The following is a 63,580-nucleotide window of genomic DNA, read 5'->3' on the forward strand; positions in this document are numbered from 1 at the left end:
ATGGTATGAGGCTTGGAAGCACCGCATCCATTTTGTTGCCATGAGGGAAGCCTGGCTAAGAGCTATGCCACCACACAGAGACCTAAAGGCTTCCATGGAAATTGAACTGAAGCCCTGATCAAGCTACATCTGAAAGAGCTATTTATGGACTTTACCATTACATGAGCCATTAAGTCCTCTCCCAGTCCCTCTTTTCAGCCAGTTTAGTTGAGCTTTATGTTCCTTGTAACTGAAAATGCTTAGCCGATAACAACCACTGTGGATTTTCTTTTATGGCTATCATTTCTATCAAGTTCAAATTTTCTGACTAAAAATTTGCAGGCTAAATTTTGTCAAGAAGATTTTCATTTTTCAATTTTTAACTAAAAACAAATTTCAATGTTTTAGTATAGGCAGTTTTCAGTTTTATTTTCTATTGATTGTGTACCAGTAATATTTATATTAGATATTAGGTAAAAGATTAAAGATAGTTCATATTTATTTCTTGGCTAATCCATGAGAATATTGCAAGCAATGAGTCAGAAAGAAAGAGAAGGAGGGAAAAGGAGGGAGAGGGGGAGAGAGAGAGAGAAAGAGAGAGAGAGAGAGAGAGAGAGAGAGAGAGAGAGAGAGAGAGAAATAGAGAGAGAGAGAGAGATTGTTGCAAGCATAATGCAAAAACCTAAATGTATGAAGGGATGGTAAGGTATGGGGAGCTCAAGATACCACGCATTATTCAGAAGGGATTGGACATAGAATGTAGAATTAGGGACAGACTCAGTAACTATTCAGGACTTCAGAACTCCCTAACCCTGATTCTATGAAGATTATACTGCACAATGAAACATCTGCAGAAGAATTTGTTATTAGGTAGACAGCACCACTAGTAGCTCTGATCCAGGACTTCTGTTTTATCTTTGTGTGTGTTGGAAAAGATGCCCCTCCAGCTGGACAGAGTCCACAGGTAAAACAGGCTAGATTTTAGCCTCCACTCCTCCCCTCTGCTCAGTGATCCAGCACAACTATATGATGTGGTTCTCAGCTTGGCAGAGGCTGTGGCCCTTGGGTCACGTGACTAGGAGTGCCAACCGAGGGGTCCAAAGTCTCAGTATCATCAGTCTGGGTTGTGAAGGGTTATGCGCTGAAGACAAAGCAATGACTGGCTGAGTAAGCTGGCTCAGGGCTGTGTAGCTTTCAAAGATCAGGGCAAGGATAAAGAGGCCCAAGATTGCTCTGATGGTCCAAAAGTGTGTCCAGTGCTGCAGGATGAGATCAGGGAATGGAGCCAAAGAGAGAGTGTTAGCAGCAACCAAAGAAGGGATGTCGCTGCTGCTGCTCCGCCAGGAAGATGGTTCCTATCATCCCAGCTTCATCCTGCCTAACCAGACCCCTTACCTGTGGGTTCTTTACCAGTTTCTGCCCAACTCCATCCTCTGCATCCAGATCAAAGTGGGGAGGGAAGTGCCCTGGTAACCAGGATCCCTGCCAGAGCTGTGAAGCAAGGCAGTGCCCTTCTCTGCTACACCCTGGGTAGCCTACATGGCTGATTTGGTCCACAAGAACTTTAACCTTGCTTATGCCACACACCCCTCTGGTTGTCTGGAAAAGCCTGTGGACTTATCAGAATCATGTTTTGAAATGTAGAGAATAAAATACATAGGGTTATAAAGGAAATAAACTACAGAGGGTGCCAAAAAATGTATATACATTTTAAGAAAGGAAAAAAGCTATATAAAAAATTGTAATAGTATGTACCGATAACAAAAGGTGACTACAAGTCATGTGTACACATATTTTTGGCACCCCCGGTATATTGAAATAGAGTTCTATCCACAGGCCCCTTGGGTCCATGGACCCCAGGTCAAGAAGTCCTGAGGGAGTAGTAGATATTAGTTTGGAATTTTTAAGAAAGAGGTAACAGTTCTATCAAAGGTATTTGTTTTCAGAAGGGTCAACTAAAGTGGAAAATAAAAAGTTGCTCTAAGTTTCATATATGTTCAAATTTTATTTTTACACATAAGTGTTTTCTGGTCAGCTCTATTTCTGCCAAGTCCGTTTCCCTCTCTCACATCTTGATATTAGCCTCAAAATTAAAGTTTTCTTTAGTGACTTAAAATTTCTTGATTTCTGTATTTAAACCACTTTTCGAATTGATTTTTATTCTCAAATTGTATTACCTCTTACAGTAATGAATTTCACAAGTGTCTAATCTCCTACATGAAGTACAGTATTTTGCCGTGTATAATGTACAATTTTTTTGCCCAAATTTGTGAGGGAAAAATAAGGATGCACAGTATACATAGGTAGTACTAATTCTGTATCTATATAAATGTTTTTAATTCTTTTATTTGTGCCTCTGAGTTAAAAGTGTAACTCTAGAAATCAATAACGATATCCATATGCAAAATAATACCCTGGAATATGATAATCAGCTTTGTTACTTACAATGAACTTGCAATGATGAAGAGTTCTTGGCTTTCTATGATGCATAAATACCGTAAATTTGTTACCAGTACATAAAATTTCTTGTACCTTTTACCTGTTCTTGTGTTTTGTAATTATTTGTTACATAAAATTTGTTGTACCATAATCTGTTAAAAAAATAAATGCTAAAATTCCTTTATAATACAAAAAACAAGTACCTAAATGTAAACAAATAAAAATTTGAATTAAAAAATTAAAACAAAAGATGTTTTTCACTGAAAGTTTGGACCAAAAATGTGGGAGTGCATTATGCACAGCAAAATATGGTAAAATTTCATTTTATTTGTTTAAGGTATATCTCCAGGTTCAAGATGTGTTCCCAACACTACTATTCTATTTTATAATCTAATTTATAAACTACTTACATATTTTATGCTTAGGCATCAGATTTTGATTTGTCCCCACTTGACTGCTCTAACTCTCCTATTGATCATTTCTGTTCCCCTCCTGTAGACTTTTCCTACTTTGCTTACGTATATATTTTTTAAGGCTAAGCAATCACAACCATATTTCCCAAGTGCGAACATGTTATGTGTATCAGACAGAATCCCAGAAGCAAAGACTTGGCACATGCAAACTAGGTAATTGGAAGAAGGCGTAATAAAGGGACTTGTACATAGAGGTGGTCATGGTAGTACAGGAACCCAGGACCTGCCACAAAGGGCTGTTCATGACCGTAGGTCTGAGTGGAGGCAACAATGCTCAGAACCCAGAAGGTGAGAGTCCAGAAGTAACAGAGAGAGAGAGCCTTTGACATAAGGAAGCAGCCACCCTGAAGAATCTTTGATTGGAAAGAACCAGAAGAATAAGTACCCTGACTGCTGTCTTCTCTCAGCCTCTAATGTCTTATCAGGGCTCCCACTTAGGGACCCCACCTTAGAAACCAAAGGACACAGGAATCATTGATGTAGTCAGTACAGGTCAGCTGTCCTGAGTAGAGAGCAGGGTAGATGAGAGTGGAGAGTGGATCCAGAAGGTCAAACAGAATAAACACACACACTGTGGTTCTACACAAGGGTGGAAGGAATCATGTTAAGTGTTAACTGGTTTGTTTTTTTCCATTATACTTTTCCAATATGTTGTGGCAACAGTAGCATCTTGACGCAATATGTTCTTGAAGAGCCTTTAAAGGTCTCTCATTCTTTATCTTGCAACTTGTCATACTATAAACAAAATTTAAATTATTATTTCCTATGTGTGTTGCCAGCTATTTACTTACACCAACATCTAAACTTAACAGTCACTTTTCTTATCACTAACATAGTCTCACACAATTTCCCTACAGAATTATTCCCAGTTTGTCCATTAGTAAAATGATGTTAGATGAGATTTCTAAGGTCTAGTCTAGTTGTAAGAACTTAGAATTCTGTTCTGAAATATGAATCTTCAAAGAAGCAGTGGGATAGGAATACCACTTATTTAGGGGAGAGAAGTTAAGGCCCTCAGGCTGAAGCTATGGGCCAAAGATGAGAGGAAGAATTGCAGTTCAAGTTTTATAGACTTAAAGAACTTCATATGTATCAAAAGATACAGTCAATAGAGCAAAAAGGCAAACTACAGAATGGGAGAAAACATTCGTAAATCATATAATTGATAAGGTATTACTATCCAGAATATATAAACAACTCCTAAAACTCAACAACAAAAAACAAATTATCCGATTAAAAAATGGACAAAAGGATTTGAATAAACATTTCTTCAAAGGAGATATAAAGTGACCAACAAGCATGTGAAAAAATGTTCTATATCATTAATCATCAGAGAAATGCAAATCAAAACCACAATAAGATAACATCTCACACCCATTAGGATGGCTTTATTAAAACAAAAACAAAACAAAAACAGAAAACAAGTGTTGGCAAAGGTATAGAGAAATTGAAACCCTCGTGTTCTGTAGCTGAGAATGTAAAATGGTGCAGCCTTTATGGAAAATAGCTAGGCAGTCCCTCAAAAAATTAAAAACAGAATTGCTATATGATCCAGTAATACTGCTCTGGATATATAAAAATGAATTGAATGCAGAGTTTTTAAGAGATGCTTGTACACTCATGTTCATAGCAGCATTGTTCACAATAGCAAAAGGTAGAAGCAATTCAAGTATCCATCGGCAGATGAATGGATAAACAAAACGTGATATATACATACAATAGAATATTATTCAGCCTTAAAAACTGAGGGAATTCTGATACATGCTACAGCATGTATGAAGCTGGCGGAGATTATGCTAAGTGAGATAAGCCAGTTACAAAAAGACAAATACTTTATGACTCCACTAATATGAAGTACCTGAAGTATTCAAACTCAGAAACAGAAAGTAGAATAGTGGTTGTCAGGGACTGAGGAGAGGGGGGAAAGTGGAGTTGTTTACTAGATACAGAGCTTCAGATACGCAAGATGAAAAAGTTCTGGTAATGGATGGTGGAGATGGTTGCACAACAATGTGAATATAATTAACATAATTGTACTGTACCCTTAAAACTTGTTAAGATGGCAAATTTTTATGTTATGTGTATTTTAACACAATTAAAAATTTAAAAAAACTTGTTTAAGTTGGGAGAAACTTTAGAGATGTTTTAGTTCAATCCCTTTACCTTACAGACAGGAAAACTAGGACTCTGAGTGTTAAATGATTTACACAAGAACAGAACACAGTAGCACGAATAGAACCTTCATCTATCTCAACCCTGCCTTTTCTTTTTCCAGTCAACTGTGACTTTAAAATACACATCACTTGACATTTGTCTGGTTCTATAATACAGCAACCATGCAGATTTCTTTCTGGTCACAAGAGGGAAAAACCACAATGAAGGGGTCAAACTGTCAACACCTAATCCAGGGGTTAATCTTAGCATCACTAGTAGTAGGACAACCAGACATGTCATCCAATGGGAGGCAACATGAAGCCCCAACATCACTGAGAAAATATCCTTGCTAAAAAATGTTTAACTTGAATTGAATCAAACCCTAAAATCTAACCTACCATTTATAGGAAATAAAGGGCATACAGGAACCAGTTAGAACACTACAATAAGGAAGCAGTCAGATAAACCCAGAAGATGGGACCCTCCCTTCCACTTATCGTCATCACAGTGAAAAGAGCCTTAAGTACCATAAAAAACGTGATGCAGTGTGTAGTCCTGGATTTGATCCTGGTATGGACAAAATAGCAGTCCAAGACATTTTGGGGACACTTGGGGAGATTTTGATTAGTGTTAGATAATATCAGGACATTATAAATAATTTTGTTGGGTTATATATATTATATATATATATATAATATATATATTTTAAGATTTTATTGGGGAATTGGGGGAGGAGAACAGCATTGGGGAATCGGGGAAGGGGAACAGACAAGTTGGTGTCCTTTTGCTCTTCAGTCTAGTTGTGGAGGACGTTGCTTCACTGGCCCATGTTGGTATTATCATTGCGCTCTTCCCAGGTGAGGCAGATTTGTCGCTGGCCATTGGACTGCTGCTCACGGAAGCTCACGGAAGCTCATGAAAGCTCACGCCCGCTGCCAGCCAGCCCCCACTGCAACCTATGCAGTCGCCAGCAACTCCCGGCAACCCAGCTCCAGGTCGAGTTGTTGTTCACCACCTTAGCTGTAGAGGGCACAGCATCACTGACCCTCCTATGTGGGATCTGAACTGGGCCCTGCTGCTGCCAACTCCTAACCAATGCGCCACTCGGCCAGCCCTGCTGGGTATTATATTTTGATTTCAGCTCTGCAGGAAAATATTCTTATGTTTTAAAGATACATACTAAAGCACTTAGTATAATTTCATTATGGCTTCAAATACACTTTTAAATATTTTAGCAAAAATTAATAAAGTGTGTTAACTGGGGGGAAACTCTTCTTAGAAGACACGGGGCACACAGGAGAGGAAAAGGCAGCATGTCAAGGTCGTAGTAAACATAAGGGTAAACCACGCACCTCTCCTTGGCAAGGGAAAGGCCCACTAACAACCCTTTGTTCTCAGCATTTCCTTCCTGCTGAGGTTTCAGTCCTGACTTCTTATGGGTTTGTAAGTTTCTGAGAAACTCATGCTTTTTATCAGGACCCCCTCTTGGGGGGTCAGCTTGGAGACTAAGGCATCTGAGGGCTGGCCCATGGAAGAAAGAGTCCCAGGTGGGCCAGTGAGGATGGCTGGAAGAGGTAGATTTCAGGTGCATAAAAGGCAAAATGGAGCTGATTTCTTGGGGAGATAACAAAATGTCCATCTCTGGAAGCACAAAGCATAGGCTGGGAGACTTGGGAATGCTGGCCTTGACGACTTCTGCAGTCCCCGTCAGCCTCACATGCCAGGACCCAAGAAAAGGATAGGTGGGGCTAGAGGAGGGGAGAATAAGACAGAGCTGTAGGAAAGGAGGCAGGGAGCCAGGCACTCACTGGCCTGGGCCTTAAGCTAATTCTCTGGCTTCCCTTCCCAGCCCCTGCTTCTCAGTGCCGCTTCCTGTTTCTTGCAATCTGGAGAAGCCAATTTCCTTCAGTGGCCGATTTCATTTGATAAAGAAAGTGAGGGAGCCCAAGCCAAGCCATCACAGGGCCTGTCCTTGAGCAGAAACAGGAAGCTTGGTCTTTGCAGTTTCTACTCCTATCCTGATCAGTCCCCAAAAAAGGGAGAATTAGAAGAGCAGCTGCAAGCCAAATGATTGCAACGTTTGTTTTGAACTTTGCAAATACTGTATTTAAAGCCAACAAAGAACAGTACCCAGCATATTTCCTAGCTCCAGAGAGGACAGAACAACACCATTCAGGTCAACAAATGAGCCCAGGGCTACTTTGTGCTGGGCTTACTATAGACGGAATACAAAGATGAATAGATCTTTTTCCTGCCCTCACAGCATTCAAAACCTTCGACTGCAGCCAAAAGGTGAAAACTTAAATATAGAGAAGAACTCACTGTAAGACATACTTAGTTCTGAATGATCTTGAGACAATATGGAATCTCCCTGGAAATGTAAAGGCGAAATTCAGGAAATCAATAACGCAGTTCGACTTAGCTGGTTTGCAGTTTAACTCACCACATAGCTCGCTATCTAGCCACCTGTAATTAGACTTAGTTTGCAGTTTGATCCATCCTGATAGTCATCTGTTTTCTCTTTGCTTCTCCCCTCACTGATTAACTGAAGAACTCTGTCCCATTTCTCAAGGCTACCCATAGCCTTTTATTTATTTATTAACAACATCCTAACCTGGGAAAGAGCAATTTCTTAATCCTAAGGCACCTGGACACTGGAATCCAATTTACAAATTCTTGCAGTATATACTGGTGACACATTTAAGTCCCAGACCTTGATGGCCGAGTCCGAGTCTGAGTCCTAGTCCAAGTCCAGAGTCTGGAGATAACATTGTCTTCAAACAGACCGGACCCCAGGAAGTGATGTCAGCTTTCAAACATGCCCGACCAACTCCCCTTTTCCTATATAAGAAAAAGCTAACCTGAAGTTGCGTGCAACTGCCTATCAGGCTCTGCCCGGGCAAAGGAGTTTGCCAGTAATTCTCTCTTCCTAACTTTAATAAAACCGTTTTTTCTTTCCTACTTTGTAGAGTCTTGCCTGAATGCTTTCACCTTTTGCGAATGATTAGGAGTTAATTCCACGCCACGACAGGAAACACTTAACAAACTATATGCCATATTCTTTTTTAAATATCTAGTGTAGTATAGATACAGCCTTAGGTGAGAGGCATGGACATGGCCTAAGACCTATGACTCTTTGGTGGTTTGTCCAGACCCAGAATTCTAGAGGTAAATTTCTCTATTAGTGTCTCTTGGCCTCAGGGAATGAAAGAAACCCTCTCCTCACACAGGGCTAGGAGCCAAGTCCCTAGAAACAGTCCCACTCTGTTCTGGCCTGTCCTGCCTCTCAGTAGCCCTAGAACTCTCAAGAATCCAATTTGTTCCAATACCTAATTCTGTGCCCATGAAACCCGAGCCAAAGTACTCTTGAAAAAGAAATGTCATGATAAATGATATTTGAAAGCATTCTATTGTTTATAAAACACTTTTATATCATTATCTTGCTTGAGTATCTCAATTCTGTGACATAGTTATGAAGGGTATTATTAATATCCATTTGCAAATGAAAAAACTGAGGCTAGAAGGTAAGTGACTGCCCAAAACCACAAAATCAAGCATATAGCCTGTGGCTTAGTGCCACCAGGCAGAGGTGATAAACTCCCATCTGCTTTCCCCTATACCACACTGCCTCTAGTGGAATATGCCAGAGTGGAGAAAGTATATAATGTATATAATGGCATTGTAGCAGTGGAATTGGGGAGAAAGCAGTGAAGAGGTATAAGGTCACATTCTTTGGGGACCCCTGTAAAATGATGCCTTGCCACTGTGCTTTGATCCCTAACCCTACATGTTCTGCCCCCAAGTTTCCTTCCCCACATGGCATGCAGCTTTAGACCAAGTTATAAGCCAGATTGCAGGTGGGTGCCCACGTTCTCTTCCTACATCAGAATGTGTAAGCGATTGCCAGAGGCCTTTGATTAGTAGAGATTAGTCTGTAAGATAAATGTGAAGCCTGTGGGGGGAGGAGCTAGGACAGCCAGCCACCTCTGCACCTCCCTCATGCTCCATCTCCTATTCCCCAAGTGATTGTGTATCAGTGAGGTGCCTAGATTAGCCCATGATCATGGTGGTGGGAAAATGGAGGAAATGTAAGGATGGGAAGAGGAAAGTTGGAAGAATTAAAACTTTCATGGGTAAAAGCAGAGGATAAAGAATTAGGAAAAAGCAAAAAACAGAAAGCCAGGTCCTCAAAAGTCCTCCTCCTCCCTCCTGAAGAAAAGACGCTGTCAACTTTACAGAAAACATGGTGTTTGTGGCTTAACTCCCCACAGGGTGTGGGTTTGGCCCTGAAGTGGGACTGAGGAACTAGTTAACTTTTCCACTCTATGGATTTCCTCTGCAAGCTCCTCCCCATGGGGCACCCCATAGCACCCCACCCTCTACTGAACACCTGAGGTGTGCTGCTGCTGCCCCCTGCTGCAAGAACACTGCTGGACCCAGGGGAGATGGATGCCTTTGGAGGGCAGCCACTTTCCACATCAGGGGGAGGAGAGGAAAGGACTCAGGAGTAGGCAATAAAACAGAATATTTTAAATATAGACAGACACAGAAATCAATCTTTGCAGGAAATATCTGAAACACCTGGCTTATCATCAGCGTATAGACCTGTTAAAAGAGGTCAAGACACTGGCCGCAGCCTGACCTGCCGCACGGCCCCTCAGTCTCCCGTGGCCGCCTCCCCCAGGCATGGCCCATGGCCTCTTCTCACTATGGCAGCAGCACAGCACAGCACGCTTGACTTCATCCTCGGCGCCAAAGCTGATGGCGAGACCATTCTAAAAGGCCTGCAGTCCATTTTCCAGGAGCAGGGGATGACCAAGTCGGTGCACACCTGGTAGGACCATGGCTATTTAGCGACCTACATAAACAAAAACGGCAGCTTTGCCAGTTTGAGAATTTACCCACATGGATTGGTGTTGCTGGACCTGCAGAGTTATGATGGTGATGCAGAAGGCAAAGAAGTTGACAGTCTTTTGAACAAAGTAGAAGAAAAAAATGAAAGAACTGAGTCAGGACAGCACTGGGCGTGTGAAGCGTTTACCACCCATAGTTCGAGGAGGGGCCATTGATAGATACTGGCCCACTGCTGATGGCCGCCTAGTTGAGTACGACATCGATGAAGTGGTATATGATGAAGATTCACCTTATCAGAACATTAAACTTCTACACTCAAAGCAATTTGGAAACATCCTCATCCTTAGTGGAGATGTTAATCTGGCAGAGAGCGATTTGGCATATACCCGGGCCATCATGGGCAGCGGCAAAGAAGATTACACTGGCAAAGACGTGCTGATCCTGGGAGGTGGAGATGGGGGCATATTATGTGAAATAGTCAAACTGAAACCAAAGATGGTCACTATGGTAGAGATTGACCAGATGGTGATTGATGGGTGTAAGAAATACATGCGAAAAACATTTGGTGACGTCTTAGACAATCTTAAAGGAGACTGCTATCAGGTTCTAATAGAAGACTGTATTCCAGTACTGAAGAGGTATGCCAAAGAAGGGAGAGAATTTGATTATGGATTAAGGATTTGACAGCTGTTCCAATCTCCACATCTCCAAAGAAGATTCCACATGGGAGTTTCTTAGACTGATTCTTGACCTCTCCATGAAAGTATTGAAACAGGATGGGAAATACTTTACACAGGGGAACTGTGTCAACTTGATGGAAGCCCTGTCACTCTACGAAGAACAGCTCGGACGCCTGTATTGTCCTGTGGAATTCTCAAAGGAGATCGTCTGTGTCCCTTCGTACTTGGAATTGTATTTTACACTGTTTGGAAGAAAGCTAAACCTTGAAGATCAATTTCCCCGTATCATGTGTGCTGCAAATAGCCTTCCTGACCTTCATATGCTGTACGTGACATCAAAACGAGTCAGGCAATTGATTGTGAATTCCTTCAAGTTTTCTTTTTTAATTATTATTTTTAATTTTAAAAAGCAAATGGAAAATGTATATTTTGATAAGCTAGGGTGTTATTTTTTTGAAAGTCAGCTGAAGGATAATTAGATAACATAGCGAAGGCTGCTAAATGCACTGAACCCCTAGAATGTGATTTTTGTTACTTTTTTTTCTCCCTGTGTGGGCTTTTTTGGTTTTGGTTTTGGTAGACTTTGAATTTGGTTGTTTGGAGGAATGAGCATCATTATTTTATTCTGGAGGAAGTTCTTGATGGTGTTTCTTTCCCCAAAAATTAATTGACGTAGATATTAAAATTTGGTGTTTATAAGAAAGTTTAAAAAGTGAATTAGCAATGCTTTGATTAAAATTACAACTGAGAAAAAAAAAAGAGGTCAAGACAGGGCAAGGTGGAGAGTACCCACCTGAGACAGATGGTTTTAATAAGACCTAGATTACCCATCTTCTCCCTTTGGCCAGTCTGAAGCATATTAACCTTCCTAAAGCACAGTGTTTTCTGTGTGGCAGTCAAAACCTTCAACAACTTCATGGCTAAAAGAATAATGTTCAAAATCTTCAACTATCTTTCTCTCACCTCTTATTTCTAGGTCCACAGACTGACCCCACCTGCCTTTTCAACCTTGCCTCCCATTAGTCTTTCTTTCACAGACTGCACTTCTATCAAACCAAACAGTTTACCATTTCCAAACTCTCCCTCTTTCCTTCCCACTGTTATTTCAGTGTCAATGCTTCTCTCCTCCCCCTCCCCCTAATTTTCTAGCCCTGTGAGTAACATGCATTATACAGATACAAAATTATGAAACAAAAACTGACAAAACTGAAATAAGAACAGATAAGTATTTTTAAAAACCCAATAACCTCTTCATTATATTTTATAGCTTTTGAATTTTGTACAATATGTCTATATTGCACATTCAAAAATAATAAATTAATTAAATGGCTTATTTCTTAATCAGAAAAACTGAATTCGAAATCTTGGAAATATAATATTTATTCAATGATTTTTAAAATTTATCAGACAGAAGCACAGCAAGAAAATGTATTAATGAAAACATGACAAAGAAGTAAACACTATAAAGAAATTTTTAGGAAAAAAAAGTAACAGTAACCAAGTGACATGAAGAATAGTTTGAGTTTCTAATCTAATCTCTTTTTAAAACCTCAGAAGAAAAGAATAGAGAGAATGGTAAAGAAGAAATTTTTGAAAATTAATAGTTCAAATGTATATCTGCATGCAAAAGAATGAAGTTGGACCCCTACCTCACACAACAAACAAAAATTAACTCCAGATAATCATAGACCTAAATGCAAGAGCTAAAACTATAAAACCCTTAGAAGAAAACAAAAGAGTAAATCTTTGTGACCTTGGATTAGGCAATGGTTTCTTAGATATGACACTATATATCCAACCAACAAAAGAAGAAATAGATAAATTGGACTTTATCAAATTAATTTTTTTTGTACTTCAAAGGGGCACCATCATTCTAGGGTATATAAAGGACTCCTACAATTCAACAATAAAAAGACAAATTTTTCATTTAAAATGGACTAAGGATTTGAATAGACATTTCTGAAAAAACATACAAGTGCCAATAAGTACATAAAAAGAGACTTGACATCATTTAAAACCACAAGATACCATCTCAGACAAGAAAAAGCTAAAGGAGTTCATCAATACCAAACCAGTATTACAGAAATGTTAAAAGAACTTCTTTAAGAAGGAAAAAAATTAAAAATATGAATAATAAAATGGCAATAACTACACATCTATCAATAATTACTTTAAATGTAAATGGATTAAATGCTTCAATCAAAAGACAGGGTGGATGAAGGATAAGAAAACAAGACTCTTACATATGCTGCCTACAAGAGACTTGCTTCAGGTTGAAAGACACACACAGACTGAAACTAAAATGGAAAAAGATATTTCATGAAAATGGAAATGAAAACAAAAAGCTGGGGTAGCAATACTTGTATCAGACAAAACAGACTTTAAAATGAAGGCTATAATAAGAGTCAAAGAAGAATGCAATAATTCTACTTCTGGGTATTTATTAGAAAAGCAAAACAGAAACAAACTCATAGATACAGAGAACCTTTTTTTTATAATTTTTTTTTTAATCTCTTCCAAATGTCAAATGATCTCTTCCTTTTTTTTTAAAGATTTTATTGGGGAATTGGGAGAGGGGAACAGTGCTGGGGAATCGGGGGAAGGGGAACAGACAAGTTGCTCTCCTTTTGCTCTTCAGTCTAGTTGTGGAGGACATTGCTTCACTGGCCCATGTTGGTATTATCATTGTGCTCTTCCCGGGTGAGGCAGATCGGTCACTGGGCTCTGGACAGCAGCTCATAGCGACTCTTGGCAGCTCACACCGGCTACCAGCCACTCACACTGGCTGCCAGTCACACACGGTAGCTTATGGCAGCCCACTGCAGCAGGGGCTGCAGCCTATACTGTTGCCAGCGACTCATGGCAGCCCAGCTCCAGGTTGAGCTGTTGTTCACCATCTTAGCTGTAGAGGGCAGTGTCACTGGCCCCCATGTGGGATCCAAACCGGGGCCCTGCTGCTCAGAGCTGGTGTCCCAAATCAGCTCTTAACCAACACGCCACTCGGCCGGCCCCAGAGAACATTTTGATGGATGCCAGATGGGCAGGGGCGAGGGTATGGATGAATGGGGGGAATGGATTAAGAAGTACAAATTGGTAGTTACAAAATAGTTATGGGGATGTAAAGTATAGCATAGGGAATATAGTCAATTATATTATAATAACTATGTATGGTTTCAAATGGGTTTAATCAGGGTGATCATTTCGTAAGTTATATTATATAAATGTCTAATTACTATGTTGTACACCTTAAACAAACATAAGATTGTATGTCAACTGTAATTGAAAAATTAAAAATTATATGAAAAAATACATAAAATAAAATAAACAAGACAGAGCATACTCATACACCTTCACCCTGAAAGTATCTGGGCATGAATGCAGTGAAAAATCTTAACTACGACACTCTTACTAAAACATAGGATAGAGGGGGTACTTTCTGGGTACCTCCTAGATGCCACATATCTCCCCCACCCCCCACATTCACTCATTAAACATTTATCAACACCTACTGTGTACGCAGAGCTGTACCCAGATCCCAGAATCTAAGCCATATGTGGCAGATAGTGAGAAAGACTGACTTGAAAACAGAACATTTTTACTGGGGGTTACAAGTGCAGGACTACAGGTATGAGCCAAGTGTGCCACATCACTGAATTCCACTGAGGACAGCCAGGCATGCTTCTCTTTGAATGAACTTCCTTTGTTCTTTTAAGACATAATATTGTCCTGGAGGAGAGGATGGGCAGAGAGAACCTGAGGGAAAGGCAAGGTGGTGGGACAAAAAAAAACCCCAAACCCCACAAGATACAACTTCACACCCACTAGGGTGACTAGAATTAAAAAACAAACAAACAAGTGTTGGTGAGGATATAGAGAAATTAGAACCTCCATACTCTGCTGGTAGGAATATAAAATGGTGCAGCCACTATGGAAAAGTTTGGTTATTCCTCAAAAATTTTAAAACAGTTACATTATCCAAGAATTCTACTCCTAGGGAGTTTTACCCAAGGGAATTGAAAGCATGTGTCCAGACCAGATGTATGTTCATATAAAAACATGAATAAAAAATGTTCAGAGCAGCATTATTCATAAGAGACAAAAAATGGAAACCCAAATGTTTCCCAACTAATGAATGGATACACAAATATGGAATGTACTATACTCAATGTAATGTTACACAGCTATAAAAAGGAATGAAGTTACTTAAATTCTTCACTGCCTCAGTTTTTTTCATCTAAAAGAGGAATAACAGTACCTATCTCATCTCTCATCATATTGTTCTAAGGTTGCTGAAAACGCGATCATCACAGGTAAATCACTAGAATTCCTATATATCCATAATAACCAATGAAAAAATGTAATTGCAAACAAATTCCATTCTTAATTTAAAAAACAAATATCGTAGGCAACTGTAAGGAAAGACTTCTTTCCTACTTGTAAGATTTTCATCCATTTGAAGGGAGCTCTACTGGTGTGACACTCTAAGTCTCTCTGCCCCTTTACTCATTCTGCTCCTTGGAGGGCAGAGTGACGTTAGTTCATAAATTTAGGAAGAATAATCTGGGCATGCTGAGTTCAGAGTTGTTTTTCTTCTTCTTAGAGGGCAAAGTGCTGACAGTGTCCTATATATAGCTATCTTTATTAGATTGTATAAATCTTTTGAATGCTTGCTGATATTTGTTGGCTTGATCCATTAAGCACTTGGCTCTCTGGCCTAAAGCCACATCCTTTAACCTGATGTCTATCAACAGTAGAGGTAATATTTTAGCGTCCCAGGTACTTCTCCTTTATTTGTTCCAAACCCAAGTGAGGAACCTTATCTAATTATTGTACCATCAAAGATAATATTGAAAGGTGTGAAGGATGGTGAGCTATACCATCATCACAGATGAGAATACACTTTATCATAAAGATATCAGTTCTTCCCAAATTTATTAATTCAATGTGTATATTGATTTATATTTTCTATTTTTAATACAATTCACAACAGAATTTTCAGGTAATGTGACAATTCATAAGGAAGAGCAAAGGGCCAAGAATAACCAAAATAATTTTTAAAAATCATAACACTGAGGGAGTTGCTGTTTCAAAAATGAAGACCAATTTTAAAGTAAGGTTAATTAAGAGTGCATGGTGTAAGCCTACGTGTAGAGAAATAGACCAAAGGAATAAAACAGGGAGCCCAGAAACTGACCCATGTATATGTGGAAACTTGATAAGTGACAGAGAAGGAATCAATGGAGCATAGGATAGGCTAGATAGATTAAAGATCTATATTAAAAATTTTTTAGACATGCTTTCTTCCTTTGTATTATAACTATGGACAAGAAGTCCCAAAATACCTTTCATGCCTTTCATAGCCCATGATGCAAACCAGTCACAATGTCGTCAACTAATACATGATCTGAGTCAGAAGGTTCAGGGTCAGGGGTGTAACGCAGAGAGAGAGATAAACCAGTTTGTCAATTGGATGACCTCTTGTAAGCCTCTTTTGGAGAGCCTAGCAATGAGCTGGCTCTTCAGGGAGGGCTGTAAAGCCTCTGCTTTATAAATTCTCCCAATTGTTGGGCTGTGTCTAACACATTTCTCATGCCAAGAAGGCTGAAACCTTAATTGCATAGCTAACTTTGTTCAGTGATCCTGATTTCTCCATCCTTATAAATGTGTGAGGCAACAGGAAATTTGTAATCCCTCCCCTGTATGCAATGCATGGTGTGTCCAGCTGCGTCTGGCCTCAGTACACGTCCCAAGAAAAGGTCAGAATCTGGGACACCACACGCATCCCCTTACACCTACAGATTGAAACATGCCTGTACCATGTATTATCTGTGGGGTTTGCCCTTGCCCCTTGATTGATAAACAGAAATAATGCTGATAAGAGTAAATTGGTCCAACTATTTTCATAATCAATTAGGCAATACCTAACAAAAGTGAAGATGAGCATGACCTATAGTCCAAGAATGCCATTTTTAATAATATATTCTAGAGAGACTATATAGCATATGTATAGAATGCATTCCAGCTTTGTTTATAATAATTTTAAAAATTGGAAATAACATAAATGGTCATCAACACAATAGATAGATTATAGTATATTTGTAAAATGCAAGGATGTACAGTAATTTAAAATAAATTAACAACTCTGTTTGACTATGGATAAATCATAAGGACATAATGTTGTAGAAGGACATAAACAGTATTATGGTTTATGTATAATTTGTAAATATGCAAAATAATGCTGAACTTTTTTTTTAAAGATTTTATTGGGGAATTGGGGGATGGGAGCAGCACTGGGGAATTGGGGGAAGGGGAACAGACAAGTTGCTGTCATTTTGTTCTTCAGTCTAGTTGTGGAGGACGTTGCTTCACTGGCCCAAGTTGGCACCATCATTGTGCTCTTCCCGGGTGAGGTAGATCAGTCAGCGGCTTTTGGACAGCCTCTCACAGCGGCTACTGACCGCTCTCGCTGGCTGCTGGCTATACACGGTACCCCATGGCAACCCACTGCCACAGGGGCTGCAGCCTACACCGTCGCCGGCGCCGGCGACTCATCGCAGCCTAGCTCCAGGTTGAGCTGTTGTTCAGCATCTTAGCTGTAGAGGGCAGTGTCACTGGCCCTCATATGTGGGATCCGAACCGGGGCCCTCTGAAGTCCCAGGCCAGCTCTTAACCAACACGCCACTTGGCCGGCCCAATGCTGAACTTTTTTAATGAATCATTCATAAGTAGAAAAATTAAAAAACAAACATGAGAATGAGAAGTGTCAGATTCTGGAGAAGAAGAGAAAGGAAAGGAATCAGATCATAGGTAAGAGCATATAGGGGCTTCAGCTATAACCGTAATATTTTGTTTCTGGGGGAAAAATGATCTGAAGCAAATGTGGCAAAATGCTAAGATTTGTTAAAGTTGAACAGTGGGCATATGGATGTTTGTTGTTATTCTCTTTACTTTTCTGCTTATTTTTTTAAATGTAAAAATTACAAAGGAATATTCACAAGACAGAAAGTTCCATGCTGTGTCTACGCAAGAGAGTAACTGGAAATCAAGTCAGGGGAGTCACAGAAGCCCACGGAGGCAGAAAAATTGATTTAAAATTGGGTGGAAGAGAGGAATCAACTTTATAGTGTTTTTGACATTTGGGACATGCACATCACCTGAGATTTAAAAAAATAATAGTAAACTGAATATTTGGAAGTCTTCATTAAAAAATGCTATAACTTCTATAAATAGTTAAAAGAAACAAGGTTTTAGTGAACTAAATTTATCATTTATCATTTGACAAATTGATAAAATTGCTCTTAGTGAATTAGCATTTAGCAATTTGCTATTTAGCAAATTGAGAGATGTTTAAGTACTATTTATCCTTTGAGGGTCTGTGCAAAAAACACCTTCTCCATGAAGCTGTTTGGATTGAACCCCTCCCTCACGCAGGTATGCCCTCTTCTTCCTCTGAAGTCCCATAGCACTCCTGCACTTCCCTCGGGTGTTATCATTTTTACTGTTTGTTAACAGCAATTTAGACAGGTTTTGACTTCCTTGCTGGGCCATGAGATCCTTCAGGGCAAAGTTTTATTCATCTCGACCTGCCTGATGGTGTGGTGTTCAAGGTAGGTTCTTAGTAAGTATCTGAACAACAGAGGAGAAAGAGGGACCAGAAACCCTGAGGAAGGATCAAATAACTAAAAATGTCTGCTTCTTCCAGCCTGCAAAGTGAAGGATATTTATAACAGTCTGTGCTTTGAGTTTGGGCCACAGATTATTGCTGTTTCATCATTTTCTCCCTCTTGGGCCATTTCCTTTGAGATGAACTTCTGCCAATTTCTACCTTCAGGCTCTGCCTCCAGTGCCAGCCTGTCAGTGTGGTGCCAGGGAGGTGTTCTCAGAGGAAGCAAAGCAAGAAAATATGATGAAAGCATTTCCCTGCAGCAGGAGTAGACCCAGCTCTCAGGCTGGAGCATGTACAGCAGCAGATGAGGAGAGCTTGGGTGGGACCAGGAGCCCAGAACCAGGCTACTATCAGGATGCTACATGAAAAAGCCAAGGGTTAAGAAGGGTAAGGCAAGAGGCCTCTGGCTAAGTTTTAGAGTTGCCAGATTTAGCAATAAAAATATAGGGCAACCAATTGAGTTTGAATTTCAGATAAACTATGAATGGTTCTTTTTTTTTTTAAAGATTTTATTAGGGAATTGGGGGAGAGAACAGCATTGGGGAATCAGAGAAGGGGAACAGACAAGTTGCTGTCCTTGTTCAATCTAGTTGTGGAGGATGTCGCTTCACTGGCCCATGTTGGTATTGTGAACATTGCGCTTTTCCTGGCTGAGGCAGATGAGTCGCTGGCCCTTGGATGGCCACTCAAGGCAGCTCATGGCAGCTCACTGCAGCAGGGCCTGCAGCCTTCGCCATTGCCGGCCACTCATGGCAGCCCAGCTCCAGGTTCAGCTGTTGTTCACCATCTTAGCTGTGGAGAATGCAGCGTCACTGGTCCATGTGGGGTCAGAACCAGGGCCCTGCTGCTCAGAGCTTGGGATCCCAAGCCAACTCTTAACCAACGAGCCACTTGGCTTGCCCCAACAATGAATAATTCTTTAACAAAGGTATGTCTCATGCAACATTGGGGCATGCTTATACTAAAAAAAAAAAAAACCATTCATCTGAAATTCACATTTCATTGGGCATCCTGTATTTTATCTGGTAACTCAGATATAGGTCAGGGGTTGTATAATTATTGCTAATCATAAGTAATAGGTAGTTTAAGAGAGAACAGTTCACAGAGGTGAGAAGGAAAGCAGAAAAGAGCTGGCCCAAACCCTAAATGTGCCTTGAAGGCAGGGACATGTGTCATTCCCACTGACTCCCCAGTCCTGATGAATAAAACAACTGTCAGCATGTCTCCAGTGACTCTCCAAGCAAATCAAACATCCTACCACCACTCGTGTCTTCCTCTTCAATAACACTTATCTTATTATAGGATATCTATCCATTGACATGTCTGCTTCTACCTTGAGTGGAAAGCAACCAGGATTTTGAGTCAGAGATCTGGGTTCAACTCTAGACTCTGAAACTTAAAGCTGTGTGATCTTAACAAGTCACATGTCCTCTGTGAACCTCCGTTTTCTCTCCTATAAAACATGTACCATTGATATGTGATAAGTAAATGAAATAATGTAGGTAAAGCACATAGTAAGTGCTCAGAAATGTTAAGCACAACATCAAGAGATCCAAGATGGTGGAGTAGATACATGCTGTGCTTGCCTCCTCCCATGAACACATTCAAATTACAACTAAATTATAGAAAAATCAACCTGGAGAACCATCTGAAGTCTAGCTGAACAGAAATTTTATAACTTAGGATATAAAGAAGACACATCGAGACCAGTAGGAGGGGCAGATATGCAAAATGGGCTGGCCCCAAACCTCTGTGTGGCAGATGAAAATTTGAAGGGATATCTCAGCCACAGAGGTTCCCCATGGAAGCTCAAGGGATCTAAGCCCCACACCTGCCTCCCCAGGCCAGAGTCCTGGTGCTGGAAGAGGAACCCCACAACACTTGACTGTGAAAAACACTGAGGATTCCAACCATCTGGGTGGGACAAAAAGCTGCAGCAAACCCATATGTCCTCTTAAAGGATCCATGAACAGACTCACTCACTTGCAGGCACTCACCTTGGGACAATGGCTCAGGGGGCCTCAGAGATGGGGGCGCAGACTGACGTGTGTGGCTTCGGGGAGTGGGCTGGAAGATAGTCGCTGCTTTCCCTGTGTGGGGTTCTGCTCCCGTGCAGCTGGCAGGCAGGTGCCATCTTTCCTGTGTTAAGCCCACCATGCACAGGCCAAATCTGATTCTGAATTGGTCGGGTAAGCTCTGCTTGCTCCACCCTGGTGACTCACCAAGACCCTGCCACACTCAACTCCTTACCACACAAGGCTTTATTAGCAGCTGAACCTTATGGGAGCTGGCAACAAACAGCAGGCCTCAGTGTGTCCTGGCTTTTTTCTGGAGCTACCCCAGACCCAATACTGGTGGCAGCCATCCTTGGTTCACAGCACAGCCTCTCCCATATGCCTCCGGGTTGAGCACAAGCAGCAACCAACTGTGGATCACTTGGTAGCTCCTACCAGGTAGTCCTCAGCCAATCACAGAAAGTGGCTGACCTGGGCCTGCACCAGAGCCCCTCCCAAGAGGCCCAGAACCAATATACTTGGAGGTTGGCTTCAGACCACAGCAGAGCACCACCCAATTAGTCCCACAAGTGGCACACCCAAAAGGTGGTCTCAACAGACACCAGAGCCTGCTGGGTGGAATCTCACTCAGTGGGGTAAGTCCCCCACACAGCAGCACATAAGCTGTGGTTGTGGCCAAACCCCACAGCCAGTCAGCCTAAGGGACAATACCACCCACTGACATGCAAACAGCAATCAAGGCTCAACTATAACAGGAGGGCACACACAACACACACAAGGGACACTGCTGGAGAACCTGGCTCAGATGACCAGGGAGGCTGTGCCACTGGGCCCACAGGGCACCTACTATATAAGGCCACCTGACAAGACTGGGAGACATAGCAGATCTACCTAATACATAGAAACAAACTCAGAGAGGCAGCCAAAATGAGGAAACAAATACATTCCAAATGAAAGAACGGGAGAAATCTCCAGAAAAAGAACTAAACAAAATGGAAGCTAGCAACCTACCAGAGACAGAGTTAAAACACTGGTTATAAGGACGCTCAAGGAACTTAATGAGAACTTCAACAAAAAGATAGCAAGCATAAAAAGACATAGAAACCATAAAAAAGAACCAGTCTGAAGTAAAGAATACAATAACTGAAATGAAGAATGCCCTGGAAGAAATTGCCAGCAGACTAAATGAAGCAGAGGATCAAATCAAGATTTGGAAGACAAGGGCCAGCCAAGGGGTGCGTTGGTTAAGAGTTGGCTTGGGATGCCAGCTCTGAGCAGCAGGGCCCCAGTTTGGATCCCACATGTGGGACAGTGATGCTGCGCCCTCTACAGCTAAGATGCTGAACAACAGCTGGACCTGGAGCTGGGCTGCCATGAGTGGCTGGCGACAGCGTAGGCTGCAGTGGGGCTGACTGGCAGCTGGCATGAGCCGCTGTGAGCGGCCATCCAATGGCTGGCGAGTGACTGCCTTACCCGGGAAGAGTGCAATGATAATACCAACATGGGCCAGTGAAGCGATGTCCTCCAGAACTAGACCGAAGAACAAAAAGGACAGCAACTTGTCTGTTCCCCTTCCCTGATTCCCCAGTGCTGTTCCTCTCTCCCAATTCCCCAATAAAATCTTAAAAAAAAAAAAAAGATTTGTAAGACAAGGTAGCAGAAAACACCCAACTGGAACAACAAAAGGAAAAAAGAATTTTTAAAAATGAGGACAGTTTAAGAGACCTCTGGGACAACATCAAACATAACAACATTCACATCATAGGGGTAGCCAGAAGGAGAAGAGAGAAAGAAAGGGATTGAGAACCTATTTGAAGAAATAATGACTGAAAACTTCCTGAACCTGGCAAAGGAAAGACATACAAGCCCAGGAAGTACAGGGAGTCCCAAATATGATGAACCCAAACAGGTCCACACCAAGACACATCATAATTAAAATGGCAAAGGTTAAAGACAAAGAAAAAATCCTAAAAGCAGCAAGAGAAAGTCAACTAGTACCTTATAGGGAAGCTCCCATAAGACTTCCAGCTGATTTCTCAACAGAAACTTTGCAGGCCAGAAGGGATTGGCAGGAAATATTCAAAGTGATGAAAAGCAAGGATCTACAACCAAGACTCCTCTACCCAGCAAGGCTATCATTTAAAATCAAAGGACAGATAAAGTGCTTCCCAGACAAGAAGAAGCTAAAGAAGTTCATCAACAACAAACCAGTATTACAAGGAATGTTAAAGGGACTTCTTTAAGATGAAAAAAAAAATAGGAATAATAAAATGGCAATAACTACATATCTATCAACGATTACTTCCAATGTAAATGGATTAAATGCTCCAATCAAAAACATAGGGTGGCTGAATAGATATGAAAACAAAACCCTTACATATGTTGCTTACAAGAGACTCATTTCAGATTGAAAGACACACAGACTGGAAGTAAAACGATGGAAGAAGTTGTTTCATGAAATGGAAATGGAAAAAAAAAAGCTTGAGTAACAATACTTATACCAGACAAATAGACTTTACAACAAAGGCTATATAGAAGAAGCAACAAAGAAGGACCCACTTCTGGGTATTTATCTGAAGAAACCCAAAATACTACTTTGAGGAGACATGTGCATCCATATGTTAATTGCAGCATTATTTACAATAGCCAAGATGTGGAGGCAGCCTGGGTGTCCATCAATGGATGAATGAATAAAGAGGAGGTGGTACATATATACAATGGAAGGGAATGGTTCTTGCCATCTGCAGCAGCATGGATGGACCTGGAGGGTATTGTGCTGAGTGGAGTATGTCAGACTGCAAAAGACAGGATGCAATGTGGTTTCACTTATATGTGGAATCTAAAGAACAAAATAAACAAACAAAACAGAAACAGTCTCATAGACACAGAGAACATTTTGATGGTTGCCAGATGGGAGGGGGGTTGAGGAGGTGGGTGAAAAATGGGAAGACATTAAGAAGTACAAGTTGGTTGTTACAAAGTAGTTATGGGGATGTAGGTTATAGCACAGGAATATAGTCAATAATATTGTAATAACTATGTATGGTGTCAGATGGGTACTAGATTTATTGGGATGATAAATGGGAGAGGATTTGGGGGACAGGGTAAAAAAGGTGAAGAGAATAAGAAGTACAAATTATTAGTTACAAAATAGTCATGGGATGTAAAGCATAGGAAATATAGTCAATAATGTGGTAAAATCTATGTATCGTGCCAGGTGGATACTAGACTAGTCAGGGGGATCACTTAAATTATTCAAATGTCTAACCACTAAGTTGTACACCTGAAATTAATATAAATATTAAATATTAACTGTAATTGAAAATTTTAAAAAGAGGAGGAGAGTGAAGGGGAATAAGAGATCCAAGTTTCCAGATATAAAACAAATAAGTCATGGGGATGTAACCTACAGCATGGGGATATAGTCAATAACATTGATAGCATAGTACTGTGTCAGATGTTTGCTGGACTTATCATGGTGATCACTTCTTTAGGTAAATAAATGTTGAACTACTATTGTGTACACCTGAAACTGATATAATGTTGTATGTTAGGTATATTTTTAAATAAAAATCTTAATTTAAAAGAAGAAAAAAAAAGAAAGAAAGAAAAAGAAATATTAAGCACAACATCTATGAAGACCCAAGTGCAAGGACCTAGGCCTAACATCCCACTGTACATGTTATGCCATGCTCAGTAGATGGAGAGATAAATGAACAATCAAGAGAGAATCATGAACTCTATATTGATTCTATAGACCAGAAGCTCTTAATATTTTATTCTTGCTGCTAGTCATGATTCCAATGGAAAAAGAGATAAGAAAGACTCAATCACAATTTTCCACCAGCCACCTCTGATTAGGCACTGAAAAAGAGAAGTACAGAGAACAGGCCTTGAAATACCCTTGTCCTGTACCATACCCTGTGCTTCTTCATGGGAGGGGTTCCTGCAGGGAAGAGCCTTTAACTCCTCATGGGGTCCCTAAGTCAGGGAATTGGGTGTGAGGGTGACAGGCCACATCACAGATTATAAAATCAGGGACACATACAGGTTTGGGCAGGGAGGAGAGCACTGAGGGTATGTAGGTCCTCTTGGGCTCCCTCTGGACAGATGCCTGGCTCCATCTTCCAAGATTTCCTTTTCTACCTCAAAACCTATAGCTCTAAGTTTCAATCTGTGAGAAGCAGGAATATTTCCCTTGGTTAAAGCAGTAGAGGATTTGAACGTATAATTCCTTTGCTGTCTGTTATGGACTGAATATTTGTGTCCCCCCAAAATTCACATTGGAAACCCCGCATCCTGATGTGATAGTATTAGGAGGTGAGGCCTTTAGGAGGTAATTAAAATTAGATGAAATCTTAAGGGTGAAGTTCTCATGAATGGGATTAGTATCCTTAAGAGTCATGAGAGAGCTTGCTTGGTGTGCTCTCATCTCAGCAGTGTAAGGATTCACCGAGAAGTCCAAAGTCTGCTACCTGGAAGAGGAGTTCTCATTAGAAACCCACGGTGCTGGCACTGTGATACTAGATGGTGAGAAATAAATTTCTGTTGTTTATAACCCACTTGGTTTATGACATTTTGTTATAGCAGCTCAAGCTAAGAGGCTGTCTTTTCCCTAAAATATTTCCTCGGTACACCTCATCACCAAATTCCTTTCCAGGCTGTGACTCTCAATTCACTTAAGCACCCCAAAAGCAACCAAAATTAAACCCTGGGGTCTCCAGGAAAGGAATCCAGTAAGAGATGTAAGGATAATGCCCACAGACAGGGAACAACTTATTAACAGTGCAATTGTCCTTGTTTTTAAAGCAGCCAGTGAGCTGCTGGGTGCTAACAAGTCTCTCATGAAATCCAACTGCATTCCTGCCACTGCCCTCTGTAAGATACCTCTGTACCTCTATAATCAGCTCCTTTTGTTTAAACTACCTCGAATCTCTGTTGTTTCAAATATTTTAAAAAATGTTTCCTATTCTTAATTTTGGACCAAATGAGTTAAAAAGTTTTGTATTTCACACACACACGAGACCACACACACACACACACACACACACACACACACGCACACACGCACGTACGAAACGCTTTTCTCTCTTACAGTTGGTTCCTAATGATGTTTACCTATTGTGAAACAGTTCAGTAATAATAATGAGTAATGAATTAAATTTTTACCATGTTCCTGGTACTGTTCTAAGCAGTTCAATATACTTTTCATTTCATCTTCACAATATCTTTTAAAGTAGGTAGCACTGTTCTCCCCAGTTCTTTTACTTTCCAGATAAAAGAACTGAGGCACAGAGAAATCACTCCTCCAAAGTTACAGAGCTGTAAGTGGTAGAACTGGGGTTTGATTCCAGGCAGTCTTAACTCCAGAATCCATGCCCTTATCCACTATACCATGTATTTTACAAACACTGGGTCACAAATGCAACCTGACAAAAGACCTTCCAACGAATCTATAACACCCCAAAATAGTTCCTGGCCTTACCCCTTGTTCCAGTGAACAACCAAACACAGACTTGAAGTTGCCTTCAGAGAGAAATAGGAGAACTGGTAGAGAGAAAGCTTACCAAGTGTATTAGTTTCCTAGGGTTGCCATAGCAAAATACTATACAGTGGGTGGCTGAACCAACAAAAATGTATCATCTCACTGTTCTGGAGGCCAGAAGTCCAAGACCAAAATGTGGGGAGAGTTGGATCCTTTTGAGGGCTATGAGGGAGGACTCTGTCCCATGCCTCTTCCCTAGCATTTGGTGGTTTGCTGGCAATCTTTGGCATTCCTTGGCTTCTGCTACATCACCCCGAATCTCTGCCTTCATCTTCACGTGGCATTCTCCTTGTGTGCATGTCTGTGTCCAAATATCCAGGACTTCAACATGTGATTTTAGGGAGGACACATAACACCAGGTTGTATTACTTTTGTCCTGCAACAATTTTCAATGATTTTATCTTTTTTTATTCAAGGAGGTAAAAAGCTTGATTCTAAAATGTAGCAAACCGCAGATGCAGCTTTGTGTTAGCACTCACCTTTCAATGCCACCCTGATTCAGGAAAGATACCAAATCCACTGCTCCCTTAAAGAATCATGATAAGGACACTTTTTTTAAATAACTGCAAGAATTCAGCTCACTAATGGTTGTAGAAGGACCAACAGAAGAGATATTAGATGTCGTAGGTACTAGCTCTGGATCAGCCATTGACTTGCTCTTGATCTAGGGCTAGCGGGGGGTTTTTTTTGTACCTATATTCCCCTGGTCATGAAACAGAGATTTTGCCTCCACTCTCAGGCTCCTCAAAAGTCAGTCCTGAATGGTGATGTCCTAGTTCAGGGGAGAATTACCTGGAAACTTAAAATATATGCATATATATTGATACATAATGATGCCTGAGTTCATCCCCCTATCCCATCTAATTTAATTTGCCTGAGCATCTTATCTTTTAACAGCTTCCCATGTATATATTGTCTTGATGGCGATGGATGTATATGTATGTCAAAACATCAAATTGTATGCTTTGTATATGTGTTGCTTACTGTATGTCAATTCTATATCTCAATAAAGCTGTTTAAAAAATTAGAAACTTCCCAAGTGATTCTAGTGAGCATCCCCAATTTAGAACCATTGGGCTGGGTCACCCTCCTCCTTTAAGCAGATAAGGAAACAGCCCTAGAAGGGAAGACATCTGCTCAGGGATCATGTCTTGCTAGCAGCACCGCCAGGACTTAGAACCTGTGACTCCTGAGCTACTACTCCAGTGTCCTTGCCTTAAAACCAAAATGATAGGGAATTACTGAGCTCCCCAGAAAATTTTTGGCGAGGCACATGAAAATTTCAAAGTGCTAGGATTGTTACTCAGAGGTGTAGGGCATGAGTTAAAACAAAAAAAAAAAAACCAAAAAGCCCACCAGCCTTTACTTGGTAGAATCACCACTTAGAGGAACAGATAGTTGTCCTTTCAATGTGCACCAGGCTTCCCTCCTCTCACTCTGCCCACTGGGTTGTGGAATCTAGTCGAACGGATAGAGCAAATGAGGAAAGTAACACGTCAGCAGCTGTCACTCCGCTGTTAAGTGGCCTGTTGGCTGCCTCCTTCCTTAGCCCCTGACTTAGTTCCAACACTCTTCTGAGTATTTCTACCTCAGAATTCAGCATGTTCAAAACTGAACTTACCACCTCCTACTCCAATCCGTTCCTCCTTTTCAATTTCCTATATTAATAAAGAGTACCATTATTCTCCCAAATGTCCACACCAAAAAAAGTGCCTCATCTTGTACATACTAATGGTGTCCATTTATCTTCCTGAATATCTCTGAAATAAATTCTTCCTCTCCACTCTTACAGTCACCTTAGTTTAGGTCCTCCTCATTCCCTGCCTAGACCTCCTGACTCATCTCCCATCTTTCTATTACTGTCTTGGGCAACTGGAGTAATCATTGAAAAATGCCGTGCCATGCCCCCTCTAAAAATCTTTGAATGGCTTCCCCATGAAAAATTGGATGAAACTCAAACTCCTGAGCATGACAATTATGATTTAGCCCCAATCCCTCTGTTCCATATCCTCTCCCACCACTCTTCCAGGATGCACCGTTTCCACACATACTGGGTCTACTTATGCCTGTGTATCATCAAACACACTATTCTCTATAGAATAGATCTATCCTCACTAACTCCTATTCATCCTCTAAGAGTCATCTTAAATATCACTCCAGATTAAATACTCTGTCTCTATGCCACACAGAACCTCATATATAACTCCATTAAAGCAATTATTCCACTGTTTCATGGTAGTCTATTTCCACATTTGCTCTTACTAGCTTGTGAACAACTTCAGAACATGCCATTTTGTTTTGCTTTTCTCTCTCTGCACCCTTAGGACCTGGAAAAAACCTTGTACGTATAGGTGCAAAAAAATATTTAATGAATTATGAATTAACTTCTCTGATTTTTCCTTCTAAACTACCAAGTGGGTGACTAGCAGCTGGGTGAACAGGGAGATCCTCACAATTTCAGAAGCTATAGCTCAGCTATGGACCCCTAATATCCAGAATAGCATCGGGAGTCACTATGTTTCGTGTGGCTCCACAGGTCCTAAAATTCACTATTCCTCTAGACCAGTGGTTCTCAACCTGTGGGTTGCAACCCCTTTAGGGGTCGAATGACCCTTTCACAGGGGTCGCCTAAGACCATCGGAAAACAAAAAGATATTTACATTACAATTCATAACAGTAGCAAAATTAATTAGAAAGTAGCAACGAAAAGAATTTTATGGTTGGGGGTCACCACAAGGAACATATTAAGGGGTCGTGGCATTAGGAAGGTTGAGAATCACTACTCTAGACTGCTTGGAAAAGTGGATGTGTTTGGCTGCTCCCCAAAACTCAGTGTAGCCAGTCTCCATTACCAATGTGCCTTTCAGCAAGTAGCCATCCATCATCCATGCTCTTTACTGATCCAGGCAATTTGGTCATAAACTATATTTCACTCTTTGGCTTGTTGAAGGGGAAGAGAAGTCACTGACTCCTCTCATTCCAACCTTAAGCATTCTTTCCTTTACTGGTCACTTTTACTGGTGACCTTTATTGGTCACCTTTAGATAAAGGTGACCAATAAAGGGGCATTGATGAGTAAAAGATCTTTTAAACGTTGGTTGGAAAATGTGAACAAGTTAGGTACATTAAAATAAACAAAGATATCTGGGCTATTTCCATCACAATATCCCTCCAATAAATCTAACTTTGGATATCAGCATTTTAATAAATTATTTCACGGAGTCTTTCTCAAGGGAGATGGGACCTCAAAACCATCCTTACTCAATTTCATCCCCCATTTTATTTGTAGAGGAAAGGAGGGAGCAGAAATACAGTATGACTTTCTAACTAACATACCATTGGATAGGCAGGACTGGACTTCCCTAATCTTTTTCTTAAATGTTTTCTTGTTTAAAAAGAGACAGAAATTAAGGGCTATCTACAGGATGCTTTAAGGAAAACTCCCTAAATGATTTTTGCTTCTCGAATCACTCATTATGAAATCTTATATACAAAAGCTGAATAATGACAATTTTAAATCCTGAGAGACTGCTTCTATTAACAAACTATATTCTAAAGAGTAGAGAACATGTTGCTCTCAACATTTTAATGAATACATTAAATAAAAAGCAAATGGTTCAGGGGAGGATCCAAAAAAGAAATTAGGACAACAGACTGGTAAAGCTGTCCCTGGTATCTCTTCCCACTAGAGATACAGACATTTTACACCTACTTTTCTTTTAGAAAATTAAAACCTTTTGCATAAATTTTAACATATTAATATATCAAGCAACTTTTAGCAACATGATCAACTCATGCTTTCTTAAGGTTTTGGATCGCAGGAGCCATTTGTTCAGCCATACCAGTCTCGTATTCCTCTTGGCAAACAACCGCATTATCAAACAACTATTGTGTTATCTGGGGGTGTAGGCAATAGGGGAACAGGATCCTAGTGAATTACTATTCCCTGTCCATGTTCCATTCTAAACTTGGTAAATGTGGATTCCAGGACTAACAGGACTAATTTGTAAGTAAATTCCATGGCTACTAAGATACCCATTTTTCTTTCTGAGCAATGTATAAAGTTCCTTGTTTTAAATGTAAACAATCACAGGTGGTTAATGTTTAACTTTTTATTAACAAACTAAAGCAAAACAAAAGAATTTCAAAAAATTAAAACACAGAATTCTAATTCTAAACACATATCAAATCTACACCAAGAACTAAAAATCAGAGTTTACCAATATTTAAGAATAAAGGGAATGGCTAAAATGCATTCACAGTCATGTCTTCCTTATTAGCCTCAGATTTGCATCCCTTTCCTTTGTGCTTCACTTGGACAGGACACAGAATTTGTCATCTAATTTCTGTTTTTGTAGACTGTAACTTTAGAGGAGCGTTTGTCTTCCTACATAGTTTTCTCTGTTCCTTCAGCAAATATGTGAACACCTGCCTATTGGGCTTTGATGTGGGCATAAAGATGAGTTCATCAGAGATCGTCCTAAGATGTTCAGGGGAGAAAAGATACCAGGAGAAAAGATACCAAGAAATAATCAATAAATAAATTTATACATGGTATAAAGTAATATAGCATGTTTTAAGTACAGGTAAAATATAAAAATAGGAAAACTTCAAGGAAGGAGAAGTTACATTCAGCTAGAGAAATCGAGAAATGGATAGTATTTGGGTTGGGTACAGACTGTTCCTTCAACGAAGGCTTCAAAGTGGTCCCAAATGCGGTGGCCTTGATGTTTAGAGTAGTCTTCAAAACTCCATGTTTCTGTCTCTTCAAACTGCTGATTTTTTAAAATAATCAAAAATATTAATGTTACACTCTATATAAACAGAAGTTTGGGGACTTAAATTAAAAGTTAATTTAAAAACCTACTATATGGTTTTAGGGCTGTGTTACTTTCTAAACTCTTTCCCAGGTCAAATCATATCTAAAAGGCAGAAGATCCCTAATCATTAAGCCATGACTTTTAAATATTCAACTGGGCAAAACCTACTTGCTTTAGGTGCTTTCTCAAGTCTAAACCTAAATTTACATGAGTAAAAATGAAGGAGATGAAATAAATGGCTTAACATTCAAGTTAGATAATGAAAAAAATGGCAACTATGAAATGATATATACTAATACCACAGGACACTTTGTATGAAATGTTTTAATGAATTATGAGCCATTGACCATTACAGACGTTAAGCCTTAATATTTCCTCTTTCCTATGTAATACCAGATGATTAGAACAGCCTATCTCAAATATGACAGAATACCATAGTATGAATGAGAGTAATAGTAATGTTTGCTTACACATCTGCATGCTTCACTAAAGTTAAGAACCAAAGAATGCTCCCAGTTTCTCAAGTCAAAAAAGCAAATTCAATTACAGATTTTTCCTGCTCAAAGTTTCAGTTGAAATACAACAAACACTACTTTGCCTTTCAATAGCACTTTTATCCATCACACAAGCACTTTCCCATTATTTTCTCTACCCTCAATACTCTTGTGAGGTAGCGAAGGGAGGGAGCAAGGATATTTTATTAATTTTGCAGATGAGAAAACTTAAGGTGAATTTTAACTCAACTGTGGCAGCATATTGAAAATCAGTTTTTTAAAATGTTTGATTATGTCATATTCCAGACCAACATCAGAATCTTAGGGTGTAGGACCCAAGTGTCAATATTTTTAAAAACGTACATGACTCTTAAGTACAGCTATGGTTAACTACTGGTTTAGATGATTTATACTCAATCTTCAGGTACAACTGTCTTCTACCTAAATGCTCTCTCAGCATCAATTAAGAGGAGATTCCACTTCCTTGAATATTGTAGCATTTTGCTTCAATATTCTGTACAGTTACTATTGGTTTCCAGTAACAAATTAATTTATCAGGTTATAAATGAAGACTCTTCATTCCCCTGATGCTCGTGCTAAATATGAACCAGCAATTTTATAAAATTTGCAAATGGGCTATTAGGGAATTTAAATCTTTGAGATAAGAATAGCTTGCTAAACATTTAGGTGATTATTTGATTTTAGGTTTCATATGCAATAATAACCATGTGTTTCTGTTGTCCATTCAGCACCTTCAAAACTTTGTTACAAAATGAATGTCTACTAACAAGACAAAATGGAAGTTTTAAACAAAACTCTTGGCAAAAACTCTTGGAATTGGCTATATCACAACTTGAAAAAGAAACAAGTACTTAGAGGGCTTTATAGTTTACTAACGAGCTCAATCTTCACCCTAACCCAGTTCTCTTTCATTTTAAACTTCGCCAAATTGAGTCATTCCACAGCAAGAAAATCAATTTCTGTAGCAGCTATATTCTCTAATACATGTAACATATAATTTCACTCTGTACTATTAAGTATGGTTTCCAGGAGTTTCTTCTTGACATGGATATCAAAAAGAATCTTTAACAGATTTCACCTTTAAGCAACATACCAAATACACAATAAATATTTATAAACCTATCAGGTGGCAAAAATAAATCTTTGTTCATGATTCAAATCCCCTGCTTCATAGGAGTATTGATAATCTTAACTCTCAAGGAGCAGTCCAAGAACCCCAGCCAGCTTCTCGCTGTCCCTAATTTTATTAGATTTAAGACAAAATATACATACAGCAATAACCTAAAAAGTACAAAGATTTCACTTGCCTTAGTCAATTCTTATCACAAAGATGTATCTGACACCATACAATTTATACTTTCATACAGAAAGATGATGTTTGCTTCTCTTCTAACAAAAGAAAATTTCAGCTTATGTATGTTGGATTATTAATTCGAAAAAGTATTAGTGAAATCAGATTTATTAGTCAAAAATTCAGAATAGAAATTAATGTTAAGCTCTTCTACAATGAAACCTTCAAAATACTGCCAACCTGAAGTTTTCAGCACAAGGTGTTTTATTTCAAGTCCCATGGGGGCAATTATATATACTGAGATTAAGAACATTCTTCACCTGGGTTCAGGTTGGCACTGTTCCAGGTGGGTGAGTAAACATTTCCTTGATAACCCCAATGAAGAGTCTGAGGCTTACATTGTTGCATGATGTAAACAATATGAAATTTAAAAAAATTATAATATCTACAGCATTATAAAGTTACAAAATAAAACGACCATTTATCAATTTTCTTCCTAAGGTCTGTGACTAACAGCTTTCATATCTGAGGCCTAAAAAGCAAATGGCAATGTTCTGTGTTGTTATGAGACACTTTCTCAGAAGGCCAAAAAATAAAACCAGATGCTACAAGATGCACATTATTATTACTGATATATATATGGTTAGGAATAAATTTGCCTTCCATCAATCTTTAGCCAGGAAATTATAGGATTTTACAATAATTTTGATCTTTGTTTTTTTTTTTTAAATCAGACTATAATAGCTATGGAAACTATAAACCAAATATAATATAAAATGAGCCAATACAACACATCTCCTCTTAAAATCCTCTTCTTTGTAGTTACCTAATTGTCCCTAAATGTTATTTTAATTTTGTACCATGTAGTGGTTTTTAAGAAATTGAACTAGAACAAAGCAACCCCTTTGTCCTGTTTTTTTTTAGTTGTTTTTACACACATATTGTATATACAACTTTTAAAATAGCTGCACAATTTTACATCTCACTGTTAGAGAAGTGCAGTCCAAGCAGACCATGCTTCTCAATATATTAAAAATATTAAATAAAACCCAACCAGTTTCATACTTTTGTAATAGTCAAGCTGGTAGGAAAAAAGGGTCTGGAGAAAAAACAGGCAGTTGTAAAACAGGATCAGTCTTTCTTCACAAACACACTACTTAAAAATCTTGCTATTTCCTTATCTTATCCCTTTTACAGCATCTCTAAAATCTCACCTTAAAAGTTGGAAATAACACATTGCTAACTTTGAGACAAAATCTGTTGCAACATGCATATGTCAACTGCCCACTCAACCAACTGCAACCCTGAGGATTTTCTGGCCCAGTAGAAAGAGGAAACACTAAGATAATCTCGCTGTAGAGTTGCTTCTCCAGTTAACAATTTCATTGTGTTTTTCAGGATGTTTCTTGGGCATGCATGTATGACACTGTCACTTCATGTTTCTAATTTCCACAAGCAGATTATCTCTTCTACTTTGTCTGTCATCCCAAGAAAGCCACTGTCATCCATCCAAAGGTTTTCCAAGGTAAACCAAAGTCACTTCTGTGTTGCCATATACAGCAGAAACTGCTGGATATAAGCAGGCCTTTGGAAGTCCTCTAAAGGCAACCCCTAGGAACTCATATCCACGTTCAAAAGCTAAAGTCTTATCTTCCATGTCCAAGATGACTCGAATTCTTTCTCCTATCTGCAAACAGATATCAAAAGAAGGTTAGAAGAAAACCCACCAAGGGCATAGCTAGAAGAAACATGATACAAATAAACAAGTTGGAAATATTATTTTTAATATGTACCCTAAAAGTTATCTAGAAAAGCCAGAAGAGAAGTTTTCTGGTCAAGGAGAATCAGCTAGAAGAAAGAACATATATCAATTTCATCACAACTGCTTGTTTTGACAGTTTTTTAAAATTTAAGACTTACATGGGATCTACATTTAATACTGAAATTTTAAATATTCCCTTTAACAGTCCCCAGATTTTATTTATTCTTTGTTTAAAGGCTTTTCTTAAGGTTACCACTAAAAGCTATAACTTGGTATAGTACTTTACCAAAAAAGGCTATCGAAATAACCTTTTCAAATTACTATAAAACACACACACACAATGGAATACTATTCATCCATGAAAAGAAATGCACTTTTGATATATGCTACAACATGGATGCACCTTGAAAACATTATGCTAAGTGAAATAAGCCAGACACAAAAAGATAAATATTGTATGATTCCACTTATATTAGGCATCTAGAATATTCACATTCATAGTCAGCAAGTAGAACAGAGGTTACCAGCGGCTAGAGGTGGGGGATGTGAAATCAGGAGTTATTTTTTAATGAGCACAGCGTTTATGTTGGGGATAATTAAAAAGTTTCGGGTATAGATAATGGTGATGGTTATACAACATTGTGAATGTATTTAGTGCCAGTGAATTATACACTTACAAGTGATTAAAATTATAAATATTGTTGCATATATTTTAATACAGTAAAAAATTATATATATATATATATTATAATAAAGCACTTACATAGCCTTTAAAGTTTATAAAGCAGTTCTATATATGATGTGGAACTTACAAAGTAATAAACAGCCAAATCCAACTATAGATTCTAAAGATGCAGAATAGGCTTTATTAAATAGTCACTTTGTGGGCCACTGCTCTGAAAACATCTGTTCGTTATAAAAACAGCAGCACTGATAGTTAAACTAAACTGGAAGCACAATATAGCCAGTTATTTTCCCATTTGGAAAAGTAAGCAAAGAAATAAGGATGTTTTACTTTATAAATTGCGTCTACATATTTGAAGGTAGAAAGTCCTAACATTTACAATCAAAAATAATAATTTATACTTTCAGATTATGCTAACTCCTGCTGTTATTGTTACTTTCTGACATTGTATTTCCTATCACAAATACCTACCAACATCTGTTTTGTTCCTCCCTTTGCCAAACGTGCAGATTAACCCACACCCCATTTTGTGGACCTAAGAATACCATAACCATCATCAGCACTACTGCCACCAACAAAACATGAACAACAAAAAATAGAAGTGAAGAGTTAATATTTTGTTGGGTATTCGTTTTGTGCTTTATTCGTATTTTGATCCTCACATTAATCTTAGGAGTAATCCCTATTTTACAGAAGATGAAACTAAGAAGACAGTATCACTCCTGGTGAAATTTGCAAGTCTGCTCCAACTTTGAGCATACAGAATGCACACAGCACAAGGAGCTGAAAGCAGAAGTAGTACTAGCTTTAGGTGTCAGAGGGCAAAACTTGGAGATAGCAGAGTAACTGGAAACTTAGAGTAGGAAGTCTAGAAGCAAAAGAACCACAAAAAGGATGAGCCCCAAATCTGAGAATAAACTCCACCCAAATCCTGGTGTGACCACTATATTACACAGACACAGAGGAAACCTCCAGGGAACCAGCTGAAATAGTAGCAGCTAGAAGCCAAAAAAACTAAACAAAGACATTAGCTGCTGCATGCCATGGGGAGAAAGTTTACAGTTTGAGTCCATGCAAATTAACAGCCTACTAGAACAAGAAAACCTACACTCTTCAGAAAAAAACAAAGCAACTTCTAGAGGAACAAAACATTCCAGATACTCCTGCATATTATCTATAACGTCCAGTTTGCAATTAAAAAATTAATGGATAGGATACGAAAAGAAACAGGAAAGTACAACTCAAACTCAGGAGGTGGGGGGAAGAGCGGTCAATAGAAACTGATTCCAAGTAGGTCCTGATGTTAGATTGGCAAACAAAGACTTCAAAGCGGTTATTATAAATATGGGCAAAGAATTAAATAAAAATCTAGGATTAATGAATACACAAATAGAGACTCTCAATAGAGAAATGGAAACTACATAAAAGAACCAAATGGGGCCGGCCAAGTGGCTCAGCTGGTTAAGAGCTCACTCGGAAGCGCCAGCTCTGAGCAGCAGAGCCGCAGTTCAGATCCCACATTGAGGGCCAGTGACACTCGCCCTCTACAGCTAAGATGATGAACAACAGCTCAACCTGGAGCTGGGCTGCTGTGAGTCATTGGCGACGGTGTAGGCTGCAGCAGGGCTGCAGTGGGCTGCCGTGAGCTAAGTGAGTGGCTGGCAGCCAGCGTGAGCAGCGACCAATGACCGGCGACTGATTGCCTCACCCAGGAAAAGCACAATGATAATACCAACAAGGGCCAGTGAAGTAACGTCCTCCACAACTAGACTGAAGAACAAAACAGCAATTTGTCTACTTGTCTGTTCCCCTTCCACGATTGTCCAAAGCTGTTCCCCTCCCCCAATTCCCCAATAAAATCTTAAAAAAAAAAAAAAAACCAAATGAAAATTCTAGAACTAAAGAGCACAATAACTAAAATTCACTAGCCTGGCTTAATAGCAGAGTTGAAATGGCAAGAAGAAAGAGTCTATGAACTTGAAGATAAAGCAACAGAAATTATCCAATGCAAAAAAAATAAAGAAAGAAAAAACATAGCTTCAGAAGCACAGAAACAAGGACAATATGAAGTAGTCCAACAATTACATTAAATGTAAACACATTAAACATTCATATCAAAAGGCAGAGGGTGTGAGATCAGATTTGATAAAAAGCAAGTCCTGATTATATCCTGTCCAGGAGACCCACTTTTAATACAAAAACAGACTGAAAGTAAAAGAATACAGGAAAAGAGGTACTTTGCAGTAGTAAGAATAAGAAAGTTGGAGTGGCTATATTAATATCAAACAAAATAAACTTAAAGACAAGGAATATTACTAGAGTCAAAGGTCAATTCATAATGATAAGAGAGTTAATCAGGCTGGAAGAAATAACAATTATAAATGTATATCCACCTAATAACAGAGCTCCAAAACACCTGAAGCAAAAACTGGCTGAACTGAAAAAATAGATAAATTAGCAAGTACAGCTGGAGATTTCAATACTCCTCTCAGTGAATGATAGAACAGGTAGAAAGAAAAATTAGTAAGGATAGAGAAGACCTGAACACTATCAACTAACTTCACCCAATTGTCATTTATGGAATATTCCATCCAACAACAGGAATTATGTTCTTTTCAAGCATACATGGAATATTCATCAGATAGATTATATGTTGGGAATAAGACAAGTCTCAATAAATTTAAAAGAATTGAAATCATATGAGTATATTCTCTGAAAAACAAAGACTAAAGGACTTTCACTATAAAAGCACCACAAGGCTAGTAATAGGACTTTATCTTCAATGATTACTAAGTCCAGACACCCTTCTCCTTAGGGTATATGCAGAGACTAAAAGGACAGTGAGGAAAAGATTCTATAAAATAAAATCCTTCCAGGCTTTTCTACCTCAGGAAATTGAACATATTTTTAGTTCTACTTTAGTATGCCTGACTTGAGGTCATTACTGAGGCTAGTTTTCAAGCCACATGTTCATCTGAAACATGCACTATATAATTCCTCAAAATTTCCAGTTTCTTATCAGATTGTTTTAGACTCTGCTGAATCTATAGTAATCATATAGCCTTTATAAATAATTTTGACCCTAGAATCAAATAAGTATGGTATAAAGCTAAGGTGAAAAGAATTTAAAATGCACAAGTTTGCCTGAACTTGCCTATCTTTATAGAAATCAATGACACCTCCAGAGGCTTTCAAACCACAAACAGATTAGTAAGTAGCAGAGGGTATGTGTGTGCATGCACACAGGCACATTTGTGGGGCTGAGGTGTCTAGAAAAAGTAGCTTTGGGTGTGCCATGATATAGGAAAAATGACAATCTAGAGAGTGAGTTGGCAAATTATGGTCACTGGGCCAAATCTGGCCTGCAGCCCATAAATAAGGTTTTACTGGAACACAGCAAGCTATGGCTGCTTTTGTGCTGTGACAACAGAGTTGAATAATGACAAAGACCATATAAACGACAAAGCCTAAAATATTTACTATCTGGCCCTGTACAGAAAAAGTTTTCCAACCCCTGATTTAGAACAAAGATGGGTTGTTCAAGGTCTATATGTATTAGGAAACAAATATTGAGATACTAAAAGATTATCATCAGAGTAGCAAAGAAAGACCAGCTACACTATTTAATTAAAAGTTACCAAAATTAGGGCCGGCCGAGTGGCTCAGTTGGTTAAGAGCTCACTCAAAAGTTTGAGCTCTGAGCAACAGCGGTTCGATGCCCGGCCTGAGCTGAGCAGCCACTGAGCTGCCAACAGGTGGCAGGATGGCTCAGCTTAAAAAAAAAAAAAGTTACCAAAAAAGACATATAAAGCTATTATATTAAGTTTTGTAAATTTAAATCAAAATAAGGCATGATTTGACAAAGGCCCACATCTAGAAAATACCTAGTTTCTCACCTGATATTTTGGTGCATTGTTGCATTGTGGAAAACTGCCATTGACTTCTCCATTATGTAGTAGATTATTGTCCACCAGATTCCAGCCCCAGCTCTGGTCATCACTGCCCAGCAATGCCACATAACCTTGGCACTGCATGGGGGCCCGTTTTGTGGCAATTCCAATCACTGCCACAGTGCCCAGAGGGCCCTCCCACCATACTTCCCATGCATGGCGGCCCTCACTGAAACCAATCTTGGTCCTTGCACCATCAGTGCTCTGAGCAATGGGGTTTCGATGTAAAGTAAAGCCATTCTTCTTAATGTAGACATTCCTGGAGCAGTCATTAGTGCTGAAGGCATGTTGGAAAGCACGTACCTAGAAAGATGAAAAACAGACCAAAGAAACAGAAGTTTGATTTTTCTTAAATATTAAAAAGTACCCAAATTTTAGGCAATGTGTTTTTAAACAATAAAGTTTTATATTTTTAAGTAATACAACAAGTATTTCCAAAAAATGGCTAGTTTAGGATGGGATACTAACATAACATTTGAAATAACTGCCAACTATTTCATTATTTACCAAAATTCTAAACCGTAGCATTATTTCTCCAAATAGCCTTCTTAAAAATATCAAAAGATATACACAAGAAACCTTATATTTTAGAGATAACACTGAAATATTTATGGATGGCTTAATGATTTCTGGGAATTGCTTTGAAATATCCAGGTTGGAGTAGGAGAGTTGATGAGGTAAACATAGATTGCCCATGAATTAATCATTGGTAAAGCTTGGTGATAGGTATAGAGAAGTTCGTTAAACTATTTTCTATATTCTTGCTTATATTTGATATTTTTATATCAAAAAGTTAAGAGAAATGTACAGTTTTCAGTTTGGCAATGCTCTCACTAAAAGAATATTTTAAGTAAAATAGAGAACTTAGTCATAGCAGCTCTAAAGTTGATGAAAAATTTTAATAACCACAAGCTACATTAGAGCCTCAGCCCTCCTTGCTAGGTATTACTTATACACTGAGCCAGCACCACTCTCATTTCATCAAATCAAATAATCCTCTAGGTAGCATCTAAATTCAACCACTAGAATTTATAAAGAAATAGCCATTAAAGAATAGCTTCCCATTGATAGGACAGGTTAGTTTACCTTCAGTAATCACCAGTTTTTTTAAAGCTTCCAAAATACAGTATGAAAATTGCTACTCTGTACAAATAACAATTTCTCATGTTTTAATAATTTAAAGCTTTTAGTTTGTATGTCTTTTTTTAAATACCTTACTTTATTCAAACTACCCAAAAGCAGCCAACACCCTGGGGCCCATTGCTTTAGTTAACCTGAAAAATCAACTCCAGAGTCATAGAATTTCAGCATTAGGAAGGACCTTAAATGGTACCTAGTCCAACTCAGGGATGAGAACAAAGACCTAAAAGTCAACAGTTAGTTAGAGCAAGAGCCCCAAAGAGAAGTCAGATATCCAGTCCCCTCTCATCAAGTGTTCATTTACTAGCCAGTATATCACTGTTTCACTGTTACACTCCACAGCAGAGAAATTTAATAAAAAACAAGCAAACACTTCTTGTTTCATGCATCCCATATTTTCATAAGGAGGCTGTAAAACTAAAGTATTACTAAATTTTTTTCCTATCTGTTCCTATAACACACTTTTAAGCACCTAAAAGATCAGAATAGTTTAAAAGGGGGGGGGGGTTTAAAATTTCCCCAAAATATTAAGCATTGCCCAAATAACTCAAGAGATTATCAAGACAATTAACCCCTCATTATAAAATATTTAATTAATACTTACCCCAATTCTTATAAATACCAATTGCTTTTTCTCTATCTTTATTCTCTTCATCACACTAACACTGTTTACAACCTTTTCCTCAAACTCCTATGGCATCTTCCTATTACCTTGGGCTGATCTTCCACTGTATCCTTTTTTGGTTAACTATCCTACCTCTGCCCCCCAAACTCTCCAGAATGCAGCTCTTAACCCTCCACTTGAATTCTTTCCAGACCTGTCTTTCTAAAACAGCACCTTTATTACATTTCATCCCAGTCCAATAACCTTTGATAGTTCCATATTGACATCATTATCAACTATAAATTCTTCTGCCTGGCTTTCAAAGCCCTCCAGATGTGATTCCTCCTATTTCTCTAACTTTGTGTTGTTCTCCTTGCCTGCAGTTATCATACCTGCTCTCCTTCTCCCACATATTCTCTAAGGCCAGCTCCAGTCTTACCACCTCCATGAAGCTATTCTTAACCAGAACTACCCAATCTCCCTGACTTCTCTCTCCTGAACTCTTACCCACCATATTCTGCACCATACAACACTTAATTCTGTACACCCCCCCCCCCGACCACTTGAGTCCAGTAAAAAATATCCTGCAAAAAATCTAATCTAACCTAAATTGATCAAACCTCTATAGGATATACAGAGGATAGAACATGTTAAGCAACATCAGGGGAGTGAAATCCACAACATTCAGATTGAGGAAAACTTTATAGGGTAAACAACCTGGTTTCTTCAACAAATAAGTTGCAGGGTGGGAGGTAGGGAGATGGAAGGTGAATGTGTAGACTGAAATAGCCTTAAGAGATATATCAACTGTTTGTCATGGGAATATTATATAGATCTTGATTAAATAAACTGAAAATTAAAAATAAACATTTGATTTATGAGACAATGAAAATTTGAACACTGCATTTTTTTATATGAAGGAATTACTGCTATACTTTATACTTTAGATATGATAATGACATTGTGATAGATGGATACTGAAAAATTCAGATGAAAAAATAAATACACAAATAAATAAGAATCTGTAGTTCCTGTCTCCCAGTCTCATGCATAACCTGGATTTTACAGCTTTAGGACCTCGTTTAGGAAATAAGTTTGAACTTTAGAAAATTATAGTTAGATGCTAAGTATGACTGAAATAATTGATGCTATTTAGTAACATGTACTTTTTTTTTTTTTAAAGATTTTTATTGGGGAATTGGGGGAAGGGGAACAGACAAGTTGCTGTCGTTTTGTTCTTCAATCTAGTTGTGGAAGATGTTGCTTCACTGGCCCAAGTTGGCACCATCATTGTGCTCTTCCCGGGAGAGGCAGATCAGTCGCCGGCTTCTGGACGGCCGCTCACTGCGGCTGCTGGCCGCTCACGCTGGCTGCTAGCTACATACGGTAGCCCATGGCAACCCACTGCCACAGGGACTGCAGCCTAAGCCGTCGCCGGCGACTCATGGCAGCCCAGCTCCAGGTTGAGCTGTTGTTCAGCATCTTAGCTGTGGAGGGCAGTGTCACTGGCCCTCATATGTGGGATCCGAACCGGGGCCCTCTGGCATCCCAAGCAAGTTCTTAACCATCGCGCCACTCGGCCGGCCCAGTAACATAAACTTTTAAAAAGACAAATCTTAAATAGATTGAAAATTCCAAATTCTTTCCAGTTTAATGCTATCCCAAGGCTGTTCCCATTTTTCTCTTGGTTACCCAGGATCCCTGGAAATCCTATGATTCTTCATTCTTCCTCATCTCACTCACCCGATAAGCTAGCTGTCCCCTATGAGGATTTGTTCTCTTTAATAGCTCTCCCAACCACCTCCTTCTCTCCTCTATACACTTGTTCATACATTTGTTTTATACAGTGTCTTAAGTACCTCTGGTAGTCACTAACCCCTGCCTGCTCCAATTCATCTTATGGCCTAGTGTTTCTAAAACACAGCTTATTGTCACTCCTCTATTCAAATCCTGTGGTTTCCAATTGTAGAACAAAGCCCAAACTATAGATTAAAAGCTGTATTTCAAGGACCTTCATGATTTATCTAGTTTCAGCTTACCTTTACAATCATATTTCCCACAACTTTAATTTGAACTAATTAAACTATATCTTTAGCCTCTCCTCTAACCTCTAAACCGGAAGAGATGCCTATCTGAAATCTCTTGGATATCTCAAAAACACTTAAATTCTACTCTAACAAAAGTAAATTCATTCCTCCTAAATCCAGCGCAGGTCACTCCTGTATTATGTAAGCCAAATACCTAGGAATCATCCTTAGCACCTCCCTCTTCCTCACCCCTAATTCAAATCTATTGCTAAATCCTGTAGATTTTCCTAAATCTCTCCTACTAAATCTTTCCCCATTTGCTCCACTACCTAGTTCCTAATTGATCTATCCATATTTCTAAGGTTCCCCTCCAACCTGCTCCCCATACTGAAGTTAGAAATAAACTCTTAAAAATGCAAAATAATCGTATCACCAATCCCGACACTCCTAACTCCCCTTGCTTAGTTCAAAATGGCTTGACTATAATTTAGTCCCAGTCCACCTCTTCCATCATATCTCAACCCACCTCACCTTTGCTCTCTATGTTCCAGTTACACTGATGTATTTTCTGTCCCTCATACTCATCAGATTTCTTCTGGAAGGTTCTTCTCTCACTCCTTGGCCTATTTATCCTTATCCTTCAGGTCTCAGTTCATGCATTATTTGTTCAGAAAAGGCCTTCCCTAACCTCCACACCTAGGTCAAATCCTCTATTACTGACACTCAGAGCACCATGTATCTCTCCTTCACAGTACTTACCACAGATGGGATTTTACAATGTGTGATTATTTTATTAATATCCATTCCACCCCCACCCTCCACCGGGTTGGAAGGCAAGGCATCCATAAGAGTTTGTTTTGGTTTTTTTTTTAAGAGGGCAGTGTCACTGGCCCTCACATGTGGGATCCGAACCGGGGCCCTCTGGCATCCCAAGCCAGCCCCTAACCTTCGCGCCACTCAGCCGGCCCTGTGTTTTGTTTTTATTCATTCCATCTACAAAACTGAGCATAGTGCCTGGCATTCATGTTTTTTAAAATAAAAATACAGTATATGCTGTACAAAGCCTTTGCTTTCCTTTTGTACTGCTTTTGTTCAGGGTATTTCCTCTTAGTAAAATGTTCAAATCCTCCCTATCTTTTTTCCCCCCCCCAGATTTTATTGGGGAATTGGGGGAGGGGAACAGCATTGGGGAATTGGAGAAGGGGAACAGACAAGTTGCTGTCCTTTTGTTCTTCAGTCTAGTTGTGGAGGACATCGCTTCACTGGCCCATGTTGGTATTATCATTGCACTCTTCCCGGGTGAGGCAGTCACTCACTGGCCACTGGACGGCCACTCATGGCGGCTCATGGCAGCTCACGCTGGCTGCCAGCCACTCAAGGTAGCTCACGGCAGCCCACTGCAGCAAGGGCTGCAGCCTACGCCATCGCCGGTGACTCACAGCAGCTCAGCTCCAGGTTGAGCTGTTGTTCACCATTTTAGCTGTAGAGGGCGCAGCATCACTGGCTCTCATGTGGGATCCAAACCGGGGCCCTGCTACTCAGAGCTGGCATCCCAAGCCAACTTCTAATCAACGCACCACTTGGCCGGCCCCAAATCCTCCCAATCTTTAAAATTCAAGTCAGATACAATCTCGACCTCAAACCTCCTCCAATCCTCCTCTCAACTCATAAATCTCTCCTTTCACTTAACTTCTAGTATATTATTTCTTTTTATATCTCTAACAGGAGCAATTTCTACCAGGTGTTAGTTATTTCTGTACATTTTTTCCTCTTCTATTAGACTGAGTACTTACTAGACTTCTGATTTCTTTTGAATTAATCTCTTTATCCTCGAGATATTCAAGAAAAGTCCTCCAACATCTGAATGAACATACGAGTACAAGTCTACAATACTTATAGTGCTTGTAGTAGAAAGACATACGAAGTATTAGAAACTTAAGAAACCTAAACTATCTAGAGAAGGATACAAAAGAAATAGGTAACACAGGTTGCCTCCAAGAAGGGAAACTGGGTGGCTGGGGGATAAAGACATTTTGCTTCCTTTGAATGTTGACTCACATGAACACATTATCCATTACATACTATTATATGAATATTGAATCAGGTGAACCTATTTATTACAGCACAATTACCAAAATGTCTTAATTTAAAATAAAAATAAACTTTATGGAGAAATAAAAACTAAATAAAACTTATGAAGCCTACACGTTTATCACACAAAAATAGGACAAAATTGCAATCTTTGCACTCTACTATATAAATTACAACTAGTATCCACTGAGCATCTACCATGTACAAATATTGTCATAGTAAATTAACGTTATTTCACTTAGTAGGAAAACAACTTGCTAGATCATATTTAACAGCAATATTCCTTATCTTATTAAACTAAAACCTGTTTTATTACAGAAGAATAAATTTTACAGCTATTTCACATGGAAAAAAGTTTACTTCTTACTCTGACTCTCATTGGCAGTCTAGCATTAAAAAGGAATATTTTCCCATTTTAGTTATTAATGTATTTTTTTATGGTTACCACATTCTATCACAGTCTAAGTGAGACTTTATCCTCTCATATAGCTCTTGATGACTGCTATACTGAATAGCTGTTATCCATCCAAATGAACTCAAGCTCGAGGCCTTTTTTTTTTGTATTGCCTAAAGAATCCTTTCAGCTGTACCATACCTGTTACTTGACATTTTTATTTGCATACGAAGAAGGTAGGAATGTGCACAAGAATTTAGAAGAAAAAACGGCAGCAAAACTGGAATTCTATGACCAATAGTACAGTAGAGACACACCATTAAGTTGGAACTAGGAAAAAGTTGGCAAGGAAGTAGCCAATAATAGTGAGACAAGGCAGTATTATGATGGTTAAGCGATGCCAATGGGAGTTTGGTCTATTAAAGCCTATATCTTGAAAGTTAGCAGAATGTCTAGGACCACACTCATTTATAAGCCTAAAACATTGTGGAAGGAATTAAAAGAGAACTTGGGTGAAAATAAAGAAAAAAAATGGTTGTAAATCAGAGGTTGGAAAATGTGAGGTGAATGTAGGATGAAAGCGAAGATCTTAGAACTAAACCGATGATAAGGCAGCAGGAAGATCTATTAAAGCCTATTTGAAGGCCAGGGAGAAAAATAAGATGAGAGTACTGAAGGTACAACAAACAATGGGGGCGGTATGTCTTTAAAGGGAAAGAGTGTGGAAAGTAGAATGAGTGATGGAAACCTGGGATGGGTAACCATCTGGTTCTTCAAAAAGTATATCACGGAAGTGCGGTGGGTTAAGGCGCATAACTTCAATCCAAAGAGAAGAGGCTCTTTGTGGAGGGGGGAAGTGAGATAAGGTATTGACAAGTGCGGTGGAAAGGCGGGATGGTGAAGCGAGGCGTCTGACTCAGAAGCTTAGAGAAGCACTGAGGGCCGTGCGCAGGAGCGGGACTGGGGGCAGCGGCGTGGCCCGGGGATCCCTCACCTTGGCCTTGTAGCTGGGCAGGTTGCAGAGGATGTCCGTGCGCAGAGCCTCTTCTGCGAGGCTGCGGGCGCACAGGCTCCGCCACACCTCGCTGTTCTCATCGCCGTGCAGGCAGCGGTACCAGTGCTTGCACACCAGGGCGCAGCTCCGCAGCTCGGACAGCTCCAGGTAAGAGAACACCAACTCCAACACCCGGCTGGGCAGCCGGCCCCCGGCCCCCGAGCCCGCGCCCGCGCCGCCGCCGCCACAGCCAGCGCCGCCCGAGGCTGCTCCAGCCCCCGGGGCCGGGGCCGCCATCACCTCACCAGCCGGCCCAAGGGCCACCGCCGCTGCTGCCGCTTCTCCCCGTCTCTGCTGGGGAGGCCAAGCAGCCTCGCCTAGAGACGGGAGCACCTCGTTCACCGCCCCTCTCACAGCCAACCGCCCAGCTCCTCCACCACTCCCGCCCCTGCCCGGGGGCGTCCGCCGCGCGCCCCGCCTCACTGAGGGCAGAGGCACCCGCCGCACGGGCGTCCCCCGCCCCTCCCCCGCGACTCAGCGCGGGCGCCGGAACCGCCCGACTCGCACGGCCTCCCCGTGGCGCGCCCGTGGCTCCGCCATGCAGGTTGAGGGCACGAAGCAAGGGCGCACGCCCAGCTCGCCCGCGGTTCCTCTCAGCCCCGGATGTGACTGTTTGGCTGAGGCGCCTCGCGCCTTACGCTACATGGGATTGGGCGCCGGTGGGTGAGGTCATCACGCGGCGCTGAGAAGGGAAGCGGGAAGCACAGGTATGAGGCTTGCGCGGGTGGTCTCGTGGCTCGCCTCCCATACCTTTTCCTTTTTTTTGGTGTAGAAGTCCCGCGTCTGCTTTTCTGGACCTCTCTTCCTGTGAGGTTTCATTATGTCAGCTAGATACCTGTTTCAGACTCCAACCTAACGCTTGAAACTTCCCTCTCCTATGCAATTCCTGGCTCCGCCGCCTTCGGCTTGAGTTGGATATTTCTTTACTTTCGGCCGCTAAAGTCGTCTTTTCTTGGTCAGGCTCTCGTTTTTCCTAAATACCGGTACTTTCCAGAACGTGTGCCCCAGCGTGTATTTGGAAAGTAAGGTCGCCACATTTGAACCTGCCTCCCCCGCAAAGTTTGGATAACTTTAAAGTGCTGTTTAAAGTACTTATTAAGTACTACATTCGTTTGGAAAAAATGTGGCTTTTCCCAGTCTTTCCTACTAACCCACCGATTAGTAGGCGGATTAAGGCAATGTGTTTTTATTTAGACATTGCAATGGGGAGAATGATGTGGAAACTATAATTATACATGGCTTCTTCGAAGGGAAAGAATTGCACCATTATTTGATCATGCCACGGTTTCCTAGGTGGCCCAAAAAGTTTTCTGACAGCCTTTAAAGAATGCTTAGAGAAAACAATAACTCATGTGAGCCAGGCATTCTACTAGATTTCTTTACACGGGTTTTTATGTAGTTCTCAAAACAACTGTGAGGGAATTATTATAATAGGGTTCACAGATTCCTTTAGTTGTCAACTCCACTTTCTTGCCTTTATGTAGAAAGAAATCTTTCCAGAAACCCCACTTTTGTGTATAATCCATTTCTTGTTCTCTAGTAAGAATAAAAGAACAGGAGCTACCTTCTCTACTCTGCTGTATGTTGTTTGATTATTGTGTTCCCTTCCTAGGTGTTTTTAGTTTTTCAACATGCTTAGTAACCCGGATTCTTTTCATACTTGCTAATGCCAATGGCATAGCCTTTTAGTCATGTTGTTTGCTAGCCAGCTTCTCTACATCAAGACCAACTTTGGAAAACCTAAACGTGAAGAAAGGTTGACTTATACTCGTTACAATGATAGTGACTATATGGTATTGTAACCTCAGACTGTATAGAGTTTTAGGAGAACCAATAATTTTCTGGAAAGACATTTCTTTTAAATCTTCAAGGATAAGTAAAGTTAATGCATTTGAGAAGGGGACAAAGAACCAGGCAGAATGAACTGCTTTAAAGGCACAGACACTTGAAAAGGACAAGTGGGTACATAGAAGTATGACTAGAGCAGAGTGTTTAGAGATCATTCAGTTATTAAAGATGTTGGCCTTTATCCTATCTGTCACAATATAGGTGAGTAGAGCCTTTTAAGGATCTGATCAGACAATTCGGGTGCTAATCTTGTCCAGCCAATGAGGTGACTTTTTGTGGCAAAGTACCCCTCAAGTGGCCCAACTAGAATTTCAAAGTAGGAAAAGGTTTCCTTTAATCATACTTCCTTTTTTCTTTTTTTTAGCTGAGCCATCCTGCCACCTGTTGGCAGCTCAGCTTGGGCTGGGAATCAAACTGGAGACCCTGTTGCTCAGAGCTCACACTCTTGAGTGAGCTCTTAACCAACTGAGCCACTCGGCTGGCCCTCATACTTTGCTTTCTTTATACAGATCTTTCACCTGCTCATCACCCTCTTGACCAAGTCTCTTCCCTCAAGTTCAGTATCTGTATTCTGCCCTCCGGCTGTTGAGAACTGCATACTATTGCATTTTACCCTTTCTAAAAATGCTGTCAATATACCCCACTTCCCCTGCCCACTCCATGATCTCATTAGATATTGGAAGGAATCTCTTATCTAATTAAAGTAATTTGCAATAGGATATGATTCATTGTTGTGCTTGACCCTTTAGGCACCTGTGTGTGAATTCATTGACTTGATACCTGTATGTGGGGATAGTGTCACTTGCTGATTCTATTTCTGGTAGGCTTTCCAGTCCCAATAAGAGAAAAACAAGAAACTGGCTTGACAACTTATTTCTGAAAGATTGCTTTTATTTAACCCAGATTTAATTGCATTTTCCCCCACTACCTTTTACTGGAATTGTCTAATTATGTAACACTTTTTTATGGTGGTCTTTGAGTGTGTTTCAAATAATTACAAATTTTAATTTTGCAGACAAGTGATTTGGGGATTTCTAGTTGAATCATGAATGAATACTCCTCATGATAAAGACAACTAAAATTAAAAGCCTCAGTGTATAGCTTTCTGGGGCTTTTTTAACATTCCTTATAATAGGTCTTTTCTGACTAGGTAATCGGTAAATATTATCCATGTGATGTGAGATTAGGAGTTTAATTTGTTTTTTACTTTGGTGCATAGAGGTTAAGGTAGAGCTGACCTTGGTCTTCTGAGATTAATAGACTGAGAGTTACTACTGGTTCCATTATGGAAAAATTTACAGGAACTGTATTATCTATAATAGTCCCTTTAAATGCCTTTAAATACAAAATCCATTTGTTGCCGGACCTCACACTTTGGGGTGGAGATTAACCAAATGTATGTTTAAAATTGAGTTAATCTTTTCCAGAAAAGAATTGTATTAGGAAGAAAACCTACTAAAACTTTTCTCTGCCGGTCAGCATTCACTGAGGTTCCCTGGGGGTAAATCTATGATGTAGAAATGGAAGTAGTAGAAACCCTGCCTCATTTTTGTCTTAGAGAAAACCTAAAATCCCAGCAGGGACCCAAAACCTATATGCTCACAAAATCCTAAAATTGTAGAGGGCAGACTTCCAGACTTTAAAGTTGATACATCATAGAAAAAATAAAACTCTAACTTAGGAAATAAGTGATCAATACTCTACAGATTTATAATAAACAAAATTATTTGTAACTTAAATGGCCTTTTCAATGGCTAATTCAAGTTTCATATTTTAAAGTAGGATGTTGTCTTTATTATGTAAGTCAATAGTCACCACAGATTACAGTTCCTAAGCCTAAGTAATATTAATATCTTTTATTTTAAATTGTGGTAATTGCCCTTTATTCTTGGTTTATCTGTAACATTTGGCAAGAGTCTTTGTTATGTTAGAAAATTATTTAACTAGTATTTAAATACTTGTCAGCAAAAATCAAACTGCCAGGGTTCCCTGTCTTTACCTCCAAATGAGTCATTTCCTCTTCAGACCTCTCCATTAAAACTTACTTGCTTCAGTCTGTTTAATTAGCTTCCTCTGTATACTAATTGAGTGCTTCTGCTGAGATTTTAAAGATATCTTTCTTTTTCTCATTTTGTCATCTTTATGAAAATTGCTATATCTGATTTTGTAACCATGTTTCTGTTACTTTATTAACAGATTAATGATTTTTTTTCCAGTCTAGTCATTTTTTGTGTGTGTGGCTAAAAGTGGGAGGAAACAAGCTTTGTGTCAGGAACAGAAATTGTAGGCAGATTGCCAGATTTTTAAAAAATGATTTTTCAAAACAATTTTAGGAAATTTATCTCTGTACCATTGTACTAAATTCAGGTATTGTATCTGAAAATAGTAAAGCAACTGGCAGTTTTTTACTAGATAAACTCTCCCCTGGCTTGTGAAGTGAAAAATTAAACTTGACCAGATTTGTTTGTTTCCTTTTGCTTGACCATTTAGAGTTGTAGAAACTGCCCTGATTTTCTTTTTTGCTTTGCCTGATAGGCAGTTAAAGCAGGAAGTATGTGGCAATTTCAGTTTATGGATCTGGGATGCCTAGCATATCAGGAATCTAAATTTTGAGCGTAAGCACTGCTTATTGCAAGTACTTGCAAGTAAATGCAAGTAGGTGATAATGTGATTAAAAATTTGTGAGTACATTTAAAAGCAGTAATGAGTGATTAGTAGCTTTTGGTCATTTTCTGTACTTTCAAAGAATACTAACAAGTATGACTGTTGTCAAGAGGAATTGTTAGAAATTGTTAGAAAAAGGTCTTCATGATTTAAGTTTGGGATCCCATGTATAAATCCTAAGGGCCAGCTGACTTTGGGCAAATTATTTAACATTTCTGAGACTCAGTTTTGTAAAATGGAATACAAGTGGACCATTGGTGTAATATATATTATGCCACTTTGACCAGCCTAATAAAAATAAGAAAAGTGATAATGGTAGTATTTGTTGAGCACTCATTATGTACCAGGCACTATTATATGGGCAGGCATACATACATATAATATATATATATATATATATATATATATATAAATCTCATTTAATCCTCTCTGATCCTATGAAATAGATGTTATTCTTGTTACCCTCATTTTATAGAAAAGGAGGGTGAATCAGAGGAGGTTCAGTACTTACCCAAAGTCACCCAGCTAATAGGTAATAGAGCTATTCAAACCTAGAGAGTCCAGCTCCAAGAGCACACTCTCTAAAACATTACTCTGATAAAAGATATAATCTGAAGGTGTGCAGCCCTCTCTTGAAAAGAATATTTTCTAATTTAAAATATTTAGTATTTATTCTTATGTACGCCTCACATCAAAATCTGGAAAACCAGGCTTAACCTGGGTCCCTCATTGCAGGGGAAGCCCGTTTAGGCACGTTCCAGACAGGTGCGCCACAGCCCTGTGTTCACCAGGCTTTTGTAGACTTAATCTTAAAATGTATTTTTTGTTGAGTTCTTTAGATGTCTTTTTAAAATATTTAAATGAAATGGCACTTTTTGCATTTATCTCCTACCATCAAGTTCTTAAGTAAAACATGAGATTATAGTTTTTTCCCCCTCTTTACAGAGTCTTCTGGGCCATTATGGCTCTCAAGTGGACTGGTGGACATTCTTCTCCTATTCTCTGCCTGAATGCAAGTCAAGAAGGGCTAGTGGCTTCTGGAGCAGAGGGTGGAGATCTCATGGCTTGGGGTGAAGATGGGACTCCATTGGGACACACACGCTTCCAAGGGGCTGATGATGTGACCAGTGTCTTATTCTCTCGCTCTTGCCCCACCAAGCTCTATGCCTCACATGGAGAAACCATTAGCATCCTGGATGTAAGGTCCCTCAAAGGTTCCCTGGACCATTTTCATGTGAATGAAGAAGAAATCAATTGTCTTTCATTGAATGAAACTGAAAACCTGCTGGCTTCTGCTGATGACTCTGGGGCAATCAAAATCCTAGACTTGGAAAGTAAGAAAGTTAGCAGATCACTGAAGAGACATTCCAACATCTGTTCTTCTGTAGCTTTTCGGCCTCAAAGGCCTCAGAGCCTGGTGTCATGTGGACTGGATATGCAGGTGATGCTTTGCAAAGAGTACTTGGGTAATTTCTAAATGGGATTTGCTAACAGAATCAAACTTTTAATTTTCTATTCTCTACTAACATTGTCTTCTGCATGTTTTGTGCTAACTTGACAAAGCCTTGATTTTATTCACAAAGTAATCATTAATCCTTTAGTCTTCCTTTCTGTATGCTTTAATACATTCCTAAAACCTGAGAATTCAAATATTTGATTCTAAACATTTGCTTCAACAAAGGGTCATACTGAAAACAGTTTATACCCATTTTCTATAAACTGTGTTTTTTAAAAAAAACAAACTTGGACTGGATCTGTTGTTTTTACTTTAAAATTATGGGGTGCATTAATTGAGATATTGTGTATTGGTGACCAGGATCAGAGCATTACATTCATGCTGAGTTTTGAAAGGACCGTCACATATTAACCCAAATTCAGAGGAAGGCCATTAGAAGAGTAGGTATATCTAGAAACCCCATTGTGTGGGGTTTTCATGAGGGGGAAGAGTAAAATAAGCTGGTCATAGGGAAGCAGATTTTGGCATAATAAAAGAAAGCTTTCAAATAGCTTGAACTTGCCCACAATAGATGTGCTTCTTAAGAGTAAATCTTGTATCACTGGAATGAGAATAATCACGGCTTCTTTTTGGTGAGCACTTAGTACTTGCCAATGCTTTACATATATTAGTTTTCATGCTAACCACACCCTAATAGATAATTATTACTTCTTTTTTTGGACATGAGGAAACTGAGATTCAAATTAAGTGCCTGCACAGCTGCCTGAATTGGGATTCAGATCTCAATCTCTGTGACTCCAAAGCCTGTGTTTTTTTCTGTGACACCAGAGGTATTCAAGCAAAATATCTTCAATAATGTGATAGAAAAGGTTCTTGGTTTGGAAACAGGGGATGTCTAGAAAAAGAACCATTGTTTATTAATGATCTGTTGTTCTAGGCATTTAATCTAGTTTTTTAACTACACACAGTATTTTTCTTCTAAGACTGTGATTTTGTTAATAGCATCAAAGATTTTGTCTTTCCACCTTCTTGGCCAATGATCTGTACCATTTCTTCCTGGACTTTCCCTACCCCCTCATAATTTAGAAATAGATGAGGCTGGTTTTTGTTATCAGTAGGACTGCCACTCCCCTTCCCTCAAACTAATGGTATTTATTTAGTAGGCAGAAATTTTTCTTTTTTTTTTTAAGATTTTTATTGGGGAATTGGGGGAGGGAATAGCATTGGGGAATCAGGGAAGGGGAACAGACAAGTTGCTGTCCTTTGGTTCTTCAGTCTAGTTGCGGAGGACGTTGCTTCACTGGCCCATGTTGGTATTGTGATCATTGCACTGTTCCCGGCTGAGGCAGATGGGTCGCTGGCCATTGGACGGCTGTTCACGGCAGCTCATGCCGGCTGCCGGCCGCTCATGGCAGCCTACTGCAGCCTACGCTGTGACCGGCGACTCACAACAGCCCAGCTCCAGGTCAAGCTATTGTTCACCATCTTAGCTGTAGAGGGCACATCATCACTGGCCCATGTGGGATCTGAACTGGCGGCCCTGCTGCTCAGAGCTGGCGCTCCCAAGCCAACTCTTAACCAACCAACAAGCCACTTGGCTGGCCCAGTAGGCAGAATTTTAAAATCTACAATTTTCTACCCTAGTGGTGATAATCTGTGTACTTGGTTATAAAGAAAGTCCTACACAATCAGGTGGATATCTGTTTTAAGTAGGCAGTTTGTACAGTGTCTCTTTAACTGGTCTTTCTTTCATGATGCTATACTAGTTTTCAATCACTGGTTTATTATTTAACTACTAAGTTTGGTAGTAAACGATTAGGTATGCAAAAATGACCAGTATTCAGATTAAGTAAGAAGTGGGCATCTAGAATTTACCATTTTGCCTCCAGTTATAGGCAGGAAGCTTTATTAGAGTCAGGCAGCTGCTAGAGAACAGTATAGGAGATATTTTGTGAAAAAGAGACAAGCTTGACTGCCAAGAATTGCTAAAAGTTCACTGTAGATTACCTTCTGCACTGGGCTGTGATATGACAATAGTGGCTATGATGTCACAACCATGCTTTTTTTAAAAAAAAAGATTTTATTGGGAAATTGGGGGAGGGGAACAGTGTTGGGGAATCGGGGAAGGGGAACAGACAAGTTGCTGTTCTTTGGTTCTTCAGTCTAGTTGTGAGGACGTCGCCTCACTGGCCCATGTTGGTATTATCATTGCGCTCTTCCCAGGTGAGGCAGTCGCTTGCCGGCCTCTGAACGACCGCTCACAGCTGCTCTTAGCAGCTCACGCTGGCTGCTGGCCACTCACGCTGGCTGCTGGACACACACAGTAGCTTATGGCAGCCCAGTGCAGCCTAAGCCGTCGCCGGTGACTCCCGGCATCCCAGCTCCAGGTTGAGCTGCTGTTCAGCATCTTAGCTGTAGAGGGCAGTATCACTGGCCCTCATGTGGGATCCAAACTGGGGCCCTGCTGCACAGAGCTGGCGTCCCAAGGTAGCTCTTAACCAACGTGCCACTCGGCCGGCCCACAACCATGCTTTTAAGACATTATTTCTTACTAAAATTGAAACGCTGTAATTTCTTCTACCTGTAATTTCTTAAAACCTGGTTATTCAATATTATTCTAAACTTTTAAGAATAGCCAGCCTATGGGGGAGTCTAACAGTGTAGTTATAATAGTGAAAGGGAATTTTTTTGTTTGTTTGTTTGTTTTAAAGATTTTTATTGGGGAATTGGGGGAAGGGGAACAGACAAGTTGCTATCCTTTTTTTGTTCTTCAGTCTAGTTGTGGAGGACATTGCTTCACTGGCCCAAGTTGGCACCATCATTGCGCTCTTCCCGGGAAAGGCAGATCAGTCGCCAGCTTCTGGACGGCGGCTCACAGCGGCTGCTGGCCACTCACACTGGCTGCTGGCTACACATGGTAGCCATGGCAACACACCTGCCGTCGCTGGTGACTCATGGCAGTCCAGCTCCAGGCTGAGCTGTTGTTCAGCATCTTAGCTGTAGAGGGCAGTGTCACTGGCCCTCATATGTGGGATCCGAACCAGTGCCCTCTGGCATCCCAAGCCAGCTCTTAACCAACACGCCACTCGGCCGGCCCTGAAAGGGAGTTTTTATTGGGTTAATTTTGAGAGTTATTTCTCACTGAGCAAATGCATTTTATCTCAAGGCAGGAACTGAATTACTGCCACACACAGTAGATATGTTCAGCACACCTATCCTTGTTATTATAGAAATTATAAAAATTACACCTTTTTATTTAGACAGGTTAAATAATACTCAGAGTCAGGGACCTGAAGAACAAAGTGTGATTTATTATGATACTTGAGACCACTTAGTTTTATATTAAATAGGTACAAATAGCATTTATAATGTATGTATAAGGTATAAAGAGTAACATTAAATAAAGACCTGTGTATGCACCACTCAAATAGTATTTTCCTGTAAAAAACTTTGGAAATTTGAAACCATCATATATTTCTGTAGCATACATGATTCCCGCCCCTTCTCCTACCCCCTTTTCCACACCTGAAAATAAACATTTAAAGGTTTGTTCTTTCTGGAGTCTGAAAGATCACTAATACCAACACCTAAGGATCAGGATGGTGGAGGAGGTTTTTGGTTTTTTTGAAAATGAATCTTTTATGAGCAAGAAAATGTTTTTTGTAGGGGGGAGAAATTTTTGAGTAGGATCACTTTGATATGATTATATTCACTTCTAAACATTGGCCAGTTGTCCACGTTCTCTCCCTTTGATGTTTTATAGCACCATAAACCCCAAACTCTTGTATTCTTTCCTTTGACATCTGTAGCTCCCCTGCTTCGGGTGATATTGCTTGAACAGGTGGTTGAGAAATTGTGAGACACTTTGGAATCTTTTGGCAGTTAGAATAAAGTAAAAAGAGACTGCCTAGGCAGGAACAATTTGGGAATCTTCAGTACTTGGATTCTTGAATTGGTAGAATCTGGGATGGTTATTAACACATTTGGATGATTTAAGTAAATACAAAAATATTTAAGTTGCTGAAAACACTTTTGGTGTAATTCATATTTAGATGTTTTAGGAGGACAGAAAATATAATCCAGGCATTATAGAGGCTGTGTAAGAAAAACTTGGGGGTACCTGCCAATACAGTTAAGCTAGCAGATTTTGGAATGTCCATTTTCCTGTGCTCAGGTTTTTTTTATGGAGATTATTTTCACATCAAGTTTTAGTACTCATTCGTTTTTGTTATATTTTCTAATATTTCTTTATTTTACTTTAATTTATTTCAGTTTGTTAGTATTTTGGCTTCACCCAAATTCCAATTGCTGTCCACTTACTATAATTTTATAAATCCAATCCAAAAGGATTTTCAGTTCTTTCCCTAGTAGAAGCAGAATATAAGTAGTAGTATTAGATTTCACTTCTTTTGAAAGTAGTCTGAATTGACAGAAGTTAACCTTGGATAGAAGGCCAAATTCTTAATATCAGCAGTAGTAATCTTGTTAATTCAGATCTATGCTTTTGACTATCTAAACAAGGTCTTATTTATCCTAATTAGTGTCCATTTTAAATTGTGAGTCATAATTCAGGAATAATACAAAATGGTAAAATAGAACTGTCTATTCTCTATAAAAGTATTAAGAATATTTTCTTTTTCAAATTGGAAGAAAATGAATCACTATAGAGTAAAATCAATTCACAAAGCTTATTGTTTTGTTTCAAATGGGTTTTATTTAGCATTTCATTTAAATTGATTTAGTAGGTCCAAGATCATGGTAGGGAACAACAACAAAAAGCTAAATATAGCAGGATGTTAGATTAATCAACAGACAGGTTTGGAGTTTCTGTTCTTTTCCAGGCATTATGCTAGGCATTAGCAAAGATGAATTAAAGCTCAAGAAGCTGACAAGCTAGTAACATATGTCAACTAATAGAATAAGAATTAAGTATGGGAAAAAGAGAAGTGGGCTGGAATAGTTCGGAAAGCCTTCTTAGAGGAACAGGGACTTGAGCTAAAGCCCCTAGAATGGGTAATTTGGGTAATGGGAAAGGGAAAGGAAAAAGCACTACAGGTGGAAATTACTTCAGTGGAATTCCAATGATAGGCATTTTTACTTGTAACCAGCATAGACTAAAATTAATAAATTTTGTAATCTTCAATTTTACTTGCAGAGATAAGGGTAGAATGACTTAAAAAAACTGGCAACTGCTTAAGAATTTGTATTACGGGCTGTCCGAGTGGCACGTTGGTTAGGAGTTGGCTTGGGACGCCAGCTCTGAGCAGCAGGGCCCTAGTTCGGATCCCACATGAGGGCCAGTGATGCTGTGCCCTCTACAGCTACACCTCGACCTGGTGCTGGGCTGCTGTGAGTCGCTGGTGACAGGGTAGGCTGCAGTGGGGCTGTCCAGCAGCAGGCGTGAGCTTTTGTGAGCTGCCTTGAGCCGCCATGATAATACTGACATGGGCCAGTGAAGCGACGTCCTCCACAACTAGACTGAAGAATGAAAAGGACAGCAACTTGTCTATTTCCCTTCCCCAATTCCCCAACGCTTTTGCCCTCCCCCAATTCCCCAATAAAATCTTAAAAAAAAAAAGAATTTGTATTACACTTTAATGGGTTTGTTAATGAAACAAACCATTAATAGTGGGTTTGTTTGTTAATTCAGGATCTTGTTTTCTAAATTGTAACTTACAGCCCGTTGGCATTGTAGTTTTGGCACCAGGGTAGTATTCCACTGGCATGTTGTGCTGTCTAAAAAAATTTTTTTAAATATTGTTGGAAATATATCCTGGTAATCATACCCAGACTACTTTGATGATTTTATTAGAAGCAGAATAAGCATGGTAGTTGAACAAAAATAGCTAGAACTCTATTTGACTGTGTAACTTCCTTTTATTTAAAGGTGATGCTGTGGAGCCTTCAGAAAGCCCGGCCACTCTGGATTACAAATTTACAGGAGGATGAAACAGAAGAAATGGAGAGCCCACAATCACCCGGTCAACTTTTAAACCCTGCTCTAGCCCACTCTGTGTCTGTGGCATCGTGTGGTAATATTTTTAGTTGTGGTGCAGAAGATGGTAAGGTTCGAATCTTTAGGGTGATGGGAGTCAAGTGTGAACAGGAACTGAGCTTTAAGGGCCACACTTTAGGGGTATCCCAGGTCTGCTTTCTGCCAGAATCCTATTTGCTGCTTACTGGAGGGAATGATGGGAAAATAATGTTGTGGGATATAAGCAGTGAAGTTGAGAAAAAACAGAAGAGTCCTACAAAACATACCCACAGGAAGAAAACTAAAAGAACGACTTGCACCAAGCAGGGTGGGAACGCTAATACTTCAGTAACAGATGAAGAATATGGCAAAATTTCACCAAAGCTAAGTATTGAACATGGAGAAAAAGTGAACTGGCTCTTCAGTACAAAAATAAAGGGATACCAAAATATTTTAGTAGCTGATCAAACAAGTTCTATATCTCTGTATCCCTTAAATGAATTTTAAATCCAATAAAAACATTTGAAAAACTGCAACAAAACTTTCTAGGTTAAAAAAAAAATCCTGATTCTTTGTTTAAGCTGTTTGTCATGTAGAATAATACCATTCTATTGTATAAATGTTAAGACATTTGAACAGAAGATAATTAGGTAATACTTCATATAGTAAATGAAGTATTAAAATTTGGGGGAAGAGAACTAATATTCACTGAATACTGATCATGTACCAGTGATTTTATAGTTATTTTCACTTTTTATTCTAAATCAATCTGTAGTAGGCTAAAAATGACCCCCCAAAGATATCAGGTCCTAATCTCTGAAACCTGTAAATGTTACCTTATTTGGTAAAAGGATCTTTGCAGGTATAATTAAGTTACAAATTGTAAAGGATTATGTTAAAGGAACATAATCATGGTAATTGTATAGTACTTACTTTTCTTTTTTTATTAAAATGTAAAATGCTTGAGGGCAAGGTTTCTATCCAGTTTAGTTTCAAAGCTTATGATCTAGCCTGTCTTGGACCCCTCCAACTCATAAAAATAATACTCATTAAATATTAAATGAAGCAAGGGAGGTCCAGAAGGGGAAAATGTTAAGATATGTAGGTAGAAAAAAATAATAAAGGTCAACCTGAAGGAAACGTGGTGGGGTTGCCTGGCAGCCAGACTGAACCCATTTGCTTGTGCTTCAGGTTATTTTTAATACCAACTCTCAGGGCTACACATAGCTCTCCCAACCAATGTTCAATTTACAGACACCAGACATGCTCATCTCACATTTAATGTTCCCTCCAAGTTACAACCAGTTTGCGATCCAGGATAGACAATCCTGAAGCTGATGCAGTACTACCCAGTTTCTTCTCTCTGCCAAGAAGAGAAATACCTTCAAGATGAGTCAATCACCCTCTGGCAGAATCATGTATAATCCTGGAGCCTTAACTGATGAATCGTTCTCCCTTGACCTCAGTTTCCATGTTCAAACAGAATTAGAGAAAAACAGTAATACACTGCACATGTGTTCTGTCTGTATGTATGTGTATTTTGTTGTCTGAACTATTTGAAAGTGAGATACCATGACACTTGATCTCAAAATATACCAGCATGCATCTCCTAAAAAAGATATTTTCCAGTATAACCATAATACTGATATCATAGCTAAGAAACTTAGCAATAATTCACATTCTTGCTCTTGACCAGTCAGTTGTGACTTAATACCATCCTTACTGCACTAAAGTCTGGTGATAGGAGAAGGTAGCCACCATAAATGCAGAAGATAGGCCCCTCAGTCATGTGCAAGACTTGTGGAGGTAAAAGGCTGGGCACAAGAGGGACCTTATTGCTCAGCCTGGGATCTGAGCAGAGGTGGGGTCTCCTTTGTAGCCAACTCTCATCCTGTGGAGTAGTCCCAGTGGGGAAGATTGTCCCTTCCACTAGGCTAAGGTTAATTTTAGACTTATGTTGCCAGGCCAGTAGGACATTATGGGAATGAGGATCTAAGTCTTAGCTGGAGTGGAAAAGATACCTTGCTATTACCATCACCACTGGGGCCATACTCCAGCCAAAGGAGCAGAATTTAGGCCAATTAGAGGATGTGGGAGAAATTCAGAATACCTTCCTGCACTTGAAAAGCCCCTGCCATACCCTGGTATTCTTGGTGGAGGAAATGACTGGGCTGAGGGTTAATAGAGCCTCCATTGGGTCCTCTTTTCTATAGCCATAGAAAAATGCTTAGGAAGAGTGACCCAAAGTTCACTTGGGCATGATTCTCCTGTAATCATTCTAGCCAATGAATGAAGAAACATCCAAAACATGCAGTGCTCAAGTAAAAACAGTTCTATTAATTATTATTTTTAGTTGAGCCATCCTGCCACCTGTTGGCAACTCAGCAGCAGCTCAGCTCAAGCTGGGACTCAAACTGCTGTTGCTCAGAGCTCACACTCTTAAGTGAGCTCTTAACCAACTGAGCCACTCTGCCGGCCCTCTATTAACATAAATGTTGACACAACAGGTCACAAGTAGGTAATGACCTAAAAATTGAGTGCATTTTTGAAAGTTTACTTAGCTACTGTTTAATCTTAGAATTTCTACAAAGTACACAATCAAATACATGTTATGAATGAAATATAGTAAAAGTATAAAAATTTTATGCCCTCTGATGCCACAGATGAAAAAATCTGCATCTACTTTTCAAATCTGAATTTACTCATAAATAGCTATATGTTGCACTTAGGAGTTCAGTTATGAATTCATTAAGTATTATGTCCAGAATGAGCAATATTGTTTATTATTTTACAAACTAATTGTGGCTATATAATGTAATATGTTAATATTAAAAATTATGATATAAAAGACAAGTACAAAACTTAGTGAATTCAGTAAAGTTGCAGGATATAAAATCAATATACATACATATATCGGTTGCTTTTCTGTATACTAACAGTGAAACATCTAAAAAAGAAATAAAGCTATTCCATGGGCCAGCCAGGTGGCGCATTGGTTAAGGGCTGGCTTGCGATGCCAGAGGGCCCCGGTTCGGATCCCACATCTGAGGGCCAGTGACACTGCCCTCCACAGCTAAGATGCTGAACAACAGCTCAACCTGGAGCTAGGCTGCGGTGAGTCACTGGTGACAGCGTAGGCTGTAGCCCCTGCTGCAGTGGGTTGCCATGGGCTACAGTGTGTAGCCAGCAGCCAGCATGAGCGGCCAGCAGCCGCTGTGAGCAGCCGTCCAGAGGTCGGCGACTGATCTGCCTCACCCGGGAAGAGCGCAATGATGGTGCCAACTTGGGCCAGTGAAGCAACGTCCTCCACAACTAGACTGAAGAACAAAAAGGACAGCAACTTCTTTGTTCCCCTTCCCCCAATTCCCTAGCGCTGTTCCCATCCCCCCAATTCCCCAATAAAAAATCTTAAGAAAAAAAAAAAAGCTATTCCATTCACAATTAGCATTAAAAACAATAAAATACCTAGAATAAATTTAATGCAGTGTAAGATCTGTACAATGAAAACTACAAGACAGCTGGGAAAAAAAGGGCACAAATGGAAGGACATTCCGTGTTCATGGATTGAAAGAGTTAATACTCTTGTTAAAATGATCATGCTACCCAAAGCCACCTATATAGATTTAACACAATACCTATCAAATTTTCAATGGTACTTTTCTTAAAAGCAGAAAAAAATTCTAGAATATTTATGGAACCACAAAGACCCCAAGTAGCCAAATCCTCAGAAAGGAGAACAAAGCCAGAACTAATCACAATTTCTGATTTCAGCTACACTGCAAAGCTATAGTAATTAAAACAGTACAGTATTGGCATAAAAATACACACAAACCAATGGAACAAAATAGAAAACTCCAAAAATCAACCCCCTCATCTACAGTCAACTAATATTTGCTAGGGGAACCAGGAACATCCAGTGGGGAAAGGATAGTCTCTTCAACAAATAGTATCAGGAAAACTGGATAACCACATGCCAAAAAATGAAATTGGGCCCCTATCTTACACTACGCACAAAATTAAATCAAAATGGATCCAAGACTTACTAAACATAAGACCTGAAACAGTTGCATAAAAATTGTAACAAGTTTATACCTCATTGGGTTTGAGCATACTAAAGCAACATTCTACTAAAATAATTTTAGTATAATAAATACTAGAAGTCTAATAATTTTTTTCTTTTAAAAATACGTAGTGCTCAATCTTGGACTTAGAGTGTACTGAAAATCCTCTCAAGTGGTCTTTAGCATCTCCTGGTGACAGTAGGTCAGTGATGTTTCTGCAGACTGTAGGGAAATAGCAAGGTTAAAACCCATAGTTTTCTATGGAAGAAAGAATTCTGGAGGAGCACAGGATTTTTCAGTCTAAATTCTAAGGTAGCTAGGTATGAAAACTAGTCATATTATCAGTAAGAGGCATTGCAGTCAAGATTGGAGTCCTGCTTCCTGCTTTCAGTATCTGGGTGGATCCTAATTCCATAAATCCAGGTAGGGCACACAAAAGGGTGAGCAGGTTTGACTACTTAGACCTACCTGACCTGCCCTGGCTGGCCCTGACCAGCCATTCTGGTGTCATTAAAGTGGCACATAGCTGCTGTTATTAGTCTGGACTCTGGTTGCACATGACAGAATCCCTCTGGGGTGGTTTGGAGTGTAATACTGGAGTAAGCCAGAGCAGGGATTAGGCAGACATTTTTCTTTGTTTTTCGTACACCTCTTACACTTGGAATTCCTCTTTTTTAAATAACATATTCTAATGTTCTAATTGATATTACTGCTCTTCATGAGGCATTACTTTTTTAGTTCTTAGAATTTTCAATATTTTCCCTTCCTGCATTGCTCTGCAGAGGGTCAGCTCCCCTTAGAGACACAATCCACTACTTTCCTGGATTGTCAGAAATTTTGATAGCCCCAAATTAGTTAACTAGCTTCATCAGTCACTACCTGAACTTTTTCTACATTTTTTTTTTCTTTTCTAGGTGACTTGGGCGATTAAACAACTAACTTCTTTCTTTTTAATAAAGAATTCTTCATGGCTCTAACCAGTTATTATTTAACATTCAAATTTAAAATTATTTTTGGGGCGAGCAAGTAAAGCTGGTCGGTGGAAGGGAAGAAGAAAGGAAGGGACAGGCCAAGCGCCCAGGTCCAGTCCATCAGGTGGTGGTGGTGGGAAGGAGAGGCAGAAGGGGGGGGGGGAGCATGGCACACAGCCCCTCACTCACTGTCTGACTGAGCCCTCTCCCTCCCCTTCCTCCATCCTCCCAGCTCCAGCCCTAAATCCTGATTATAATGCCCAAACAGCCAAGCCACTCTTGTAATCCTGGTAATCCAACTCAGGGATATCCTTGGGGTCAGTTACCACAGCCAAGCACAGAAGGCGGTGCGGGCCAGGTCACGAAGAGGGCATGGGGGAAGTAAAAATAAATTTTCATCTAAGTCAGCGGTTCTCAACCTTCCTAATGCCGCGACCCCTTAATACAGTTCCTCATGTTGTGGTGACC

General features: G+C 39.6%; 2 protein-coding genes and 1 pseudogene across 3 annotated transcripts; 2 read left to right on the forward strand and 1 right to left on the reverse strand.

The window, feature by feature from the left end:
* The first annotated feature begins 9,754 nt into the window (after nt 1-9,754).
* LOC109387296 (spermine synthase pseudogene) lies at nt 9,755-10,920 on the forward strand (annotated as a pseudogene).
* Nucleotides 10,921-30,931: 20,011 nt separating this feature from the next.
* On the reverse strand, nt 30,932-46,521 carry FBXO45 (F-box protein 45). Its single transcript, XM_019651776.1, has 3 exons — nt 46,079-46,521; nt 38,775-39,131; nt 30,932-34,118 (listed from the first exon to the last, which is right to left on the reverse strand). Exons 1-3 carry the CDS (start codon nt 46,373-46,375, stop codon nt 33,933-33,935), a joined length of 840 nt encoding a protein of 279 aa, XP_019507321.1. The 5' UTR covers nt 46,376-46,521; the 3' UTR covers nt 30,932-33,932.
* A 173-nt stretch (nt 46,522-46,694) lies between these two features.
* WDR53 (WD repeat domain 53) lies at nt 46,695-60,476 on the forward strand. 2 transcript variants are annotated; one of them, XM_019651765.1, is made up of 3 exons: nt 46,695-46,845; nt 51,596-52,091; nt 57,994-58,607. In XM_019651765.1, the coding sequence occupies exons 2-3, from the start codon at nt 51,612-51,614 to the stop codon at nt 58,585-58,587; spliced, it is 1,074 nt and encodes a 357-aa protein (XP_019507310.1). In that variant the 5' UTR covers nt 46,695-46,845; nt 51,596-51,611; the 3' UTR covers nt 58,588-58,607. The 2 variants fall into 2 exon arrangements, with proteins under 2 accessions (XP_019507310.1, XP_019507313.1); XM_019651768.1 differs by lacking the exon at nt 51,596-52,091 and having other exon boundaries at nt 57,994-60,476.
* Nucleotides 60,477-63,580: the final 3,104 nt, after the last annotated feature.

This window comes from Hipposideros armiger, unplaced genomic scaffold (genome assembly GCF_001890085.2).
Source record: "Hipposideros armiger isolate ML-2016 unplaced genomic scaffold, ASM189008v1 scaffold_8, whole genome shotgun sequence".
NCBI lineage: Eukaryota > Metazoa > Chordata > Mammalia > Chiroptera > Hipposideridae > Hipposideros > Hipposideros armiger.

What these genes read in the sequence shown, in the direction of transcription:
- FBXO45 (XM_019651776.1), bottom strand. Translation starts at nt 46,375, where the DNA reads ATGGCGGCCCCGGCCCCGGGGGCTGGAGCAGCCTCGGGCGGCGCTGGC. An exon ending in TGCCCAGCTACAAGGCCAAG is followed by an intron (nt 39,132 to 46,078) that starts GTGAGGGATCCC and finishes TCATCTTTCTAG; the next exon opens with GTACGTGCTTTCCAACATGC. An exon ending in ACAATGCACCAAAATATCAG is followed by an intron (nt 34,119 to 38,774) that starts GTGAGAAACTAG and finishes ATCTGTTTGCAG; the next exon opens with ATAGGAGAAAGAATTCGAGT.
- WDR53 (XM_019651765.1), top strand. Translation starts at nt 51,612, where the DNA reads ATGGCTCTCAAGTGGACTGGTGGACATTCTTCTCCTATTCTCTGCCTG. An exon ending in CATGTGGACTGGATATGCAG is followed by an intron (nt 52,092 to 57,993) that starts GTGATGCTTTGC and finishes TTTTATTTAAAG; the next exon opens with GTGATGCTGTGGAGCCTTCA.